Source organism: Triticum aestivum, chromosome 3D, assembly GCF_018294505.1.
Source record: "Triticum aestivum cultivar Chinese Spring chromosome 3D, IWGSC CS RefSeq v2.1, whole genome shotgun sequence".
NCBI lineage: Eukaryota > Viridiplantae > Streptophyta > Magnoliopsida > Poales > Poaceae > Triticum > Triticum aestivum.
The window spans coordinates 432,748,932-432,821,020 of record NC_057802.1 but is presented as its reverse complement, the minus strand read 5'-3'; the positions used below and the strand labels follow the sequence as shown (position 1 = coordinate 432,821,020).

At 47.6% G+C, this 72,089-nt stretch overlaps 3 protein-coding genes across 3 annotated transcripts; 2 read left to right on the top strand and 1 right to left on the bottom strand.

The window, feature by feature from the left end:
• The first annotated feature begins 33,247 nt into the window (after positions 1-33,247).
• LOC123079406 (uncharacterized) lies at positions 33,248-36,178 on the top strand. The gene is made up of 2 exons (XM_044502176.1): positions 33,248-34,396; positions 34,960-36,178. Exons 1-2 carry the CDS (start codon positions 33,610-33,612, stop codon positions 35,616-35,618), a joined length of 1,446 nt encoding a protein of 481 aa, XP_044358111.1. The 5' UTR covers positions 33,248-33,609; the 3' UTR covers positions 35,619-36,178.
• A 5,396-nt stretch (positions 36,179-41,574) lies between these two features.
• LOC123079404 (pentatricopeptide repeat-containing protein At3g13160, mitochondrial) lies at positions 41,575-43,296 on the bottom strand. Its single transcript, XM_044502174.1, has one exon. The coding sequence runs from the start codon at positions 43,219-43,221 to the stop codon at positions 41,788-41,790; it is 1,434 nt and encodes a 477-aa protein (XP_044358109.1). The 5' UTR covers positions 43,222-43,296; the 3' UTR covers positions 41,575-41,787.
• A 112-nt stretch (positions 43,297-43,408) lies between these two features.
• Positions 43,409-44,397, top strand: LOC123079405 (uncharacterized). The gene has a single exon (XM_044502175.1). It carries the CDS (start codon positions 43,458-43,460, stop codon positions 44,169-44,171), a length of 714 nt encoding a protein of 237 aa, XP_044358110.1. The 5' UTR covers positions 43,409-43,457; the 3' UTR covers positions 44,172-44,397.
• The last annotated feature ends 27,692 nt before the right edge of the window (positions 44,398-72,089 follow it).

Below are 72,089 nucleotides of genomic sequence, written 5' to 3'. Positions count from 1 at the left end.
GTGAAGCCGGAAGATTGGCTCATCGACTACTCTACTGCTGTCAGCATAGCGAACGGCAATAGGCACGTAGCCGTGAAGTACGTCCCCCTCATGCTGCAAGGCACAGCACGCACCTGGCTCAACAGCCTCAAGCCCTGCAGCGTCAACAGCTGGCTGGACTTCACGGAGGTCTTCGTCCGCAACTTCACCAGGACATACAAGCGGCCTCCCAAGCCCCGCCAGCTCTCCCTATGCGTCCAAGGGCCCAACAAGTCGACCCGCGACTACCTCACGTGGTGGGCCGAGCTCCGCAACTCCTGCGAGGGGGTGCACGAGGTTCAGGCCATCGAATACTTCACCGTCGGGTGCCGAGAGGGCACCCTCCTCAAGCACCGACTCCTCTGCGACGAGCCGGCTACCCTCGACGAGCTGCTGATCATTGCAGACAAGTACGCTACGGCCGACTCCTCAATGAAGACCGAGCTCCGAGTGGACGCCTCTGGGAAGGTGCTCGCGCCGGCTCCCAAGACGCCGGCTGGCGACCCCAATCGGCGCCCCTACCAGAACGACCACAAGCGCAAGGCCCCTATGCCGCCTTCCACCAGTCGGCAGGTGGCCACAGTCGAAGATGAGCTGCTCGAAGAATGGCCCGCTCCCAAGAAGAAGGGCGGCAGGCCGGCTTGGCAGCCGGCCTTCTCCTACGAGCAGACTCTCGATGCCCCCTGCAAGTTCCACAGCGGCGCAAAGCCGTCCAACCACACGACCTGAAAGTGCCACTGGCTCACACGGATCTCCAAGGGCGAGGGGCTGGTGCCGCCTCCGCCTCCCGGCCCGCCGCCTCCAGCCCCCCAGCAGTCGGCTGCTTGACCAGCAGTCGGAGCCATTCAAGATGAGTTCCCTGAAGAGCACGCCGCCTACGTCGTCTTCACGAGCCAGGTTGAAGACAAGCGCAGCCGGCGCCGACAGCACCAAGAGGTCAACGCAGTCGCCTCCAGCAACCCCGAGTTCATGCATTGGTCCGAGAAGCCTATCAACTGGAGCCGGGCCGACCACCCAGAGGTGATGCCGTCCCCTGGCTCCTACGCATTAGTATTGGATGTCACCCTCGCAACAGAGAGGCGAGCTGCCCGCTTCTCCCGCGTTCTGATTGATGGCGGAAGCAGTATCAACATACTGTACCGCGATACCATGGAGAAGCTGAACCTCAAAGCAAAGCAGCTCATGCCAAGCCGGACCGTGTTCCATGGCATCGTACCCGGCCTGTCCTGTTCCCCGATCGGCAAGATCAAGATGGATGTTCTCTTCGGAGACAAGGATCACTTTCGCCGAGAAGCAATCTGGTTCGAGGTAGTAGATCTGGAGAGCCCTTACCACGCCTTGCTTGGCCGACCTGCTCTGGCCAAGTTCATGGCTGTGCCCCACTACGCCTACCTGAAGATGAAGATGCCGAACTCGAAGGGGATCATCACTGTAGCCGGTGACTACAAGAAGTCCATCGAGTGCGCCCCAGCCAGCAGTCGGCTGGCTGAGCCCCTCGTAGTGGCAGAAGAGAAGAAGATGCTGGAGCGAGTTGTGGCCATGGCCGGCAAGCAGCCGGCCTTGTAACCCAACCTCAAGGATTATGATGCGCAGGGCTCCTTCCAGCCGGCCAAGGAGACGAAGAAGATACCTCTGGACCCGGAGAACCCGGAAAGGTTTGCAGTCATTGGTGCAAACCTGGACAGTAAATAGGAAGGCGAGCTCGTCGACTTCCTCCGTGAGAATCGAGACATCTTTGCATGGTCCCCAAAGGACATGCCGGGTGTTCCGAAGGATTTTGCCGAGCACAAATTGCACGTCCGAGCCGACGCGAAGCCGGTCAAGCAGCCCCTCCGCAGACTGTCAGAAGAGAAGCGAAGAATCGTAGGAGAAGAGATAGCCCGGCTCCTCGCTGCCGGCTTTATTATGGAAGTATTTTTCCCAGAGTCGCTTGCCAACCCAGTCTTGGTGTTGAAGAAGAACAACAAATGGCGTATGTGTATAGACTACACCAGCCTCAACAAGGCCTGCCCCAAAGATCCGTTTGCTTTGCCACAGATTGATCAAGTGATAGACTCCACGGCCGGATGCGAGCTATTGAGTTTTTTGGATGCCTACTCAGGATACCACCAGATCAAGTTGGACCCAGCAGACCGCCTGAAGACTGCCTTCATCACACCATTCGGAGCTTTCTGTTACCTGACTATGACATTTAGCTTGAGGAATGCCGGTGCCACTTTTCAGTGTTGCATGCAGAAATGCCTCCTCAATCAACTCGGCAGAAATGCCCACGTCTACGTAGACGATATTGTGGTGAAGACAGAGAAGCGCGGCACCCTGCTGGAGGACCTCAAAGAAACATTTGCCAACTTGCGCCGATTCCAGATCAAGCTCAACCCCGAGAAATGCGTGTTCGGAGTACCAGCCGGCCAACTTCTAGGTTTTCTGGTCTCCGAACGCGGCATTGACTGCAACCCTGTGAAGATCAAGGCCATTGAGAGAATGGAGATTCCCACCAAGTTGCGGGACGTGCAGAAGTTCACTTGGTGCCTGGCCTCCTTAAACCGCTTTATCAGCCGGCTAGGAGAGAAGGCTCTCCCCCTGTACCTACTCATGAAGAAATCCACTCATTTCGAGTGGAATGACCAAGCAGACCAAGCCTTCCGTGAGTTGAAGAAGATGCTGACTACTCCACCTGTCCTGGCGGCGCCGACTGAGAAGGAGCCCATGCTCCTTTACATTGCCGCGACTAGCCGAGTGGTCAGTACAGTTGTCGTGGTCCAGCGCCCGGAAGAAGGCCGAGCCCAGCTAGTCCAGAGGCCGGTATATTATCTAAGCGAAGTACTATCCAGCTCAAAGCAAAACTACCCGCACTACCAGAAGATGTGCTATGGAGTGTACTCCGCCGCCAAGAAGCTGAAACCCTACTTTCAAGAGCATCCCATCGCGGTCGTGTGCACCGCCCCGCTTGCCGAGATCATAGGCAGCCGGGATGCATCCGGCCGGGTGGCTAAATGGGCCATTGCGCTGGCACCTTACACAATCTTCTACCAGCCCCGCACCGCCATCAAGTCCCAAGCATTGGCCGACTTCCTCGTCGACTGGGCCGAGACCCAGTACCTACCGCCGGCTCCCGACTCTACCCATTGGCGGATGCACTTCGACGGGTCCAAGATGCGCACCGGCTTGGGAGCCGGCATCGTCCTCACCTCTCCCAAAGGCGACAAACTCAGATACACGCTGCAAATCCACTTCGCCGCCTCCAACAACGTGGCCGAGTACGAGGCACTCATACACGGGCTCTGGCTAGCCAAAGAGCTCGGCATACGCCGGATCCTGTGTTATGGCGACTCAGACTTGGTGGTCCAGCAGTCATCTGGCGACTGGGACGCCAAGGATTCAAACATGGCGAGCTATCGATTCCTCGTCCAGCAGATCAGTGGGTACTTCGAAGGGTGTGAGTTCCTTCACGTGCCACGGGCCGACAACGACCAAGCAGATGCCCTGGCGCGGACGGCTCCACCCGGCAGGCTATACCGACCGGTGTCTCTCTCCAGCGCCTCCTCAAACCGTCCATCAAGCCGTCTCCAGAGTCGGACTCTATCTTCGTACCGCCTGCCACCGATGCAGCCGGATCCGACTAGAGGAACCCAGCAGGCGGCGCGGGGACTTCGACAACCGGCCCGGGGACTGTTGTAGTCGCACCCGGCTCGGGGACTTCAGAACCCGGCCCGGGGACTGCAGCAGTCGACCCGGGGACTGCAGCGACACAAGAAGCGGTGGCCGACTCCAAATCCCCGCCACCCAACCCGCCCACCCGAGTCACAATGGCCATACTGACAGTAGAAGAAGTCACAGCTCCATCATGCGCCCAGCCCATCCTCAACTTCCTAGTCAATAGAGAGCTGTCGGCTGATGAGATCTCGGCAAGACTAGTGCAACGTCGAGCCGGAGCATATGCAATAATAAACAGAGAACTTGTCAAGCGCAGCGTCACTGGAGTCTTCCAGCGCTGCGTCGAGCCAGAGAAAGGTGTGGCAATCCTCAAGGATATCCATCAAGGCGAATGCGGCCACCACGCAGCCTCAAGATCACTTGTGGCCAAAGCTTTCCGCCACGGTTTCTTTTGGCCGACTGCTTTGGAAGATGCCAAAGAGATAGTCAAAAGCTGCAAAGGATGCCAAGTCTTCAGTTCCAAGCAACACCTGCCGGCTTCTGCATTCAAGACCATCCCCCTCACCTGGCCCTTTGCCGTCTGGGGGCTGGACATGGTGGGCCCATTCAAGACAGCCCGTGGCGGCCTGACACATCTGCTTGTCGCCGTGGACAAATTTACCAAGTGGATCGAAGCGAAGCCGATCAAGAAGCTGAACGGGCCGACGGCCGTGACGTTCATTGCCGACATCACTACTCGGTACGGCGTGCCGCACAGCATCATCACCGACAACGGCACAAACTTTGCCAAAGGAGCACTGGCACGTTTCTGCGTGACGCAGGGTATCCGACTGGACTTAGCGTCCGTTGCCCACCCGCAGTCAAACGGCCAGGTCGAGCGAGCAAATGGACTCATCCTCTCCGGCATCAAGCCCCGACTGGTCGTACCACTGGAGCGATCAGCCGGCTGCTGGCTCGATGAGCTGCCGGCTGTCCTCTGGAGTCCGCGTACTACCCCTAACAAGTCAACCGGCTTCACTCTGTTCTTCCTTGTATATGGTGCCGAGGCTGTCATCCCAACCGACATCGAGTTCGACCCGCCTCAAGTCACCATATACACGGAGGCGGAGGCCAAGGAAGCGCGAGAAGACGGCGTCGACCTGCTGGAAGAAGGCCGGCTGTTAGCACTCAGCCGGTCCGCCATCTACCAGCAGGGTTTGCGCCGTTACCACAACCGCAAGGTCAAGCCAAGATCTTTCCAAGAGGGCGACCTTGTGCTTCGGCTGATCCAGCGAACAGCCGGCCAGCACAAGCTCTCGGCCCCTTGGGAAGGCCCTTTCGTCATCAGCAAGGCACTAGGCAACGACTCCTACTACCTGATCGACGCACAAAAACCAAGAGCACGCAAGAGGGATGATTCCGGCAAGGAGTCGGAGCGACCATGGAACGCGAACCTCCTGAGAAGATTTTACAGTTGACAGCAGTATGTATCATGCTACCTTTTTGTATTAAGTACGAAACAGCGGGCCCCCCGAGGAGCACTCGGGGACTGCCCTTCTTTATCTATGAATGACGAGTGTCGTATTCATGAATGTATTATTACATTTGATTTTCTGTCTGGCACTGGGTTCGACTAGTCGGCCCGGGGACTGGCCGCCTTAAGTTATATTAAAGTTCTACCTGAATTCAGACAAGTAGTGTGCCGGCTCCCGAGCCCTCTTGTTGAAAGTCGCAGTTCGAAGAACCGACTGTCCGACTGACAAGAGCCAAAGGCAGAAAGGATGCCCACATGAAAAACGGCTAAGGACTAACGAACTTATATAACGCAAAGACGGCCTCCAACCACGCTTGCCGGCTGTCAAAACAGCTGGCTGGCTGGCCTCCCAATCACTTCGCTATAATCCAACAAAGCTAGAGTACTTGCCCTCCCAACTGGCCAAGCACTTCTCCAGCCACAGATTGCAGACCAACTGTCCGACTGGGGAGGCGGCAACCAAGGGAGGGCGGCAAAGGAAACAGCAGAAGGATGAAAAGCAAAGAACAAGGGAAAGCCAAACGCATGCATAATTATATTTACACATAAGGCCCCAACAGGCCGGTAATCAACATAGTTCGAATACACCCCCAGTGGGTGGAATTGCAAACCTAACAAAATACTGTTCCAGAGTGGTAAAACAGGAAAATAGAGGCAGCAGACTAGACTAAGGGCGCAGTGTGGGAGCCGGGTTGGTCGGTGGAGACGGCGCCACTGGCTGGAGGAGTGGCCGGCTGGCGGGTCTCCGCTTGATCATCGCCGGCTGCAGGCGGTGCACCCGCGCGTGCCTCGTTGCTGGAGGCAGGGTCAAGCTGAGGCTGACCGGCCGCTCCACCATCTGGCCCGGCGTCCTCACCCTCCTCCTCCTCCTCGCCCTCGTCGCTGGAGTCGATCTCCTCCGCCGAGTCCTCGCCGTCTGCCGGGTTCAGCCCGAACCACTCCTCCGGCTGGGCAACACCATTGTCGTCCACCTCAGGAGCGAAGGCGCTGGTGTCGGTGTAGTCGGTGATCGCCGAAGCTCGCTGGATGATAGCTGGCCGCGCCGGCTCCAGCTCCGTGTCGGCCTCCTGCCGCCAGGTGGCTAGCTGGTCCAGACTCAGCTCGGGATACCAGGCCTTGGCGAACTCCAGCGCCCGCCTGGCGCCGGACCGAGCCGTCGAAGCCTTCCAGGCTTCGAAGCGGCCGACCGCCACCTCCAGCCAGTCGGCAGTCCGACTGGGGGTGCGGGGAATCACTTCACCAGGCCAGAGAGCGGCCAACACCTGCGCCCCAACACGCTGAAGCCGGCGGAGCAGGCGATGAGCCGGCTGGAGGCGGGCCTGGATCGCCAAGAGCTGCTCCTCCAGCGACCGACGAGCGTTTGATGCGATCTCGGCGCCAGCCTGCCTTTGTGCCTCGCGGTGGGCCTCGACGACCTGGTTGGCGGCGGTAGAGTAGCCAGGGAAGTACTCTGCGCAAGGAAGAAAGAGAAAGAAGAGAAAAACACCAAGTCAGAAAACGAGCTAAAACGGCAAGCGGCAAGCAAGGACGAAGAGGAAGGCGAGACCTCTGACAAGTTTCTTAAGCCTGCAAACTAAGGGAGAAAAGCTCAATCATTGAGCATGTGCTCAGATTGTCTGAGTACTACAATCACTTGAATCGAGTGGGAGTTAATCTTCCAGATGAGATAGTGATGGTTCTCCATAGTCACTGCCACCAAGCTATTAGAGCTTCATGATGAACTATAACATATCAGGGATAGACATGATGATCCTTGAGCAACTCGCGATGTTTGACACCGCGAAAGTAGAAATCAAGAAGGAGCATCAATTGTTGATGGTTAGTAAAACCACTAGTTTCTAGAAGGGCAAGGGCAAGGGCAAAAGGGATACTTCATGAAACAGCAAATCATTTGCTGCTCTAGTGAAGAATCCCAAGGTTGAACCCAAACCCGAGACTAAGTGCTTCTGTAATGAGGGGAACGATCATTGAAGCAGAGCTACCCTAGATACTTGGTAGATGAGAAGGCAGGCAAGGTCGACAGAAGTATATTGGATATACATTATATGAATGTGTACTTTACTAGTACTCCTAGCAGCACCATGGTATTAGATACCGGTTCGGTTGCTAAGTGTTAGTAACTCGAAATAAAAGCTGCGGAATAAACGGAGACTAGCTAAAGGTGAGATGACGACATGTGTTGGAAGTGTTTCCAAGGTTGATGTGATCAAGCATCGCATGCTCCCTCTACCATCGAGATTTGGTGTTTGCGTTGAGCATGATTGGATTATGTTTATCGCAATACGGTTATTCATTTAAGGAGAATAATGGTTACTCTGTTTATTTGAATAATACCTTCAATGGTCTTGCACCTAAAATGAATCTCGATCGTAGTGATACACATGTTCATGACAAAAGTAATGATAGTACCACATACTTGTGGCACTGCTATTTGAGTCATATTGGGATAAAACGCATGAAGAAGCTCCATGTAGATGGATCTTTGGACTCACTCATTTTTGAAAGGATTGAGACATGCGAACCACGTCTATTGGTATATATGCATGAAGAAACTCCATGCAGATGGATCGTTTGGACTCACTTGATTTTGAATCACTTGAGACATGCAAATCATACCACATGGGCAAGATGACTGAAAGGCCTCGTTTTCAGTAAGATGGAACAAGAGAGCAACTTGTTGGAAGTAATACATTTGATGTGTGCAGACCAATGAGTGCTGAGGCACGCAGTGGATATCGTCATGTTCTTACTTCACAGATGATTTGAGTAGATGCTGAGAATATTTACTTGATGAAACACAAGTCTGAATTATTGAAAGGTTCAAGTAATTTCAGAGTGAAGTTGAAAGATCGTCGTGACAAGAGGATAAAATGTCTATGATGTGATCATAGAGATATCTGAGTTACGAGTTTGGCACACAATTAAGACATTGTGGAAATTGTTTCACAACTAATACCGCCTGGAACACCATAGTGTGATGGTGTGTCCGAACATCATAACTGCACCCTATTGGATATGGTGCATACCATGATGTCTCTTATCGAATTACAACTATCATTTATGGGTTAGGCATTAGAGACAACCGCATTCACTTTAAATAGGGCACCACGCAATTCCGTTGAGACGACACCGTTTAGAGAAACCTAAGTTTTCGTTTCTTAAAAGTTTGGGGCTGCGATGCTTATGTGAAAAAGTTTCAGGCTAATAAGCTCGAACCCAAAGCGGATAAATGCATCTTCATAGAATACCCAAAACAGTTGGGCATACCTCCTCTTTCAGATCTGGAAGCAAAAGTAATTGCTTCTAGAAATGAGTCCTTTCTCGAGGAAAAGTTTCTCTCGAAAGAATTGTGTGGGAGGATGGTGGAGACTTGATAAGGTTATTGAACCGTCACTTCAACTAGTGTGTAGCAGGGCACAGGAAGTTGTTCCTGTGGCACCTACACCAATTGAGGTGGAAGCTTATGATAGTGATCATGAAACTTCGGGTCAAGTCACTACCAAACCTCGTAGGATGACGAGGATGCGTACTACTTCAGAGTAATGCGTGATCTTGTCTTGGTAGTCATGTTGCTAGACAACAATGAACCTACGAGCTATGGAGAAGCGATGGTGGGCCCATATTAAATCCGAGAGAGGATCCATGTACTTGATGGTCGTAAGGCTGTTGGGTGCAGATGGATTTTAAAAGGAAGACAGACAATAATGGTAAGTGTCACCATTAAGAAAGCTCGGCTTGTCGTTAAGATGTTTTCCGACAAGTTCAAGGAGTTGACTACGATGAGACTTTCTCACTCGTAACGATGCTAAGAGTCTGTTGGAATTGTATTAGCAGTCTTGCAGATAGGATGTCAAAACATTGTTTCCTCGAAGATTTTCTTGAGGAAAGGTTGTATGTGATACAACCAGAAGGTTTTTTGTCAATCCTGAAAGATGCTAACAAGTGTGCAAAGCTCCAGCAATCCTTCTAAGGACTGGAGTTAGCATCTCGGAGCTGGAATGTACGCTTTGATGAGATGATCAAAGATTTTGGGTTTATACAAAGTTTATGAGAAACTTGTATTTCCAAAGAAGTGAGTGGGAGCACTACAACATTTCTGATAAGTATATGTGAATGACATATTGTTGATCCGAAATGATGTAAATATTTCTGGAAAGCATAAAGGGTTGTTTGAAAGGAGTTTTTCGAAGGAAGACCTGGATAAAGCTGCTTACATATTGGGCATCAAGATCTATAGAGATAGATCAAGACGCCTGATGATACTTTCAAAGAACGCACACCTTGACATGATTTTGAAAGAGTTCAAAATAGATCAGCAAAGAAGGAGTTCTTGGCTGTGTTACAAGGTGTGAGTATTGAGTGAGACTCAAGACCTGACCACAGCAGAAGAGAGAAAAAGGACGAAGGTCGTCCCCTATGCTTTAGACGTAGGCTCTACAGTATGCTATGCTGTGTACCGCACATGAAGTGTGCCTTGCCATGAGTTGGTCAAGGGGTACAATAGTGATCCGGGAATGGATCACATGACAGCGGTCGAACTTATCCTCAGTATCTAGTGGACTAAGGAATTTTCTCGATTATGGAGGTGAAAAGGAGTTCGTCGTAAAGGGTTACGTCGATGCGAACTTTGACACTAATCCGGATGACTCTGAGTAGTAAACCGGATTCGTATAGTAGAGCAGTTATTTGAAATGGCTCCAAATAGCGCGTGGTAGCATCCACAAGATGACATAGATATTCGTAAAGCACACGGTTCTGAAAGGTTCAGACCCGTTGACTAATAACCTCTCTCACAAGCATAACATGATCAAACCAGAACTCATTGAGTGTTAATCACATAGTGATGTGAACTAGATTGTTGACTCTAGTAAACTCTTTAGATGTTGGTCACATGGTGATGTGACCTGTGAGTGTTAATCACATGGTGATGTGAACTAGATTATTGACTCTAGTGCAAGTGGGAGACTGTTGGAAATATGCCCTAGAGGCAATAATAAATTGGTTATTATTATATTTCCTTGTTCATGATAATCGTTTATTATCCATGCTACAATTGTATTGATAGGAAACTCAGATACATGTGTGGATACATAGACAACACCGTGTCCCTAGTAAGCCTCTAGTTGACTAGCTCGTTGATCAATAGATGGTTACGGTTTCCTGACCATGGACATTGGATGTCGTTGATAACGGGATCACATCATTAGGAGAATGATGTGATGGACAAGACCCAATCCTAAGCCTAGCACAAGATCGTGTAGTTCGTTTGCTCAGAGCTTTTCTAATGTCAAGTATCATTTCCTTAGACCATGAGATTGTGCAACTCCCGGATACCGTAGGAATGCTTTGGGTGTACCAAACATCACAACGTAACTGGGTGGCTATAAAGGTGCACTACAGGTATCTCCGAAAGTGTCTGTTGGGTTGGCACGAATCGATACTGGGATTTGTCACTCCGTGTAAACGGAGAGGTATCTCTGGGCCCACTCGGTAGGACATCATCATAATGTGCACAATGTGACCAAGGAGTTGATCACGGGATGATGTGAGTTACGGAACGAGTAAAGAGACTTGCCGGTAACGAGATTGAACAAGGTATCGGGATACCGATGATCGAATCTCGGGCAAGTAACATACCGATAGACAAAGGGAATTGCATACGGGATTGATTGAATCCCCGACATCGTGGTTCATCCGATGAGATCATCGTGGAACATGTGGAAGCCAACATGGGTATCCAGATCCCGCTGTTGGTTATTGACCGGAGAACGTCTCGGTCATGTCTGCATGGTTCCCGAACCCGTAGGGTCTACACACTTAAGGTTCGATGACGCTAGGGTTATAGGGAATAGAGATATGTGGTTACCGAATGTTGTTCGGAGTCCCGGATGAGATCCCGGACGTCACGAGGAGTTCCGGAATGGTCCGGAGGTAAAGATTTATATATGGGAAGTCCTGTTTTGGTCACCGGAAAAGTTTTGGGTTATATCGGTAATGTACCGGGACCACCGGGAGGGTCACGGGGGTCCACCAAGTGGGGCCACCAGCCCCAGAAGGCTGCGTGGGCCAAGTGTGGGAGGGGACCAGCCCCAGGTGGGCTGGTGCGCCCCCCACCAAGGCCCAAGGCGCATGGGAGAGTGGGAGGGGGCAAACCCTAGGTCCAGATGGGCCTTAAGGCCCACCCTAGTGGCGCCCCCCACCCTCTCCTCCCCTTGGCCGCCCCCCTAGATGGGATCTAGGGCTGGCCGCCACCCCTTGGGGTGGGAACCCTAGAGGGGGCGCAGCCCCCTCCCCCCTATATATAGTTGAGGTTTGGGGCTGCCCAAGACACGAGAACGTCTCTCTTTCGGCGCAGCCCTACCCCTCTCCCTCCTCCTCCTCCTCTCCCGCGGTGCTTGGCGAAGCCCTGCGGGATTTCCACCCTCCTCCATCACCACCACGCCGTCGTGCCGCTGCTGGATGGAGTCTTCCCCAACCTCTAGCTCTCTCCTTGTTGGATCAAGGCGTGGGAGACGTCATGGGCTGCACGTGTGTTGAACGCGGAGGCACCGTTCTTCGGTGCTTAGATCAGAATCAACCGCGATCTGAATCGCTACGAGTACGACTCCCTCATCCGTGTTCTTGCAACGATTCCGCATCACGATCTACAATGGTATGTAGATGCACTCCCCTTCCCCTCGTTGCTAGATTACTCCATAGATTGATCTTGGTGATGCGTAGAAAATTTTGAATTTCTGCTACGTTCCCCAACACTACCTCCCTCCCTTGAAGCATGCGCCCTATTAAGGAGACAAGACAAGGTAAGGCTACAGTGAGAGCTCGCCAAGGCGGTGACACTGTAGCCATGCTTACCTCGACAAAGCCCTCGTCATCAGAGGCGAGGCAACAATAACCAGCCGCCGACAAAGCCCCCATGCGGTGGGGCCGGCGTGCCGGCCAAGAAGCCGGCAGCAGGCGGGACCCACCAGTCGGCGGGCCCCAATGACTGGCGGAGAAGCCGGCAAGCATAGACACTGATGGCTGGGACCCACGCCTAGCCGGATTACCATTGTACCCCTGGGGGGTAGGCCTATATAAACCCCCCGGGTCACCCATGCAAAGGGTTGGTCTCATAGAATTACACACACCACCTAGAGAGAAAAGGAGAGCTAGCCTTGCCCTTCTTCTCCCTCTAACCCGACAGCTCAAGGAGCACTTGTAGCTACTTGTTTTGATCTAGTGATCATGCGGAGACCCCGCAGAGCAGGACTAGGGGTGTTATCTCCACGGAGAGCCCCGAACCTGGGTAAGATTCGCCGGCGTGCATGTCTTCGCCTCATCCCGTTTCCAGGCACCGGCGATGTCTTACTGGCTCCCACAATGATAAGCCACCCGTTGGCATATGTCACACCTACCACCCGACACATTCCCTATGCCTCAGCCATAGGTTCTATCATGTATGCAATGGTATGTACCAGACCTGATGTGTGCCTTGCTATTAGTTTAGCAGGGAGGTACCAAAGTAATCCAGGAGTGGATCACTGGACAGCGGTCAAGAACATCCTGAAATACCTGAAAAGGACTAAGGATATGTTTCTCGTTTATGGAGGTGACAAAGAGCTCGTCGTAAACGTTTACGTCGATGCAAGCTTTGACACTGATCCAGATGACTCTAAGTCACAAACCGGATACGTCTTTGTATTCAATGGTGGAGCTGTCAGTTGGTGCAGTTCTAAGCAAAGCGTCGTGGCGGGATCTACATGTGAAGCGGAGTACATATCTGCTTCGGAAGTAGCAAATGAAGGAGTCTGGATGAAGGAGTTCATATCTGATCTAGGTGTCATACCTAGTGCACCGGGTCCAATGAAAATCTTTTGTGACCATACTGGTGCAATTGCCTTGGCAAAGGAATCCAGATTTCACAAGAGAACCAAGCACATCAAGAGACACTTCAATTCCATCCGCGATCAAGTCAAGGAGGGAGACATAGAGATTTGCAAAATACATACGGATCAGAATGTTGCAGACCCGTTGACTAAGCCTCTCTCACGAGCAAAACATGATCAGCACCAAGACTGCATGCGTGTTAGAATCATTACTATGCACTGGTACAGCGACGTCCTATACAAACGGTTTAAAACCCCTTTCCGCGACGGCATTTGGAACCGTCGCCAAGTGAGTGTGGGCGATAGGGGGGGTCCTTCCCACACGACCCAGAAATCGTCGGGGATAGGCCCTCGTGGGACCCGGGCTGGGGCCGTGTGCGATCGGACGAGGCATGGAAACCCAATCATTTCCGTAGGTATGTACATCCCACACGGTGAATCCCAGAAATCATTTCTGTAGGTATGTACATCCCACACGGTGAATCCTAGAAATCATTTCTGTAGGTATTTACGTCCCACACGGTGAATCCCAGAAATCATTTCCGTAGGTATGTTCATCCCACACGGTGAATCCCAAAAATCATTTCTGTAGGTATGTACATCCCACACGGTGAATCCCAGAAAATCATTTCTGTAGGTATGTACATCCCACACAGTTCTTTGTGTGGAAAGGTGTGTGCAAGGTGGCCTAACGCAAACAGTTCGCTGCCGGAAGCCGTGTGTGATTGTTAGTTGATCGAACACGCCTACTTTCTAGAAACCGTGCGGTTGTTTGAGTTCATCGCCCACGGTGCTGTCTGAGTAACCGTTTGCAATAGAAAACCCCAATAAGCAGGGTAATTAGCCTATTATTGATAATCCATGTACTAATCAAACTGATATTCTTATAAAACACGCCAGATATTTCATATCCGTATAAGCAACCAGGATTTCATAATCGAATTACATCAGATAGCTTCGGCACTCAGTTACGCCATTACACAACGACACCAAGTTTCACATGCAGCATCAAAAACCTTTGGAAAGTAGCGTCATGCACGGTAAATAGACAGATGAATCTCATCCGGGAAACTGCAAAAGCGGAAGGCAAATATTGAGCCTTCAGTGATGTTGAATGTCCTGCAACTTTAGGCCAGTGGCTATGGATAATTGCCCGCCCAACCTTCGTCCTCTTCAGCAAGACTTCAATATTGTACCGTGGGTGTTGAATGAATACCTTCCTCGCCTCTTGACCATGCAAGTGGTTTGAGAGGTAATCATCGGTGAACTGCTTTGAAAAGTACTAAAAACAAAGCTATGCATAAATCGCTGTTGTAAATTTTGAAATGGTGCAAGGGGTAAAAACAATGTAAAAGAGTTGGTACCATCCTATAGTTGACTGATGTCTTCTTCGTTGTGCAAACAAAGATCTTGTTGTTATTCGTCACAAGTTTCTTCATCCTAACAATCTTCTGAGTTTCTTGACTTGACTGATATTCATGGACATCTTATTTCCCCATATGCAAAATGGGTCGAACAGTGGGTCTAAGCCTCTGACAGCAGGACCTACATGCGCAAGACCAAATTGTAAGAAACCTAAATATTAGAATGATTCCTGCAACTGCACAATAATGTGCTATTAGCCAAAGGACCCTGCTTGAACAAACCTCGATGGTAAACCGCAATGTCTCCCATTGTTTCCCTGCAACACACATAAGGAAGATCTTGATCAAGTTAACTGAGAGTTGCCATACTATCAGTAGAATATGTATTGAGTACAACCAAATTCGATTGGTGTCACATGCATAACAATACAAAATTGTACCCACAGCAAATGAAAATCAAATTGCAGAACTGGACCAAATAGTTAAATGGACAGTAGACCAAATGAACCAAAATAGTTAACTGAGCACGACATTGCAGAATAGAAACATGTACTAGAAGATAAGACAGTTAACAAAACAAAGTATGCTTGAGAACAGTACTATGAAATGTAGCAATTGTTGGACCAAAGTGTTAACTGAACATTACATTTCAGAGGACCAAACTGTTATCTGAACATCAGATTGCATATTAACATTACAGAGGACAAATCACTAGAAGGCACTGGCGGTGGCCTCAAGAAAACATCACGAACTGTATTCTAAAGTAGACAACCGCGCGGCGGCGTCGACAGTGGCCTCGAAGACGAGGTGCTCCTCCAAGATCCGGCGGTCGACACGCATGTCAGCCATAGCGACCTTGTTCGCGCGTGCAGCCGCATGCTACTCAGCTCCACATTATCCTGCATGTAAAATGGATGTGGGCGGCGCTTAATTGGAGGAGGGGGTAGTGATTTCGGTGGAAGGTGTCGCTCCGTCAGCCGCGGCATGTGGGACGGGAAAGGAGGAGGATGGTGTGGGTGGGGTGTGGATTACCTGACCATATCAACAAGGCCGCGCAGCAAGAAGAAGGGTCGGCGGCGAGGAGGCCGCGCAGCAAGAAGAAGGGTCGCCGGTGAGGAGGCAGCGCTGCAAGAAGAAGGGTCGCCGGCGAGGAGGCGGCGCTGCAAGAAGAAGGGTAGCTGGCGAGAAGGCGGCGCTGCAAGAAGAAGGGTCACCGACGAGGAGGCTGAGCTGCCATTTAGTAGCAGTGAAGGTTTGAACTTGGAAAGTAAGGAGGAACAGGGGAAATGTGGCTTTTGGTAGGAGGGAGGGGCGGGGAGATAGATATTTCCGCGGTGGCAAAAAAATTTCGCTCGGTGCCGCGAGAAACTGGCGCGCAAGTGTGGTTCAAGCGGGGGCGGTGGACTGTAGACGAAGAAGCTTCCTGCGTAAGCCAGACAAGACGGTGCGAAAGATATTTTATATCGCATCCCACACGATTCTTTCTAGTAAACTCTTTGTGGTATACCTGATTTTTTCATTATGTTTGGAAAGATAAAATGGTGTTACGGAGGGAAAGGATGGTGTTTGAATTGCTAGAACATTTACGTACAGTGAACATGCAACTAGTACATGAGTGTCGTGTTTAAATTTGGATATATTCCGGGTTCGTTTGGCATTTTTATGCATTAATTGAGCTTCTGGGCATTTAATGTGCATAATTCAAATTTGAACTACAAGCACATGCTCCAATGCACCAAAGTTTGCTGAAAAATCACATTTGTGTCTTTGGGTGAATTTATAGGTCCCATGCAAGAAATGGGAATAAAAATTAAACATCTGGGTGTCGTGGCTCAGCTGGAATAATTGAGAAACTTGGTTTTTTAATTCTTGTAAATCCAAAACACGGCTGAAAATCATGAAACTTGACATGGTGTCATGACATGGCACCAACATGCTGTAGTAAATTTTTTGGCCGAATTGGGACAAGCTTTGGTGTAAGCTTCTTGCAAACCGGAGCTTCCCTCAAGAAGGCTCCTGGTTCCGAGAGGGAACGTGTCACCTTCGTGTGTGAAACGACATACGTACACTGACTTCTCCCGCCTTAATTTTTTTACATAGGCAGATTAGACCAAATAGAAGTATTGTGCTAAAATTTGGAATTATTCCGTGTTCATTTGGCTTTTTTATACATTAATTGAGTTTCTGGGCATTTAATGTGCATAATTCAAATTTAAACTACAAGCACATGCTCCGGTGCACCAAAGTTGTTTGAAAAATCACAGTGTGTCCTTGGGTGAATTTCTAGGTCCAATGCAAGAGATAAGAGTGAAATTCAAACATCTGGGCGTCGTGGCTCGGCCGGAAAGATTGAGAAACTTGGTTTTTTAATTCCTGTAATTCCAAAACATGCCTGAAAATTATGAAACTTGGCATGGTCTCATGACATGGCACGAACATGCTGCGGTAATTTTTTTTTGCCGAATTGGGACAAGCTTTGGTGTAAGCTTCTTGCAAACCGGAGCTTCCCTCAAGAAGGCTCATGGTTCCGAGAGGGAACGTGTCACCTCCGTGTGCAAAACGACATACGTACACTGCCTTCTCCCGCCTTAATTTTTTTACACAGCCAGATTAGACCAAATATAAGTACCGTGCTAAATTTTGGAATTATTCCGGACTCGTTTAGCCTTTTTTATACATTAATTGAGTTTCTGGGCATTTAATGTGCATAATTCAAATTTGAATTACAAGCACAGGCTCCAGTGCACCAAAGTTGTTTGAAAAATCACATGTGTGTCCTTGGGTGAATTTCTAGGTCCCATGCAAGAGATTGGAGTGAAATTCAAACATCTGGGCGTCGTGGCTCGGCCGGAAAGATTGAGAAACTTGGTTTTTTAATTCCTGTAATTCCAAAACACACCTGAAAATCATGAAACTTGGCATGGTCTCATGACATGGCATGAACATGATGCGGTAATTTTTTGGCCGAATTGGGACAAGCTTTGGTGTAAGCTTCTTGCAAACCAGAGCTTCCCTCAAGAAGGCTCGTGGTTCCGAGAGGGAACGTGTCACCTCCGTGTGCGGAACGACATACGTACACTGCCTTCTCCCGCCTTAATTTTTTTACACAACCAGACTAGATCAAATATAAGTAACGTGCTAAATTTTGGAATTATTCCGGACTCGTTTCGCCTTTTTTATACATTAATTGAGTTTCTGGGCATTTAATGTGCATAATTCAAATTTGACCTACAAGCACATGCTCCAGTGCACCAAAGTTGTTTGAAAAATCACATGTGTGTCCTTGGGTGAATTTCTAGGTCCCATGCAAGAGATGGGAGAGAAATTCAAACATCTGGGCGTCGTGGCTCGGCCGGAAAGATTGAGAAACTTGGTTTTTTAATTCCTTTAATTCCAAAACACGCCTGAAAATCATGAAACTTGGCATGGTGTCATGACATGGCACCAACATGCTGCGGTAATATTTTTGGCCGAATTGGGACAAGCTTTGGTGTAAGCTTCTTGCAAACCGGAGCTTCCCTCAAGAAGGCTCGTGGTTCCGAGAGGGAACGTGTCACCTCCGTGTGCGAAACGACATACGTACACTGCCTTCTCCCGCCTTGATTTTTTTACACAGCCAGATTAGACCAAATATAAGTACCATGCTAAATTTTGGAATTATTCCGGGCTCGTTTCGCCTTTTTTATACATTAATTGAGTTTCTGGGCATTTAATGTGCATAATTCAAATTTGAACTACAAGCACAGGCTCCGGTGCGCCAAAGTTGTTTGAAAAATCACATGTGTGTCCTTGGGTGAATTTCTAGGTCCCATGCAAGAGATTGGAGTGAAATTCAAACATCTGGGCATCGTGGCTCGGCCGGAAAGATTGAGAAACTTGGTTTTTTAATTCCTGTAATTCCAAAACACACCTGAAAATCATGAAACTTGGCATGGTCTCATGACATGGCACGAACATGCTGCGGTAATTTTTCTGTCTGATTTGCGAAGGCCCACACATTAACAATCAACAAAGTCATTTTGGAACAAGTGATGTCACGTTACAAATCGGAAACACAAGTATTATTGAAACCGCGGGCGTTCGACTAACCAATTACGTGCGGCCACGCGTCCCCTTTTTTATTGGCTAGGAGGTGCCATGCGGGGTAGCTATTTGAGTACGGGAGGCGTGCGATCAGACCCCTGCGCATGCTCATCGGGAGGAGAGCCCTTTGACCGCTACCCGCCGTGCACCTCCCTCCCAACGTCTCCATTAATGGCACCCGAGCACCTGTTCTATGGCGTGGCTATATGTCTCACTGGACTGAGATTTAAGAGAGAAAAATGAAAATCTGAAAAGAAAGTTTTGCACGGATCTTGATGTAAGATCCGACGGACCTATATAGCAACGACTGCGACTTATAGCAAGCATGATGAATATAAGGACGATGACGGTGGATAATAATTGTCTTACATATTTAGAAACATAATTAAAAAAGCCACATGCGGCAACGCCCGAAATACACAAGGGCAAAAGAAGAAGGAAGACAATGATCTGGCTCGCTGATCTCTACTTTCTTGATGCGTTGCTGCAGGCCGCAGGAACTAGTCTCCGCGGCAAGCGGCGACGAGCTCTTTCTTGTCCTCAAGATGCTGCTTGAGAGCATCCATGGATGCCTCCACCAGCCTTCTGCGCTCGATGCACAGCTTGTTATTCTCGTCCATAAGTTTCTCGACGATGACGCCGGTCCTCTTCAACAAGGCAGTGGTCTGCTCCTGCTGCTCCGCACTTCCGACGATCTTCGCCCTCAGCAGGTCACGCCTGGCCCGAAGCTTCGCATTGCTCTCATTTAGTTGTCGGATGACGTCGGTAGACTGTTCAAACGAGGCTTGCAGGTCATCCTGCAACCTCGCCCACCTGGAGATCTAATCCATCTGCCTATGGACGAGGGCACGCATGCGCCTGTAAGAGTCCTCGCCTTCCCGCAAGGCATTTTCCCAGGCCGCGCGGCAAGGGAGGACATCTCTGCTGCATTCGCGGCATGGCGGGACATCTCTTCTGCTTCCGCGGCGCGGCCGGACCAGTGTGCTGCATCGACGGCGCGGCGGGTCCTCCGTGCTGCTTCGGCAGCGCGGCGGGACCTCTCTGCTGCTACAGTCATGTGGCGGGACATGTTGGCTGCTATCGCGGCAAGGCGGGACATCTCTCGTGCTCCCGCTTCCAGGCTTGCCTCTCCCTGGTGGCAATCTCTCGACCCAGAACTCACGCTGGCCATGGCGGACGCAAGGGAACGATGATGAATGACTTGTTTGTTTTTGACTTTTTGTGGATGAGGAGTTGAGGAGAAATGTGCAGTCATCTTGGAGTAGTAGTATTTATAACCGCGTAGTAATATGCTCCTAAGTGGGAAACCGTTTAGGTTTTGATCGGTGTGAACAGGTTTGCAATTTGGAATGTGACGGGACGCATGCTCAAAATTTACTGACGGTTATAAGTGCGGCACTATTCTCGGAAGGCGTAAAGTGGGCACGTACGCCTTCTCGGCCACGTACGTGGCGTTTGCACCATAGGGTGCACCGCAATAGACAATGTCAGCACACGTCTTTTAATTAGAATGGGTGTGCCCGTCTAGAGCACACACGTTGATCTATCTAAGTGTTTCAGTTTGTTGTGGCTAATCGCAAACAATTCATCCATGTGAAATGTATGCCATCAATCGCAGACACTTTGATCTGGCTTACCCATTTCTGTTCTGTTGCCTAATCGCAAACAGTTAATCCTTTTGAAGCGTATGCCCTCAATCACACACACCTTGATCTGGCTGGCCGTTTCTTTTGTGTTGCCTAATCACAAACAGTTCATCCGAGTGAACCGTATGTTGTATATCGTACACACCTTCATCTGGTTGCCCGTTTCTTTTGTGTTGCCTAATCGCAAACAGTTCATCCGAGTGAACCATATACTCTGTATCACACACGCCTTCATCAGGCTGCCCGTTTCTTTTGATCCGCCTCATCGCAAATAGTTCATTGGACTGAACCATATGCCCTGGATCGCACACGCAACTAAAATCTGAACCGTGTTTGATGCATCCTCCATCGCAAATGTTTCACCTTTTTTGACGTTTTCATACAGCACCGTTTACGATTATGGCATCGCACATAGTTTCTCGAAGGGTCTCTGATCGTAGTGTCGCATTAGCAACATCCTGCAGTAGTGATGTAATCTAGATTATTGACTCTGGTGCAAGTGGGAGACTGAAGGAAATATTCCCTAGAGGCAATAATAAAGTTGTTATTTATATTTCCTTATATCATGATAAATGTTTATTATTCATGCTAGAATTGTATTAACCGGAAAGTACATGTGTGAATACATAGACAAACAGAGTGTCCCTAGTATGCCTCTACTAGACTAGCTCGTTAATCAAAGATGGTTAAGTTTCCTGACCATAGACATGTGTTGTCATTTGATGAATGGGGTCACATCATTAGAGAATGATGTGATGGACAAGACCCATCCATTAGCTTAGCACATATGATCGTTTAGTTTTATTGCTAATGCTTTCATCATGACTTATACATGTTCCTCTGACTATGAGATTATGCAACTCCCGAATACCGGAGGAACACCTTGTGTGCTATCAAACGTCACAATGTAACTGGGTGATTATAAAGATGCTCTACAGGTCTCTCTGATGGTGTTTGTTGAGTTGGCATAGATCGGGATTAGGATTTGGCACTCCGTGTATCGGAGAGGTATCTCTAGGCCCTCTCGGTAATGATCATCACTATAAGCCTTGCAAGCAATGTGACCAATGAGTTAGTTGCGGGATGATGCGTTACAGAATGACTAAAGAGACTTGCCGGTAACAAGATTGAACTAGGTATGGTGATACCGACGATCGAATCTCAGACAACTAACATACCGATCACAAAGGGAACAACGTATGTTGTTATGCGGTTTGACCGATAAAGATCTTCATAGAATATGTAGGAGCCAATATGAGCATCCAGGTTCCGCTATTGGTTATTGACCGGAGATGTGTCTCGGTCATGTCTACATAGTTCTCGAACCCATAGGGTCCGCACGCTTAACGTTCGATGACGATTTGTATTATGAGTTATGTGTTTTTGATGACCAAAGTTTGTTCGGAGTCCCAGATGAGATCATGGACATGACGAGGAGTCTCGAAATGATCGAGACATAAAGATTGATATATTGGACCATGTTATTCGGACACCGGAAGTGTGCCAGATAGTTTCGGGTAAAACCGGAGTGTCGGAGGGGTTACCAGAACTCCCGGGGGAACTAATGGGCCACCATGGGCCTTGTTGGAGAGAGAGGAGGGCAGCCAGGGCAGGCCCCCCCCCTTAGCAGTCTGAATTAGAAAAGGGAAGGGGGGCGGCGCCCCCCTTTCCTACTCCCTCTCCCTCTCCTTCCTTCCCCCTCTCTCCCTTTTGGTGGAATCCTACTAGGACAAGGAGTCCTAGTAGGACTCCCCTCTTGGGAGCGCCCTAGGGGTCGGCCGGCTCTCCCCTCCTCCCTCCTTTATATACGTGGGGAGGGGGCACCCTAGAACACACAAGTTGATCTTTTAGCCGTGTGTGGTGCCCCCTTCCACAGTTACACACCTCGGTCATATCGTCATAGTGCTTAGGCGAGGCCCTGCGCCGGTAACTTCATCATCACCGTCACCATGCCGTCGTGCTGACGGAACTCTCCCTCGGCCTCAACTGGATCATGAGTTCGAGGGACGTCACCGAGCTGAACGTGTGCTGATCGCGGAGGTTTCGTACGTTCGGTACTTGGATCGGTTGGATCGTGAAGACGTTCGACTACATCAACCGTGTTACTAAACGCTTCCGCTTTCGGTCTACAAGGGTACGTAGACACACTCTCCCCGCTCGTTGCTATGCTTCTCCTAGATAGATCTTGTATGATCGTAGGTAAATTTTTTTGAAATACTACGTTCCCCAAACACCACCGCCCTGGTGCTCTCGGCGCGCCGTGGTCAACGTGGTCAACAAACGACATCCATCGGACATGGACTGTACGTGGAGAGGCTAATAGCTGGGTCCACGGCCGCACACAAGGAAATGCCTCCTTATTGCGCGCAAAATAATGATTCCTCCACCTGACATCTGGGACCCACCGAAAGGGCCTCTGTATTTCTCGAAAAAACATTCCCCCCGCTGACAGGTCGGACCCACCGGCTTTATCTTCGCACGCAAGGAAGTGCCTCCTTATTACGCACAAAAAAATGAATACTCCCCCTGCTAGCTGGGACCCAGCATAGTGGGAGGCTGACATGTATTGCGTGAAGATTGAAAAAGTTTGAGAACACCAAAAGTATGAAACAATTTCTTGGCTTGTCATCGGGGTTGTGCATGATTTAAATACTTTGTGTGGTGAAGATAGAGCATAGCCAGACTATATGATTTTGTAGGGATAACTTTCTTTGGCCATGTTATTTTGTAGGGATAACTTTCTTTGGACTCGTGCGTGGCCTCCTACTGGATTGATACCTTGGTTCTTAAAAACCGAGGGAAATACTTACGCTACTTTACTGCATCACCCTTTCCTCTTCAAGGGAAAACCAACGCAGTGCTCAAGAGGTAGCAAGAAGGATTTCTAGCGCCGTTGCCGGGGAGGCTTATGCGAAGTCAAGTCAAGATTTGACTCCCGACAACGAGCCATTTCTGGCGCCGTTGCCGGGGAGTCTACGCAAAAGTCAACATACCAAGTACCCATCACAAACCCTTATCTCCCGCATTACATTATTTGCCATTTGCCTCTCGTTTTCCTCTCCCCCACTTCACCCTTGCCGTTTTATTCACCCTCTCTTTTTCGTCCGCCTTCCTCTCTCTTTTTGCCCATTGCTCTTTCTGCCGTTATGTCTGAAATTGGGGAAATTATTGTCGATATGGACAATAATAATATCATGGAAAATTCGGATGCTCCTGCTGAAGAACCCCCTATCTTAGATACAAAAAAATTCCGAATTGGTAGTGGTAATATTATTGGAAAAGGAGTTATCCAAGATTTCTTTACTTGTGCCGGTGCTTTGCCTTCTATGGGTAGTTCTATTCTTCATAGAACTAGTAGTCTTGCGGACGCAATCACCATGCTTGTAGTTGAACTTGAAAGACAATTTATGCACTTGCATCCTTGCATACAAAGGATTTTCCTAGAATTTTCTAATATTGAGCATTCTTCTGTTAAGCGTGCCGCTACTATCTTTTTGGCTCATGAGTTTAGATTTATGATAAAAGAGGCCAAAGAAATCTTTGCGCATTATAGGGTGGACGCTGGCCGTCCTCCCATAGAGGCTATCCTCTTTGATCAAGAAGAAATAATGCGTTTTCAATCTCTAGACTATGTTGCTTTCAATGAAAATCTTAGAAAAAGGGTTCCTACCAATGTTCTAGTTGATAGAATTTCTGAACTTAATAATGATTTGGCTATTCGAAATAATGAGCTAGGATATTCTCTCGAGTATAGACTCACAAAGTTCTGTCAAAAGAATGCTTATAATGATGAATTGGTTGTGCAATACGAAGGGCCGAAGGAGGAACCTATACCTCCTAAAGTTGATCTTGGGGACTTTTGTCCCATTAAATTTAGCCCTTTTGATTACTTTTGCTTTCCCCAAAGGAAACTTGCTGCTGAACGTAGAGAATATGAAATGAGTTTTAATGATCTATCCTATTATTATGGCAATACCTAGATCTATCCTTGCTCTTATGCCTAGCTAGGGGCGTTAAACGATAGCGCTTGTTGGGAGGCAACCCAATTTTATTTTTAGTTTTTTTATTCTTGCTTCTGTTTAGGAACAAATATTTGATCTAGCCTCTGGTTAGATGTGTTTTAATTAGTGTTTGTGCCAAGTTTAACCTATAGGATCTTCTTGGATGCTAGTTATTTGATCTTGCTGAAAATTCCAGAAACTTTCTGTTCACGAAAATAATTGTTAAAAATCACCAGAACGAGATAAAATATTGATTCCAATTGCTGCTGATCAATAAACAAATTGTCTAGGTCTTCCTATTTTGTCTGAATTTTTGGAGTTCCAGAAGTTTGCGTTAGTTACAGATTACTACAGACTGTTCTGTTTTTGACAGATTCTGTTTTTCGTGTGTTGTTTGCTTATTTTGATGAATCTATGGCTAGTAAAATAGTTTATAAACCATAGAGAAGTTGGAATAAATTAGGTTTAACACCAATATAAATAAAGAATGAGTTCATTACAGTACCTTGAAGTGGTGTTTTTTTTTCGCTAACGGAGCTCACGAGATTTTCTGCTGATTGTGTTGTGAAGTTTTAAAGTTTTGGGTAAAAGATTTGATGGATTATGGAACAAGGAGTGGCACGAGCCTAAGCTTGGGGATGCCCATGGCACCCCAAGATCATCTAAGGACACCTAAAAGCCAAAGCTTGGGGATGCCCCGGAAGGCATCCCCTCTTTCGTCTACTTCCATCGGTAACTTTACTTGGAGCTATATTTTTATTCACCCCATGATATGTGTTTTGCTTGGAGCGTCTTGTATTATTTGAGTATTTGTTTGTTAGTTTGCCACAATCATCCTTGCTGTACACACCTTTTGCGAGAGACACACATGATTCGGAAATTGTTAGAATACTCTATGTGCTTCACTTATATCTTTTGAGTTATATAGTTTTTGCTCTAGTGCTTCACTTATATCTTTTAGAGCACGGTGGTGGATTTGTTTTATAGAAACTATTGTTCTCTCATGCTTCACTTATATTATTTTGAGAGTTCTACAAAACAGCGTGGTAATTTGCTTTAATTATGATAGGCATTCAAGATTAGTAAAACAAATTTTCTTATGAGTGTGTTGAATACTATGAGAAGTTAGATGCTTGGTAATTGTTTTCAGATATGGAGATGATGATATTAGAGTCATGATAGTTGAGTAGTTGTGAATTTGAGAAATACTTGTGTTAAAGTTTGTGATTCCCGTAGCATGCACGTATGGTAAACCGTTATGTGATGAAGTCGGAGCATGATTTATTTATTGATTGTCTTCCTTATGAGTGGCGGTCGGGGACGAGCGATGGTCTTTTCCTACCAATCTATCCCCCTAGGAGCATGCGTGTAATACTTTGCTTTGATAACTTGCAGATTTTTGCAATAAATATATGAGTTCTTTATGACTAATGTTGAGTCCATGGATTATACGCACTTTTCTTTCTTCCACCATTGCTAGCCTCTCTAATACTGCGCACTTTTCGCCGGTATAATACACCCACCATATACCTTCCTCAAAACAGCCACCATACCTACCTATCATGGCATTTCCATAGCCATTCCGAGATATATTGCCATGCAACTTACCACCGTTTCGTTTACTATGACACGCTCCATTATTGTCATATTGCTTCGCATGATCATGTAGTTGACATCGTATTTGTGGCAAAGCCACCGTTCATAATTCTTTCATACATGTCACTCTTGATTCATTGCATATCCCGGTACACCGCCGGAGGCATTCACATAGAGTCATATTTTGTTCTAAGTATTGAGTTGTAATTGTTGAGTTGTAAGTAAATAAAAGTGTGATGATCATCATTTTTTTAGAGCATTGTCCCAAGTGAGGAAAGGATGATGGAGACTATGATTCCCCCACAAGTCGGGATGAGACTCCGGACTAAAAAAAAAGAGGCCATAAAAAAGAGAAAAGGCCCAAATAAAAAACAATGATGAGAGAAAAAGAGAGAAGGGACAATGTTACTATCCTTTTACCACACTTGTGCTTCGAAGCAGCACCATGATCTTCATGATAGAGAGTCTCCTATGATATCACTTTCATATACTAGTGGGAAATTTTCATTATAGAACTTGGCTTGTATATTCCAATGATGGGCTTCCTCAAAATGCCCTAGGTCTTCGTGAGCAAGCGAGTTGGATGCACACCCACTTAGTTCCTTTTGTTGAGCTTTCATATACTTATAGCTCTAGTGCATCCGTTGCATGGCAATCCCTACTCACTCACATTGATATCTATTAATGGGCATCTCCATAGCCCGTTGATACGCCTAGTTGATGTGAGACTATCTTCTCCCTTTTTTGTCTTCTCCACAACCACCATTCTATTCCACATATAGTGCTATGTCCATGGCTCACGCTCATGTATTGCGTGAAGATTGAAAAAGTTTGAGAACACCAAAAGTATGAAACAATTGCTTGGCTTGTCATCGGGGTTGTGCATGATTTAAATACTTTGTGTGGTGAAGATAGAGCATAGCCAGACTATATGATTTTGTAGGGATAACTTTCTTTGGCCATGTTATTTTGAGAAGGCATAATTGCTTAGTTAGTATGCTTGAAGTATTATTATTTTTATGTCAATATTAAACTTTTGTCTTGAATCTTTCAGATCTGAATATTTACACCACAATTAAGAGAATTACATTGAAATTATGCCAAGTAGCATTCCACATCAAAAATTCTGTTTTTATCATTTACCTACTCGAGGACGAGCAGGAATTAAGCTTGGGGATGCTTGATACGTCTCCAACGTATCTATAATTTTTTATTGTTCCATGCTATATTATATTTTGTTTTGGACATTAATGGGCTTTAGTATACACTTTTATATTATTTTTGGGACTAACCTATTAACCGGAGGCCCAGCCCAGAATTGCTGTTTTTTGCCTATTTCAGAGTTTCGCAGAAAAAGAATATCAAACGGAGTCCAAACGGAATGAAACCTTCGGGAACGTGATTTTCGGAACGAACGTGATCCAGAGGACTTGGACCCTACATCAAGAAAGCTACCAAGAAGGCACGAGGTAGGGGGCGCGCCTACCCCCCTGGGCGCGCCCTCCACCCTCGTGGGCCCCACATTGCTCCACCGACGTACTTCTTCCTCCTATATATACCTACGTACCCCCAAACTACCAGATACGGAGCCAAAAACCTAATTCCACCGCCGCAACCTTCTGTACCCATGAGATCCCATCTTTGGGTCTTTTCCGGAGCTCCGCCGGAGGGGGCATCGATCACGGAGGGCTTCTACATCAACACCATAGCCTCTCCGATGATGTGTGAGTAGTTTACCTCAGACCTTCGGGTCCATAGTTATTAGCTAGATGGCTTCTTCTCTCTTTTTGGATCTCAATACAATGTTCTCCCCCTCTCTTGTGGAGATCTATTCGATGTAATCTTCTTTTGTGGTGTGTTTGTTGAGACCGATGAATTGTGGGTTTATGATCAAGTTTATCTATGAACAATATTTGAATCTTCTCTGAATTCTTTTATGTATGATTGGTTATCTTTGCAAGTCTCTTCGAATTATCAGTTTGGTTTGGCCTACTAGATTGATCTTTCTTGCAATGGGAGAAGTGCTTAGCTTTGGGTTCAATCTTGCGGTGTCCTTTCCCAGTGACAGTAGGGGCAGCAAGGCACGTATTGTATTGTTGCCATCGAGGATAACAAGATGGGGTTTATATCATATTGCATGAGTTTATCCCTCTACATCATGTCATCTTACTTAAAGCGTTACTCTGTTCTTTTGAACTTAATACTCTAGATGCATGCTGGATAGCGGTCGATGTGTGGAGTAATAGTAGTAGATGCAGGCAGGAGTCGGTCTACTTGTCACGGACGTGATGCCGATATACATGATCATACCTAGATATTCTCATAACTATGCTCAATTCTGTCAATTGCTCAACAGTAGTTTGTTTACCCACCGTAATACTTATGCTCTCGAGAGAAGCCACTAGTGAAACCTATGGCCCCCGGGTCTATTTCCCATCATATTTAATCTCCCGACAACAAGCTATTTCTGGCGCCGTTTATTTTGCTTTTATTTTACTTTGCATCTTTATCATAAAAATACCAAAAATATTATCTTATCATATGTATCAGATCTCACTCTCGTAAGTGACCGTGAAGGGATTGACAACCCCTTTATTGCGTTGGTTGCGAGGATTTATTTGTTTGTGTAGGTGAGAGGGACTCGTGCGTGGCCTCCTACTGGATTGATACCTTGGTTCTCAAAAACTGAGGGAAATACTTACGCTACTTTACTGCATCACCCTTTCCTCTTGAAGGGAAAATCAACGCAGTGCTCAAGAGGTAGCAGTCGTGTTCATTGGGAGGCAATGGAATGTGTGCTGTTCATCGGAGGCCAATCGGCTTGGACGGAACAACCAATGGAAACGAGGCGTGGCGTACCGCAGAACAGAGGAAACGGCCTTGTGTTTGACCGGCCACGGTCGAAACGGGATCTTGTTCATCGGGAGGGGTCTGGCGTACCGCAAAATGGAGGAAACGGACTTCTCTTGGACCTCCTACGGTCAAAACAGGGTCCTGTTGATCGGGAGAGGTGTGGCGTACCGCAAAACGGAGGAAACGGACTTGTGTTGGAGCGCTACGGTTGAAACAGGGGTCCTGTTCATCGGGAGGGGTGTGGCGTACCGCAAAACGTGACTCCACGGGATACTATTCATCTCCACCGTCGACTGCCTCCACGGGCTACTGTTCATCCACCGTCGACCTCCTCCAGCCTCCACCTGCGACTGTTCATCCACGGGCTCCTGTTCATCCAGCCTCCACCGGCTACTGTTCAACCAGCCCTCTCCACGGGATCATGTTCAACCACCCCTCCACGGGCTACTGTTCATCCAGCCTCCACCGGCTATTGTTCAACCAGCCCTCCACGGGGTCATGTTCATCCAGCCCTCCACGGGGTCCTATTCATCCACCCCCAACCGGCTCGATCGGGGTCTTGTTCATCCAGCGGCAACGGCCTCTACTACCACCGGGTCCTATCCATCCAAGCCCCCACCAGGAACTGTTCATCCAACCCCCCCCCCCCAACAACGCTCACTGTTCATCCAGAGGCAGCATCGATCGGCTTCAGTTAGCAGCAGTAGCAAAGCAATCACTCGGGTTCAGTTAACAGCAAGGGATCTATCGATCGCTCGGGTTCGGTAACGCGTAGCCTGCAGTGGAATCGCTCGGGTTTAGTTAGAGCCCAACGCCTCGCACACACGCGCGTACGTACGAGAGAAACGCGCATCGCTCGGCCCCCGATCCACCCACCGTAACCGGGAACTCCCCCGATATTTTCCTTACCCTCGCTTCTACCACGGTTTTTTCCGTCATGGACGGCCCAAAGAATGTCATGCAGCTGCGTCTCCGGCCCGCCCAGGACGAAAAACCCATTTTCTGTCATGATTTTTTGTCATAGAAGTAGGAGCCTACCACATCTATGATGATACCGGGTTTTGTCACAATTATCGTCATAGAAGTGTCATAAGCATGACAGAAAAAAATTCGTTCGGCCCAAAATGTCACGGCTGTGTCTTTTTTTGTAGTGGCCGCACACGGCTCGGAACAATTGTTGTGTCTCCAAGGGGTGCCCTGCCCACGTAGGGAGAGGGAGGAGGCCGGCCCTAGGGGGCGCGCCATAAGGGGGGAGTCCTACTAGGACTCCCAGTCCTAGTAGGATTCACCCCCCTTCATTTCCTTCTCGTGGAGGGGGAAAGGGGGAAAGGAGAGGGAGTAGGAGAAGGAAAGGGGGGTGGCGCCCCCTTCCATAATCCAATTCGGCCTCATCCCTTGTGGGGGGCGCACCAGCCCATTGGCACCCCCTTCCCTAATCCAATTCGGCCTCATCCCTTGTGGGGGGCGCACCAGCCCCTTGTGGGCTGGTTAGCCTCCCTCCTATGGCCCATATGGCCCATATCTTTCCCCGGGGGGTTCCGGTAACCCCTCCGGTACTCCGGTATGTACCCGATACACTCTGAAACCCTTCCGGTGTCCGAATACTACCTTCCAATATATCAATATTTACCTCTCGACCATTTCGAGACTCCTTGTCATGTCCGTGATCTCATCCGGGACTCCAAACAAACTTCGGTCACCAAAAACACATAACTCATAATACAAATAGTCATCGAACGTTAAGCGTGCGGACCCTACGAGTTCGAGAACTATGTAGACATGACCGAGACATATCTCCGGTCAATAACCAATAGCGGAACCTGGATGCTCATATTGGTTCCCACATATTCTACGAAGATCTTTATCGGTCAAACCGCATAACAACATACGTCATTCCCTTTGTCATCGGTATGTTACTTGCCCGAGATTCGACCGTCGGTATCATCATACCTAGTTCAATCTCGTCACCGGAAAGTCTCTTTACTCGTTCCGTAATGCATCATCCCGTAACTAACTCATTAGTCACATTGCTTGCAAGGCTTATAGTGATGTGCATTACCGAGAGGGCCCAAAGATACCTCTCCGATACTCGGAGTGACAAATCCTAATCTCGATCTATGCCAACCCAACAAACACCTTCGAAGACACCTGTAGAGCATCTTTATAATCACCCAGTTACGTTGTGACGTTTGATAGCACACAAGGTGTTCCTCCAGTATTCGGGAGTTGCATAATCTCATAGTCAGAGGAATATGTACAAGTCATGAAGAAAGCAATAGCAATAAACTAAACGATCATAATGCTAAGTTAACGGATGGGTCTTGTTGATCCCGTTCATCAAATGACAACACATGTCTATGGTGAGGAAACTTAACCATCTTTGATTAACGAGCTTGTCAAGTAGAGGCATACTAGGGACACTCTGTTTTGTCTATGTATTCACACATGTACTAAGTTTCCGATTAATACAATTCTAGCATGAATAATAAACATTTATCATGATATAAGGAAATAAAAATAACAACTTTATTATTGCCTCTAGGGCATATTTCCTTCAATGACAACATCATGAAGCATGCCAATGACGGAATCTACTCGGCGGCCACCGCCTACAAAGCCCAATTCCTGGGCTTGACGCTTACAGCACTGGACATCATTATTTGGAAAAGCTTGGGCGCCACCCAAGGTCAAACACAATGGAACACCCATCGGGAACACCTCGAAGTGAAGACAACGCACACCACCATGGGAATGGTCCAATATTTTGGGGATCATCCATTTAAGCAGCGGCGGATGCCTTTCCTACGACGCCACACTTCTTGCCATTTGCTCCTGAGAGCCTTTTCCACCTTCTCATTTTTGCCCGTTGTAGCCTTGTCCGTCAGGATGCAAGCAATCGCCTTGCGAGATCCAGGGCTAGCCACTTCCAAACTAGCAAGCAAGTCATAGAGCTGTTTCACGAAGAGAGCCTCAGAATTAGTTGTCGACGCACTTGCTTTATCAACCTCGTCATCCAAAGTGTTCTTCTCTGGTTTCTCCTTCATGAGGTCACCAACAGTCTTACCGGATACATGGTGATCAGTCACCCATTTGTCAAAGAAATTGCTGAGCTCGTTGTAGTGTTTGGTGTAGTTCTCATCAACCAAGCAACTCCCACTAGCAAACGTCAAGATAGCGGCCGCATCAACCTCCTCAACCATAGGCATCACCGACTTGATGGGTCCAGCATAGGCAAGATGGGAAGATTATCATCATAGAAACTAGCACGAGCCTCCGCAAGACCCAAGTCCAAGATGGCCACACCATGCAGCACCTCTGTTGACACTTGGCTAATAAGCTCTGGGGAGGTTGGAGCGGGAGCCATGGGCGACAACAGCTCCCCAAGCAACGGCGATAAATCTTTCACATGAACATGATGTCTTCCATCAGCATTTGACTTCCTCTCGGGTGTTCTTTGTCAAATCCATATACTAGAATACTATAATGCATCCTGGTGACTACACATTTGCAAACGTTCCACTAAAAATTAAGATATTCATGCTATTCCTTTATCGTGGGTTTATTTTTACGAAGAATAATCTGACAAAACATACATGACATGATCTAAGAAATACGTATTGTATTGTCTTCTGTGACTAAGAGGAGACAAATCAACATCTTTTTCTCTCGTGTTCTTTTGCCACCAGGTGGGAGTGTGTGTGGCCAACAGTGGACAATATGAAATTGCCGCAACGATTATGTTCTTATAGAAACGAAACTTGAAAATAATTTTGCAGGCTTCTTCGTAGCTACGCGATGTATGTGATGCTCTTCGAAACGTGTGAAGGATCAAACACCTATGGCTAATGGATATAGCAGTTGGGAGACGGTAGATTTAACCGGTCTGAATGACAATCTAGCGATATGTCGTGTGAGTCAACAAAGATTGGTCTAGGTGACAATCTAGCGATATGGTCTGGATGACAGTGGATATAGCAGTTGGCTATGGCTAAAAGATGCTACATATGCATACGCGCATAAGGCTGGTCGTAATGGGAGTATCATAGTTGATATCATGCATGCCAACTAGGCAATTTTGATGAGGTGATATAGTATTAAATGAAAAAAGATGGTTGAGTATCATAATAAATGTTATACTACTATGTGTCATGCATGTCAATAAATAAATTCATTTATACACTGGGGAGGTAGTATCATATACTAGATACTAGTGTACGATACTCCCTCCGTTTTTATTTACTCCCCTATTAAATTTGGTCAAAGTCAAGCTTTATAAACTTTGTCAAAGTTTATAGACAAAAATATTAACATGTAAAATTACAAATAAATACCATTAGATTCATTATTGAACTACTTTCGAATCATATAGATTTGTTATCGTAAATATTTATATTTTTTCATAAACTTGGTCAAATTTTACGAAATTTAACTTCAGTCAAACTCTAATATGCATAGTAAATAAAAATGAAGGGAGTAATACGCATTACAAGCAACTCTAATATGCATAGTAAAGAGACACACGCGCCCGTGCCGTGTGCCCCGGCATCACGGCCTCGGGTGGTTCCTTTTTGTTGCTGGTATAATTATGGGCGCCCCTTGTCTTGAGCGCCCACCTGTACCCGCCGCCCCCGTCCCCATTTACAAATCAACATTTGTTCCTACTCGCAAAGACCTCACCCTCACCCCGCCCGCTCGGTCCCCGTCTCCATCCCCCCCGAAACCAATCTCCCGAGCGTCTCGTATCGTATCCATAGACTGCACCACACCACACCTCTCACCTCGGTGCACAGCGGACCGGCGCAGCTCTGCAGTTCGTTTGGTGGCGCGCCTTTACTGCCGCCCAACCCCATGACGGTTTAATTGCCTCTGCCCGCCTGCCCTCCCTCGCTCGCTATCTCAATCTCTCGCTGGGATGCTCCTGCCGCGGCGCCCCAGCCTGCGCCTACCATAAGTAACGCGCGCTCCGCGGTGACTCACCGACGACGTTCGCATTCACGCCCCAGCTACCACCAGGAGATGGGCGAGAGGAGGAGGCGCGCGAGCGCCGTCGCCGGCGGGGACGGCCGGGGCGAGGAGAAGGCCGCGGCACCGGCGCCTGCGCCGGCGCCGACGGTGTGGTTCGCGCTCAAGAAGTCGCTGCAGTGCCGGTCCCAGTCGTCGGAGGTGCACGTGCCCAAGCCCAAGGCAAGCTCCAGCTCCAGCGCCGGCGGGCACCTCTCGTCCATCATGACCAAGCGCGCGGCGCGGTCGGGGTGCTCGCGCTCCATAGCCAACCTGCGGGACGTCATCCACGGGAGCAAGCGCCACCCGGGCCAGCCGCCCAGCTGCAGCCCGCGGTCCATCGGCAGCAGCGAGTTCCTCAACCCCATCGCCCACGAGGTGGTGCTCAGCACCAACTCCCGCTGCGAGCTCAAGATCACCGGCTTCGGCGGGTGCGGCGGCCTCGGGGCGGCGGGGGGAGGAGCGCCCGCGCACGAGGCGGAGGGCGGCGGCGACGGCGGCGTCGTGTCGTCCTTCGTGGGCACGCTCCGCCCCGGCACGCCGGGGCCCGGCTGGAGCCACGGCCTGCAGTACAGCGGCTCGTGCCGGGCGGGCAGCATGCGGTGCACGCCGCCGAGGTCGCCGAACCCGCTCCTGGACAGGGACGGCGCCCCCGCGGCCACGGCCCACCGGGCGTCCTGCGAGGTCGACGCCGCCAAGACCGGCGGCGCCAAGGGGTCCGGCGGCCTCAGCTGCCACAGGTGCGCCGAGCAGTTCGGCAAATGGGAGGCGCTGGAGGCGCACCACCTATCCAAACATGCAGGTGAGGATGACATCTGCGCCGCATTGCTTTTGTTGGTGGTAGTAGTGGTACTGGTTCAGATCGACCCGGACACCCGGTTGGTAGATCTTCAGGGTACCGGAATGTTACTCCTATCCTTTTCGCATTTCAGCAGCCGGTTAAAAACATACACCGCCTTTTGCAATCAATATACACTTGTGGACTCGGGATAGTGCCACTTCAATTACTAGTGCCATTTCTCTAGCTCAAAAAAGTTACTACGTGGCTTCAGCTGGCATAGGTTGCAGTTTTCACGTTCACAGTTTCACCGCTAGGTTTCTCCAGATACAATCTGTGTTCCGCTCTTTACGCCAATCCATGCTTTGGATTTCGACTTTCACAAATCACAATAACTGCGGCCATGTGGGCTGAGATTCTGCGAGATCTTTCACCCCCTCTTGTAGCCTACAATCACTCCCATGTTTTCTGCATCCATTATGATGAAACATTTACAGTGGAGCAGTAGGTCTGATGGTGTTCACCTAGTAGGCTATAATGTCTAATGGTGTTTGTTTTACTTTAATATAATGGTGGGTGTGTGTCAGTGACGGAGCTGGTGGAGGGGGACTCGTCGCGGAAGATCGTGGAGATCATCTGCCGGACGAGCCTGCTCAAGTCGGAGAGCAGCTGCGTGCGGATCGAGCGCGTGTTCAAGGTGCACAACACGCAGCGGACGCTGGCCCGCTTCGAGGAGTACCGGGAGGCGGTGAAGCTCAAGGCGAGCAAGCTGGCCAAGAAGCACCCGCGCTGCCTCGCCGACGGCAACGAGCTGCTGCGCTTCCACGGCGCCACGCTCGCCTGCGCGCTCGGCTCCGCCGGCGCCAGCAGCCTCTGCGCCTCCGACAAGTGCGCCGTCTGCCGCATCATCCGCCACGGCTTCTCCTCCTCCAGCTCCAAGAAGGACGGCAAGGCCGGCGCCGGCGTCGGCGTCTTCACCACGTCCACCAGCGGCCGGGCCTTCGAGTCCGCCGACGAGGAAGACGACCCGGCAGCCGCGGCCGGCGGCGCGCGGAGGGCGCTGCTGGTGTGCAGGGTGATCGCCGGGAGGGTGCACAAGCCGCTGGAGAACGTGAGGGAGTTCGTGGGGCAGACCGGGTTCGACTCGCTGGCCGGCAAGGTGGGGCCCTACGCCAACATCGAAGAGCTCTACCTGCTGAACCCGAGGGCGCTGCTGCCGTGCTTCGTGGTCATCTGCAAGCCTTGATCCCGCGCTAACCGAGCACTCAAATTAACCATTCTTTTCTCTCTCGGTTGCCTCTTGCCTGCCACTCTGTTAACGTTTGCACGGGCTGTGACGCGGTGCGGCTGCCTGCTAGTAGCATCGGCCAGATGCGTTTTGTCCATATTCCTGTGAATGTACGTGAATGCCTTCACGTGTAGGAGCTGATCGCTTCGCCGTTTTCCTTTCCCGGTGGTCACTACGCGGTGCTATTTGCTAGACGACATCGACGGAAACCAGCGATGGCTTTTTGTACGTGCCCCATTTTGTTGATAGTAGGAGCACTTTGCATGCGTGCGCATCTGGCTACTTGCGTTCATGCGTTGTGTACCCTCGTCGCATGGACACCTGAACAAATTTTACCGGCTGCAGAGCATCAAGATTCAAGAGAGGTACAAAGTGCCTATGTCTGTAGGGTTAATGCACCTTCCTGGTTTGTGCAAAGAGAGACATAGTAGGGTTGTATTTTGAAATGTTTGTCTGACTTTTGGGTGGTCGTCTTCGAATAGATTCGATTCCATGCATGCATGCATATTTATTTTCAAATCCTGCTCTAGGGCTCTGCATTGAATGTGCTCTGACTTTTGCATTGTCGTAGGGACCTCCATTGCCTGTTTCAAAAACTCGTTCGGCGGCTCTCACTCTCATGGATAGCCAGCCGCTGACTCGTCCGCTTTCAAAATTGTGCTGCGAATACCGCTGAGCAAATCTTATCGATAGCCAAGGCGCAGCGACGATGGCACGTCCTTGGCTGCGCCTAGATCGCTACCAGCCATCTGAGCCGACCATCAATGCTCTTTTCTACGTATCAATGCTCTTTTCTGTTGATGTGTCTGTGGATACAGTGCAGATCAGGGGGTGATGCGATGGACCAGCCAGGTTGCAGCAGCGCCCTGTACAACGGAGCGCGTAACTGTTCGCTTCCTATTTGCCGTCGGTTTGCTAAAACACGAGAAAGTTCGTCTGAACTTGGGACATGGCGGTGCTCATTTTAAAAGTTACCAGTGAAAAGTCATGTGTGAAGAAGAGGCGCCCTCGCTCACCTGCCTAGCCATATCGGTTACTACTCCTTTCCCAAAGATCCGACTAAGAGCATAATTGGTTTGTTGCCAATATTTGGCTTATTAAATGTTGGCATTGCCAACTATTGGCAATACCAAGACTTACCAACTATTGGTAATTTTATGTGAGATAGGCAAAACAACTCGTAGCCAACCAAGTAGTTGCCAATATTTGGCACAATGCCAAATATTGGCAATGCCAATTTTTGGCAGCAAACCAATTATGCTCTAAAAGCAGCACCCTCAGACAGATCTCGCGTTCTGTGTCACGATAGGCAGTTTAATCGAGATAGGATCTTCAGGCCATACCATCACACCATCCCACGGAGTGCCGTGTCTTGGAGAGGCGCTAACTTTTTGGCATGCCACTAATCTCTGTTCCTTCCTTTGACCATGAACTGGCATTCATGCGCATTGACTGCGCGCACGCACGGACGCCTGCCTACGATTCCGTGTGTTCCTCTGACCTGCGCCTTTCCTCTCCGTGTCGCTCTCGCGCGCTAATCGCGTCGACGTCGGTGTCCCCGTCTGGTTTGGCGCAGCTTGACAAATTTCTGGGGTTATATGGCCATCTTTGTTTACTCGATTCTTCGCCCTGCCTAACCGCATGAGCATTGACTGATTCGGCACGCACCGTCAGCGAAACCTTGCTGGTTGTTATGCTAAGGTTGTGTTGTGTGATCAGGACGTTTCGCGGTGCTGTGTCGTGGCGGCAAGACCCAAGCTCAGAGCATGCCATCAATTGGCTACGCAAACTGCATCCCTCAGATGTTCATTTAGGCAGGCCAGAACAACAGTGAAGGTGTTCAGCACCGCACTAAGCAAGAGAAAGCCCGAGGATTCCTGCATGCACATATGCAATCAACCTACCAGACGACAATTTATCTAAAGAAAACTACTACCAGATGGCGGTTTATATCTAGAAAAAACAATACCCATATGACAAATGAATAGTCTTATCAGTTTTCAGAAATGGAAACTGGGGAGAGACCCCTTTATTTGAAAACATAATATGACAAATAAATCAACACGCCAGAACGCCATCATCACCGCACCACCAACATGGGAAAAGAAGGCTCTTGTGAGTTGGAGAATGTAACAGCGGTGTCGGGTGACACCTTCCTGGTTGTTTTCAACCGTAGGGATACGCCAAAAAACAACGGGCTATCAGTTTCAACACAAGCTTTGCGCATTGTACATCAGGAAACTTACCTATGAATGGCCTTAGTGTTCGATATGCTCTCATACCTTCAGTAAGAAGCAAGCTTTGTACATCAACATCAGGAAACTGACCTGCGTAAGGCCTGAATAACAAGGTGGCTGATATGTTCTCATAGTATCTTCCATGGTTGATAAAGCCAGATGACAAAAATAGAAAATGAAAATAGCCTGGACTCCAGGAGTGTCAGGGGACAAAGATATGCCTCATTAGGGATCAGAAGAATTGTGGAAATACTTCCATTGCTCGTATAGAAAGAGAGGTCCCACTGCCAAATAGTTTCAGTTTGTATAATAATGATGATCATCCACCTGAACAGCACACAGAAAGTAACAATCTGCTGCCAGATATTCCAAGCTTGACAGGAGCAAATGGACAGCCCAGCAACGAGCAGTGGTCGGTCAATAAGGCGCAGCATCCACCAGTCAACCCACCAAGGCTTAAACCTGGGGTGGCTCACTACCTCTAAAAGAAATGCACAGAGAGTAACATTGGCGGAGTTGTACATGTAATACTTACTTCATACTACATGATTCTAGTCCTAACATTTAACAGCACTGGTGTATTTTGATATAACCACAAAACAATTGTTTAGTTGACTTACATACTTAATTTCATAGTTTGAACTCTCGGAAGAATTTTGAGCATAGTCTCAAAGCCTAGCGGTGTCAAACTGAAGTCAATTTCATTACAATTAAAGGAGGCCGGCTCCTACCATCTGCTTATGAAGCAAGAATCTCAACTGTGATTTGCTGCTTAAGTACCGCCCGCTCTAGCGACGAAAATGGCGCCTGCCCTCGTGCGCGTGCCCGCGCAGCCGCCGCCGCCTTGATCTCCTCGCTCCGGTCTGCTCCGTGTCCGGCGAGCCCAGATCCGGCACCCCCGTGGCGTGCTCTCTCCTCTCCTCCAGTATGCCTCTCCGTTCATTCGCTCGCCATGGCTCCCCAAGCTCCGGCGTCGGCGGCCGCTGCCACGACCTCTCGGGCACCTCCTACCGGTATCCTCCTGCTTCGACGACGGCGGCCGTTCCGGCCTCTCTGGCGCCTCCTGCCGGCGTCACCGCAGCTACGACGGAGGCCGCCCCGGCCTCTCTGACTCCTTCTAACAGCACCACCACTGCTACGACGACGGAGGCCGCCTCAGCCCGTCTGCCGCTACCCTCTGTGGATGGCGCCGCTGCGACTTTCCTTGCCTTCCGCAAGGCCGGCCCGGCCATGCGGGGGCGCCTGCAACCGCTGCGGCCCTCCACAACCAAGACGCGGGCCAGCTCCGATCTGTGCCTGGCGACTCCGACGCCTGCCACGCCGCCCGTCGCTGCTGCCGAAGACGATGGTCTTCGTGGAGCTCCCTTTGTTGGCCCCAATGCCGTTCTGCTGACCTTGCAGCCGCCGTTGGCCGTGTCATGGGCTTCCCGACGACGAGCTCGCCCCGCTGACGCCGTTGGCTGCCAGATGCTCCAGTGGGTGAGCGATCCGGCTGCCGTTGCTGTTGTCGCTGCTGCTCCTAACGCGTCTTCAGATCAAGGATGGGTGAAGGTGGGGGCCCGCCGTTGTTCGGCATCGGCGGCCTTGGTTTTGGCTCCCCGGCCTATCCCCGCCTGGCTCCGCGGTCGATGCTGCAGGTGCCTCATCCCTGGACACCGTGCGGCTGTTTGCAGAGATCCCTTCAGATGCTCTCGTTACTTGGAGAATGGCCATCGTGCTCGTGACTGCCGCAACCCATGGCGTCCTCTCAGCTCGCTGGCATGTCTTGCCGTCCCGCCTGTCTCTCGTCTCAGCACCCAACATTGTCAACCTCCTACTCCAAGAGAGGCCCAATTAAAATCCACACCCCCTTCCATTGCGCTTCGCCGTGGATCTTGGGTGTCTGTGGTTTCTGATTCCGCTAGTCCGGCATCCCCATCCATTGCGGTGCTTCGGACCGCTCTGGCTGATCAGACCGAGTTGCTTCAAGGCTGGCAGACACGAATCGAGAGCTTCCTGGAGCGGGCGGAGGCTGCGTTGAGCAGGCTCTCCTTTGTGTCGGCTACGTTTCTGGCCACGCAGACTCCACAGCTTCATGTTGGCTCCACGGAGGACGGAGGGGCAGAGCCCTATGGTTTTTTCTCCCCTCGTGTTCGGGACAATTCATCGTTGATGTCTGCTTCGTCCGTTGTGCCTGCTGCTGTGGGCGAGTCCATCGCCGTGCTTGCGGCTCAGGTGTTACAGCTTATGCCTGAGCTTCGGGATATATGTTTGAGCCCTGCTTCGCCTCTGTCCTTGGAGCGGTTGGAAGTGGACTCGTCGATGACCTTGTGTGAGGGGCATGTTTTGCCTCTGTCATGTGGGCAACTGGAGGCGCCGAAGTCCAGTGTGTCGATGGTTCCTGTGGTGGAGGATGTTGTGTTGGGGGTTCCTCGGGTTGGTGATGTTGATGCGACCAGTTTGTTGGTGCCTGCCCCTAGTGGGAGCCCCTTTGTTGATGACAACTACATCAAGAAGTACAATGAGTTCTATGACTTTCTTGACAAATGGGTGGCTGATCAGCCTGGATATGGCAACACAAGTGGTTGCCCCGTCAAGAAGAAACCCACTAGGGAGAAAGCAAAGAGAAACAAAAGCAGGAAGGGTGGTGTCATTGCGAAGGCACCCGCGATTTCATGATGGAGGAGACTTCGTTTTTATCGTGGTCGGTGTTCTTGTGTGAAGCTCCGTTGTGTTGTACTACAAGTGTCGAGGGTTCTGGTTGTGGTGCATTGGGAGGGCCATATGTGTGGTCACGGTGTTTCCTGTTGTGTGAGTAGTACGCCTTTGGGTTGTTTGTATCGGTTTTCGCCCGGTTTTCCAAAAATTAACTGGGCAATTCTCTTCTTAATTAATCGATGAGGCAAATCTTTTGCCTCCGTTTCGAAAAAGAATCTAAACTGTGAGAAACCACTAGTTCACCTACTATCCTAATTCATACAGTTCTTCCTTGTTTGGTTTACAACTCTACTACCTCGTAATTAAAGGAGGTCCGCTCCTACCATCTTCTTAGGAAGCAAGAATCTGAATTGTGAGAAATCACTAGTTCACCTACTATTCTAATTCATACAGTTCTTCCTTGTTTGGTTTACAACTCTACTAACCCGTTATATATGATCAAATATGAAGATCATTTCAAAAAAGGAGAAAGACAAAGCTCACTACAGCAAATGAAAATAGTACTCCTTCTGATTAATCATAGTTGTCGCTCGAACAGATGTATCTAGCACTGAAATACGTCTAGATACATCCATTTCAGCGACAACTAATATGGATCGGAGGGGAGTACTTGACGATGCAACGAATCCATTTTGGAATGGAGCTACAAGCCTACAACTATTCACCTCTAGTTTGGCTAACTAGTAACCTGACAACCTACTATCGAAGCTGATCATTGATCAAAGGCCTTTTAACTTCATGTATGTCATAACATTTGCATTGTCCATGCTTCAAACAGGAATACTAAAATAAACAATAAGAATCAAAAAAAGTGGGAGGCATGTGTTTACCTTCATTGCAGACGTAACAGTTGAATCATCAATGTCTAGAAAATAAATGTATCCATAAAGTACACAACTTCTGGAGGATGTTTCCAGACACTAATATTAGATCCATAAAAAGAAATTGATGCAATGAGGAAAATCAGCACAAGCAAGTCATTGCAGATAAGAAATAAGACTTCTGTGGATCTCTTCTAAAACGAATAGAAAGATGTTCAATAAGCAGCACAGCACAGGGCAAGCTTAACCAATACCTTATTAAACTAGTTTAACCACTACTTTAACTTGCACTTTTTGTTCTATCATGCCAACAGAGTAAAACAGGCCATGGTGAAATTTGGCATGCATCAGTAAAAGCCTGACCTATGAATTTTATTTTTCAGTCTCGTGTTCCACTTCACACTCTTCTTCTGATATTGCTTCTTCGTCATTAGTTTCAGCTCTTAATTGACTGTCTTTTGCACTATCAGGCATCCTCAAACCCTTTCGGGGGTAGTACTTCTTCCGCCTGAGCACAACAATCTTGGCAGCCTCCTCCACCCTCCATACATCTACCAATGCATTCACTACATCCTGCAGCACACCACACTCCACTCTGAGGTTCCTTTTATGACTAAAGATTTTATAACAGTACGTCAGTGCACAATCCAGCTCTCCAGCCTGCAGAAGGTGTGGCAGGAGAGTCTCATATGTTCCCTTATTTGGGGCACACTCATTTTTTACCAAATCATCATACAGCTTCTTGGCCTCCTGTAACTTCCCCGCTTTGCAATATCCTCGAATCAACTCATTGTAGGATACTGTATCAGGTTTTGGCCCATCCTTCTCCAATCCCTCAAGCACGGCAGCTGCATCATCAATCCTCCCTTCTGCAACCAAACCCCGCAGCTTGGCATTGTAGCATTTGGCGTCGGGCTCCAAATTCCTCTCCTTGATCATCTCCCATACTGTCTCTGCTTCATCCACGCCGACATTGTTGCAAAACCCATTCAACAGCGTGTTGAAAGTAATAATGTCAGGTGAAACACCGCGCTTCTCCATGAGAAGGACAGTCTCAAGAGCAGCTGAGATGTCTGGCTTCTGGCACAATGCGTGGATGAGTACATTGTAAGAGTACACTGTGGGAACAATCGAGGGGTAAGTGGCTGGGATCTCCTGGAATGCAGTAGTGAGCCCGTCAAAATCTCCGGCATCGGCGTAACAGGAAAGAAGGGAGTTGAATGTCATGTTGGATTTATGCTGCGCGGGAAGCTTATGGAAGGTTGCGGCCGCGTGGGATGGCATGGAGGCACGGCCGTAGAGGCGGATGAGGCGCGTGGCGAATCCCTCGGCTGAGGCCTCGAGGAAGGGCAACTGCGCTTCGATGATGGCCTCGATGCCGTCTTGGCGGCCGAGGGAAGCGAGGCGGCTCACCGCTACCTCGAACACGCGGTACCGGTCGCGGAAGCGCGACGACACGGTTGACGCTTGGATGAACCCGGAGATCAGCTTGTCAGGGTCGCGCTGCCGGATGAGGGCCTTGACGAGAAGGCCAAGGGGCTTCGGGATCTTGTGCTTCCCGTCGGAATCACCTTTGGCGGCGGGCCGTGCGCCGAGGGGCTTCGGGGGCTTCTCGTCCGCGATGGAGCCAGCGTCGGCGGCGGGCGGTTTCGGCGTCGGCTTCGGCTTCGGCGTGCTCTTGGTGTTGGGATTGTGCTTGGGTGGTTTTACCGTTGGCGAGGAGGAGGAGAAGATGCGGGAGAGGCTGTTCGCCCGGGTGGAGGCGGTGGCAGTGGCGGCGGCGGCCGCCGCGGCGGTGGTGGCCATGGGAAGGCGGCGGACGGTGGGGGTTTGGGGCGAGAGGAGTGGGGAATGAATGGGCGAAGGAGGGTTTTGCCGGCTCATTTCGATGCTGTGCTTCTTAATTAGGCCATCAAAATGTTGGCCCGTCTGACCGTTTCCCAGCCCAGCCCAGCCCAGCCGAATCACAAAGAAAAAACCTCGAATACACAGGCCGGTCCATTACCCGGAGGTGGCGCTGGGTCCACCGACCCGCGCCGGCAATGGACAGGCACGTCCGGCGGCTGCTGAACCGCGTGGCGATCGCCCTGGCGGCCGTGGCCACCGCCGCCCTGCTGCACCTGTTCCGCCACCCGTCCACCTCCTGCTCCGGCGGCTCGCTCGCCCATTCCTCCCTCTCGCTGTCGATGGCGCCCTTGCCCCGCACCTCCTGCGACGCCGCATCCCGCCGCGTGGTCGACCCCGACATCCGCCTGGCCAAGCTCCGGTCCTCCCCGCGCTGGCGGCGGCACAACGCGGCCCTCTCCGCTTCGGTCATCGATCCGCTCCGTCGGCTGCGCCTCCTCCGCGGCTCCTCCCGCGTTCTCTGCCTCGCCGCCGGCGTGGGGCAAGCGGTCGACGCGCTCCGCGGGGCCGGCGTGGGGGACGTCACCGGCGTTGATCTCGTTGACTTCCCTCCCCTCGTGCGCCGTGCGGACCCGCACAACCTCCCGTTCTTCGATGACGCCTTCGACCTCGTGATCTCCAACGACCCGGCGGCGTTCACCGGCGCGCTCTTCCCGTCCAGGTTCGCGTCTGAGATCGAGCGCACCGTCCGCCGTGGTGGCGCGATCGCGATTGCCGTCGACCGGCACGTCAACCTCTCCGTCGTCGCCTCCCTTTTCAGAAATTCACGCCTCGTCGATGTGAGGAATGCTACCTTGGATGGGTCTGTGGCCAGCATAGTAATCCTCAGCACCAACGCGAAGCGCCATTGATTCCATTTGTTTCTTTTGGACAATTTATAGGTTCAATATCAAAGAGCATGCATATAGGGTTGCTTGATGAACTTTTAGTTGCGATGCTTGAGTATTCAGTAGTGGACGTGTAAGTACGGCGAATGAACAAAAAATGAAACTACATATGGACACGTGCTTGGTATGTACTGCAATGCTATGTTGATATGGGCGAATGAACAAAAAATGAAACTACATACTCAGCCCTTTTGTATTGGATGATGTAGTTGGGGCTTCAGAGCAGTACAATAGTACGCTTATAGACCGCTTATGGCAATTTCGCCTATGTGGAATAGAGAGACATGAAAAGGCGAGGGACGTGCCTCATAAAATTAAGGAGGTGTTTGTTTTGAATATTTCTGTCTGTTACCAATTTACGGTGTAAACGAAAGATGTTACATGCATTTTGTAAATACACGTAGTAACCACCTAACTCCATAAACGAGGCAGGTGAGGGGGCATGTTCTTTTTGCGCATGATTCTGCAGAATCAACAAGATTCTAGGAAATTCTGCAAGAATCTGTCGTCCAGTTCTTTTCTAAGATTGCAGTTTGAGATTGTGGCCCTAAGTTGTGTGCTAAAATGTTTGTGCTACCCTTAGACAGATTTTTTTTATGAATTGTTTACACTTTGTTCTTTCGTACAACAACTGGTCAAATACGAGCACCAAAGTGATTTACAAATATCATAAAGTGCTAAATATTACAATTAGAATGTTTTTAAAGTTCTGTTCGTTACAAAAGAGGGCGAACTGCAAATAGAATAAATAATCTCAAGGTACGAGACTGCAGCAATAGCCTCACGAGTTGCAGTCATCGTACCATCACCTTTCGCTGCTAGAGCGTTGGCACCTACAAACTGAAGGAAATATGCCCTGGAGGCAATAATAAAGTTGTTATTTTATATTTCTTTATTCATGATAAAGGTTTATTATTCATGCTAGAATTGTATTGATCAGAAACTTAAATACATGTGTGAATACATAAACAAACACCGTGTCCCTAGTAAGCCTCTACTAGACTAGCTCGTTGATCAAAGATGGTTAAGGTTTCCTAACCATGGACATGTGTTGTCATTTGATTATGGGATCACATCATTAGGAGAATGATGTGATGGACAAGACCCATCCGTTAGGTTAGCATAATGATCGTTCAGTTTTAATGCTATTGCTTTCTTCGTGTCAAATACATGTTCCTTCAACTATGAGATTATGCAACTCCCGGATACCGGAGGAATACCTTGTGTGCTATCAAACGTCACAACGTAACTGGGTGATCATAAAGATGCTCTACAGGTATTTCCGAAGGTGTTTGTTGAGTTGGCATAGATCGAGATTAGGATTTGTCACTCCGAGTATCGAAGAGGTATCTCTGGGCCCTCTCGGTAATACACATCATAAGCTTGCAAGCAAACGACTAAGGAGTTAGTCACGAGGTGATGTATTATGGAATGAGTAAAGAGACTTGCCGGTAACGAGATTGAACTAGGTATGAAGATACCGACGATCGAATCTCGGGCAAGTAACATACCGATGGACAAAGGGAGTTACGTATGTTGTCATAACGGTTCAACCGATAAAGATCTTTGTAGAATATGTAGGAGCCAATATGGGCATCCAGGTTCCACTATTGGTTATTGACCGGAGAGGTGTCTCGGTCATGTCTACATAGTTCTCGAACCCGTAGGGTCTGCACACTTAATTAACGTTCGTTGACGATATAGTATTATATGAGTTATGTGATTTAGTGACCGAATGTTGTTCGGAGTCCCGGATGAGATCACGGACATGAAGAGGAGTCTCAAAATGGTCGAGAGGTGAAGATTGATATATAGGACGATAGTGTTCGGACACCGGAAGTGTTTCAGAGGGCACCGGGTACTTATCGGGTCACCGGAAAGGAGTTTCGGGCACCCCCGACAAAGATATGGGCCTTATGGGCCAAGAGAGGAAACGCACCAGCCACAAGGGGCTGGTGCGCCCCCCATAGCAGGCCAGCCTAAGGAGGAGAAGGAAAGGGGGGAGGGAAAGGAAAGTGTGGATTAGGATTCCCACTTCCTTCCCTCCCCCCTTCTTTCCTTCCCCCTTGGGAATACATGGCAGGGGGCGACCAGGGCAGGAGCCCTAGGGCCGGCCGGCCACCTATGTGGTGCGCCAAGCTGCCTCCCCTCCCCCTCCCACTTATATATGTGGGAGGGGGCGCCTAGCACACCCCGGATCAATTGTTAGCCGTGTGCGGTGATGTCGCTTGAACTACGTCGGTATTTCCCCAAAGAGGAAGAGATGATGGAGCACAACAACTGTAGGTATTTCCCTCGGTGATGAGACCAAGGTTATCGAACCAGTAGGAGAACTACGCAACACCACGTAAATAGCTCCTGCACACAAAGAACAAATACTTGCAACCCGACGTAAGAGAGGGGTTGTCAATCCCTCACGGGTAAAAGGATAGGTAAAATTGTAGTAGATCGGATAAATAGATCTCGCGGGAACACGAGATGGAATAAATAAATAAAAATTGCAGCAAGGTATTTTTGTGATTTTGGATTAATAAATCGGAAAATAAAAGCAAATAAAAATAGATCTCGAAGGCAAATATAATAAATAAGAGGGCCGTAGATTTCACTAGTGGCTTCTCTCGAGAAAAATAGCATACGATGGGTAAACAAATTACTGTTGGGCAATTGATAGAACTTCGAATAATCATGGCGATATCCAGGCAATGATCATTATATAGGCATCACGTCCAAGATTAGTAGACCGACTCCTGCCTGCATCTACTACTATTACTCCATACATCGACCGCTATCCAGCATGCATCTAGTGTATTAAGTTCATGGAGAAACGGAGTAATGCAATAAGAACGATGACATGATGTAGACAAGATATATTTATGTAGAAATAGACCCCATGTTGTTAACCTTAATGGCAGCGATACATACGTGTCGGTTCCCCTTCTGTCACTGGGATCAAGCACCGTAAGATCGAACCCATCACAAAGCACCTCTTCCCATGGCAAAAAAATCGATCTAGTCGACCTAACTAAACCAAAGATTAAAAGAAGAAATACGAGGCTATAAGTAATCATGCATATAAGAGATCAAAAGACTCAAATAACTTTCATGGATAAAAACATATATCTAATCATAAACTCAAAGTTCATCGGATCCCAACAAACACACCACAAAAAGAGTTACATCAAATAGATCTCCAAGAGACCATTGCATTGAGAATCAAATGAGAGAGAGGAAGCCATCTAGCTACTAACTACGGACCCATAGGTCTACAATGAACTACTCACACATCATCGGAGAGGCACCAATGAGGATGATGAACCCCTCCATGATGGTGTCTAGATTGGATCTGTGGTTTCTGGAACTTGCGTCAGCTGGAATTGATTTTCGTCGACTCCCCTAGGCTTTCTGGAATATTGGGGTATTTATAGAGCAAAGAGGCGGTCCGGGAGGCCACTGAGGGGGGCACAACCCACCAGGGCGTGCCTCCCCCTCGGGGCACCCCTCTGGTACTTCTTTGGCCCATCTGGTGTCTTCTGGTCAAAAACAAATCACAAAAAAAAAATTCGCTGCGTTTGGACTCCGTTTGGTATTGATTTCTTGCGAAGTAAAAAACAAGCAAAAACAGCAACTGGCCCTAGGCACTATGTCAATAGGTTAGCCCCAAAAAATGATATAAAGTTGCTATAAAATGATTGTAAAACATCCAGGAAATGATAATATAACAGCATGGAACAGTAAAAAATTATAGATACGTTGGAGACGTATCAGCATCCCCAAGCTTAATTCATGCTCGTCCTCGAGTAGGTAAATGATAAAAACGGAATTTTTGATGTGGAATGCTGCCTAACATGTTCATCACATATTCTTTTCTTTGTAGCATGGACATTTGGACATTTATATGATTCAAAGCAATAGTCTAGTTTTGACATGAAGATTTCAATACTCAAGCATATCAACAAGCAACCATGTCTTTCAAAATATCAACACTAAATCAAGTTATCCCTAGCCCATTATGCTCAATCATTGATCCATTCATGAAACACACTCGCATGTTAGCTACATCCAATGCTCAAGTACGATCATAGTGCCTCTTAGTTGGTGCTTTATAAGAGAAGATGGAGACTCAATTTTTTTTTGCATAAAGTAAAAGAAAGGCCCTTCGCAGGGGGGAGTAGGGATTTGTAGAGGTGCCAGAGCTCAAAGCGAAAAAAGTAGAGATAAAACATTTTGGGTGGCATGCTTTTCCTGTCAACGAAAACGATCGAGTAGTTCCCAATACTTTCCATGCTAGATATATCATAGGCAGTTCCCAAACAGAAAATAAAGTTTATTCCTTTTTCCATCATACTTTCACATTCCACGGCTAACCGCATCCACGGGTGCCGTCCATACCAACACTTTCCAAGGAATTTATTATTTGACAACATAAAGTAAATTCATTTTTTATTTCAGGACTGGGCATCCCTAATACCTTTGCCGTACTCTCGTGCAATGACAAGTGAATAAACACTCATCTTGAGAATAACACATCTAGCATGGAAAAATATCAGCCACCCCCTACCGTTTCATGAGCGGTACGAGCACACAAAAAGGAAATTAATTTTGAAAATTAGAGATGGCACATACAAATTTGCTTAGAACAACATGGAAATACCGCATATAGGTAGGTATAGTGGACTCATATGGCAAAACTGGGTTTAAGGATTTTGGATGCATAAGTAGTGATCATACTTAGTGCAAATGAAGGCTAGCAAAAGATTGGGAAGCATCCAACCAAGAAACAAAAAATCTCATAAGCGAGCATTAAGCATAACTAACACCGAATAATGCACCACAAGTAGGATATAATTTCATTGCATAACTATTGACTTTCGTGCTTGCATAGGGAATCACAAACCATAACATCAATATTCTTACTAAAGCACAATTACTCATCAACATGACTCACATATCACATCGTCATATCTCAAAACTATTACAAGGAATCAAGTTTATTTTGTCCAATGATTTTCATGAAAGTTTTTATTATATCCTTCTTGAATATCTATCACTTTGGGACTAATTTCATATGTTGCTTTTGATAGCTCAATCAAATCTAAGTGAAGAACATGAGCATAAAAATTTTCTTCTCTCAAAATAATCTAAGTGAAGCAAGAGAGAATTTCTTAAAAAATTTACTAACTCTCAAATAAATCTAAGTGAAGCATGAGAGCATTTCTTCAAACATAATAAAGCACACCGTGCTAAAAAAGATGTAAGTGAAGCACTAGGGCAATTCCATAGCTCATAAAGATTTAAGTGAAGCATAGAGAACAATTCTAACAAGTCATAGCATAATTTTGGCTCCCTCAAATAGGTGTGTCCAGCAAGGATTCATGACTTAAAATGAAAATCAAAACAAGCAAAGACTCATATCATACAAGACGCTCCAAGCAAAACTCATGATATGTGAGGAATAAAAATATAGCTCCAAGTAAAATACCGATGGTCGTTAGAAGAAAGAGGGGATGCCACTCGGGGCATGATGTTGAGCTTGAACTACGTCGGTATTTCCCCAAAGAGGAAGGGATGATGCAGCACAACAATGGTAGGTATTTCCCTCAGTGACGAGACCAAGGTTATCGAACCACTAGGAGAATCACGCAACACTACATGAACGGCACCTGCACACAAATAACAAATACTCGCAACCTGACGTGTTAAAGGGGTTGTCAATCCCTTTCGGGCAACGACGCCAGAAATAGGCAAACGGACGTGAGAGAGTTATAAATATTGATAGATCGAACGCCAAATAAAATAAAGTGCAGCAAGGTATTTTTGTATTTTTGGTTTAATAGATCTGAAAATAAAAGCAAAGGAAAATAGCTCGCAAAGGCAAATATAATAAAGAAGAGACCCGGGGCCCGTAGGTTTCACTAGTGGCTTCTCTCGAGAAAAATAGCAAACGGTGGGTGAACAAATTACTGTTGGGCAATTGATAGAACTTCAAATAATCATGATGATATCCAGGCAATGATCATTATATAGGCATCACGTCCAAGATTAGTAGACCGACTCCTGCCTGCATCTACTACTATTACTCCACACATCGACCGCTATCCAGCATGCATTTAGTGTATTAAGTTCATGGAGAAACAGAGTAATGCAATAAGAACGATGACATGATGTAGACAAGATCTATTTATGTAGAAATAGACCCCATCGTTTTATCCTTAATGGCAACGATACATACGTGTCGGTTCCCCTTCTGTCACTGGGATCAAGCACCGTAAGATCGAACCCATCACAAAGAACCTCTTCCCATTGCAAGATAAATAGATCAAGTTGGCCAAACAAAACCCAAATATCGGAGAAGAAATATGAGGCTATAAGCAATCATGCATATAAGAGATTCAAAGAAGACTCAAATAACTTTCATGGATAAAAAGATAGATCTTATCATGAACTCAAAGTTCATCGGATCCCAACAAACACACCGCAAAAAGAGTTACATCATATGGATCTCCAAGAACCATTGTATTGAGAATCAAAAGAGAGAGAGGAAGCCATCTAGCTACTAACTACGAACCTGTAGGTCTACAAACAACTACTCACACATCATCGAAGAGGCACCAATAGGCATGATGAACCCCCTCCGTGATGGTGTCTAGATTGGATCTGGTGGTTCTGGACTCTGCGGCGGCTGGAATTGATTTTCGTCGACTCCCCTAGGGTTTCTGGAATATTGGGGTATTTATAGAGCAAAGAGGCGGTTCAGGGGGCACCCGAGGTGGGCACAACCAACCGGGGCGCGCCTGGGCCTCCAGGAGCGCCCTGGTGGGTTGTGCTCCCCTCGGAGCACCCCCCAGGCGCTTCTCCGGCCCACCGGATGTCTTCTGGTCCAAAAAATCCATAAAAAGTTTCGCTGCGTTTGGACTCCGTTTGGTATTGATTTCATGCGATGTAAAAAACATGCAGAAAACAGCAACTGGCACTTGGCACTATGTCAATAGGTTACACTACTAGGAAAAGGCCTACTAGTGGCGCACCAGTTTTGCCTACTAATGGCGCACTACTGGTGCGCCACTACACCACTGGTGCGCCATTAGTATCTGGTATACTAATGGCGCATCACGCCGTGCGCCATTAGTATAGACCAACATGCGCCATTAGTGTGCCTCCCAGGGGGCGATATTTACACATGTGCTTTGCCATACTAATGGCGCACTGTGGGGTGATGCGCCATTGCTATTTTTGAATTTTGAATTTGGATCTGGATCGCGATTTTTTTTGCCCATTTTTTGCTCTTTTTTTGCACGATATTTTTTCAAATTTTGTTCTCGTTTTTGGATCTTGTACGTTCTTTTGATGTGTTCTTTTGCCGGAGAGGAGTTCGCCGGAGAGGAGGGCCGAGGTCACCGGAGAGGAGGAGGAGGAGGTCACCGGAGAGGCGCTCGCCTACATCGCCGGAGAGGAGGAGGAGGTCGCCGGAGAGGAGTTCACCGGAGCATCGGAGAGGAGGAAGGAGAAACCATGAGGGAAGGGGAGGAGAGGAGAGGAGGAGCTCACCGGAGAGGAGGGAGGAGGAGATCACCGGAGAGGAGGGAGGAGGAGATGGCCGGAGAGGAGGGAGGAGAAACCGTGAGGGGAGGGGAGGAGAGGAGGGAGGAGGAGGTCGCCGGAGAGGAGGAGGAGGGGTCGCCGGAGAGGAGGAGGAGGAGGTCGCCGGAGAGGAGGAGGGGAGTATGGTGGAGGAGACAAGGGGAGATGGAGTGAGGAGAGGAGGAGATGGAGTGGAGGAGAGGTGGAGTGGAGAACAATGAAGAGGTAAGGAGGAGAGGATCCCGCCCAGCCATATATACGGCATAGTAATGGCGCATCGTGGGCAGGTGCGCCATTACTAACTTTTTTTTATTTTTTTGATTTATTTTTAATTTTGAAGGCGGGAAGATAGTAATGGCGCACCGTGGGCAGGTGCGCCATTACTAACTTTTATTTTTATTTTTTTGATATAGTTTGAATTTTGAAGGCGGGAAGATAGTAATGGCGCACCATGGGCAGGTGCGCCATTACTGAGTTTGTTTTTTTTTGAATTTTTTTGCCTCTCCGGATCTTAAAAGCCCCGTAACTTTTTTCTGTTAGATTTTTGAGGATTCTGAAAATGATTAACGGGGTTCCCCAGTTAAATTCGGATGTATCTTTTCGAGTAGATGATTTTTCATATAAAAAACTTTTTAATCCGAGTTCGTATACAAAAGTTATGCCCATTTTACAAATTCCAGAGAGATTTTGCAAATAAAGTCGAAATTCATATTTGTAAATTTTCCCAACAAGTAGACCACATATCACATGGGAAACTTATTTTCTTTTATTTTTGACATTTTCATCATTTTCTTTTATTTTTTCTAAAACTGAAAAGGCGGTCCACGCGGGGGGGGGGGTGCATTCGGTGGAATTTTTGGGGCAAGTTACTAATGGCGCACCGTGAACTAGTAATGGCGCACCACACACACGGTGCACCATTAGTAGTTTTGAAAAAAAATAAAAAAAAATTTGAAAATTTTTACTAGTGGCGCACCGTGGATGTGGTGCGCCATTACTAGTTTAACTAGTAATGGCGCACTATCCCCTGGTGCGCCATTACTAGTTTTGAAAAAAATTTGTTACTAGTGGCGCACCCTGGATGTGGTGCGCCATTAGTAGTTGAACACTAATGGCGCACCAACACATGGTGTGCCACTGCTATATAGTAGTGGCGCACCACATGTCTGGTGCGCCATTAGTGTCCATATCATCTATAGCCATTTTCCTAGTAGTGTTAGTACCAAAAATGATATAAATGACTATAAAATGATTGTAAAACTTCCAAGAATGATAATATAACAGCATTGAACAATCAAAAATTATAGATACGTTGGAGACGTATCAGCATCCCCAAGCTTAATTCCTGCTCGTCCTCGAGTAGGTAAATGATAAAAACAGAATTTTTGATGTGGAATGTTGCGTAACATGTCATCTCATATTCTTTTCTTTATAGCATGAATTTTATATGGTTTAAAGCAATAGTCTAGTTTTGACATGAGACTTAATACTCAAGCATATCAACAAGCAACCATGTCTCTCAAAATATCAACGCTAAAATAAGTTATCCCTAGCCCATCATGCTCAATCATTGATCCATTCATGAAACACACTCGCATATTAGCTACACCCGATGCTTAAGTACGACCATAGTGCCTCCTAGTTGGTGCTTTATAAGAGAAGATGGAGACTCAAATTAAAAATAAAAATTGCATAAAGAAAAAAAGGCCCTTCGTAGAGGGAAGTAGGGATTTGTAGAGGTGCGAGAGCTCAAAGCAAAAATTGAGAGATAAAACATTTTGAGAGGCATACTTTTCCCACCAACAAAAATGACTTAGAGCTCCCAACACTTTCCATGCTAGATATATCAGAGGCGGTTCCCAAACAGAAAATAAAGTTTATTCCTTTTTCCACCATACTTTCACTTTCCATGGCTAGCCGAATCCACGGTTGCCCTCCATACCAACACTTTCCAAGGAATTTATTATTTGACAACATAAAGTAAATTCATTTTTCATTTCGGGACTGGGCATCCCTAATACCTTTGCCTTACTCTCGTGCAATGACAAGTGAATAAACACTCATCATCAGAATAACAGATCTAGCATGAAAAATATTGGCCACCCCTCACCGCCTCGCGAGTGGTACGATCACACAAAAGAGAAATTTATTTTGAAAATTAGAGATACATACAAATTTGCTTAGAACGGTAAAATAATACCGCATATAGGTAGATATAGTGGACTCATGTGGCAAAACTGGTTTAAAGGATTTTGGATGCACAAGTAGTGATCATACTTAGTGCAAAATGAAGGCTAGCAAAAGACTGAGAAGCGACCAACCAAGAAACGAATAATCTCATAAGCGAGCATTAAGCATAATTAACACCGAATAATGCACCACAAGTAGGATATAATTTCATTGCATGACTATTGACTTTCGTGCTTGCATAGGGAATCACAAACCTTAACACCAATATTCTTACTAAAGCACAATTACTCATCAACATGACTCACATATCACATCGTCATATCTCAAAACTATTACAAGGAATCAAGTTTATTTTGTCCAATGATCTTCATGAAAGTTTTTATTATATCCTTCTTGGATATCTATCACTTTGGGACTAATTTTCATGTGTTGCTTTTGATAAGCTCAAACAAATATAAGTGAAGATCATCAGCATAATATTTCTTTCTCTCATATTAATTTAAGTGAAGCAAGAGAGAATTTCTTAAAAAATACTAAAGCACACCGTGCTAAAAAAGATATAAGTGAAGCACTAGAGCAATTCCATAGCTCATAAAGATTTAAGTGAAGCATAGAGAGCAATTCTAACAAGTCATGGCATAATTTTGGCTATCTCAAATAGGTGTGTCCAGCAAGGATTCAAGACTTAGAACACAAAGCAAAACAAGCAAAGACTCATATCATACAAGACGCTCCAAGCAAAACTCATAGTATGTGACGAATAAAAATATAGCTTCGAGTAAAATATCGATGGTCATTAGAAGAAAGAGGGGATGCCACTCGGGGCACCCCCAAGCTTAGTTGCTTGCTTCTCTTTGGATAATAGCTTGGGATTCCATGGGCATCCCCAAGCTTAGGCTCTTCTTACTCCTTATTCCTTCATCCATCATAACATCACCCAAAACTTGAAAACTTCAATCACACAAAACTCAACAAAACCTTCGTGAGATCCGTTAGTATAAGAAAGCAAATCACTACTATAAGTACTGTAGCAAACCAATTCATATTTTATTCTTGCATTATATCTACTGTATTCCAACTTTTCTATGTCAAAAACTCTTCAAAGAAAAACATAGAATCATCAAAACAAGCACACAACGCAAAGAAAACAGAATCCGTCAAAAACAGAACAGTCTGTAGCAATCTGAAAACTTTGAATACTTCTATAACTCCAAAAATTCTGAAAATTAGGACAACCTGGGTAATTTGTATATCAATCTTTTGTAAAAAATTCAGAGCAAAAGCACGATTTTGTGATTTATGAAAATTATTTTCGTGAGCGCACAAGTTTCTGTTTTTTAGCAAGATCAAACAACCATCACCCAAGAAGATCCTAAAGGCTTTACTTGGCACAAACACTAATTAAAACACAAAAAACACAATCATAACAGTAGCATAATTGTGCAAACACTCAAGAACAAAAAGCAAAAGGCAAAAATAAATTTTGTTCATTGGGTTGCCTCCCAACAAGCGCTATAGTTTTACGCCCTTAGCTAGGCATAAATCAAGGATCTAAGTTTTGTCATCTTTGGTTCTAGATCCATAAGATGCCCTCATGATTGATTCATAAGGTGGCATAATTCTTGTTCTAGGGAAGTGTTCCATTCCCTTCCTTAGTGGAAATTGAAATTTAATATTGCCTTCTGTCATATCAATCACAGCACCGATAGTGCGTAAAAACGGTCTACCAAGAATAATTGGACAAGACGGATTGCAATCAATATCAAGAAAAATAAAATCTGTGGGCACATAATTCCTATTTGCAAGAATAAGAACATTATTAATTCTTCCCATAGGCTTTTTAATAGTAGAATCCGCCAAGTGCAAATTTAAAGAACACTCTTCAATATCGGTACGACCAAGCACATCACATAAAGATTTCGGAATTGTAGAAACACTAGCACCCAAGTCACATAAAGCAAAACACTCATAATTTTTAATCTTGACTTTGATAGTAGGTCCCACTCATCATGTAATTTTCTAGGAATTGAAACTTCTAATTCCAACTTTTCTTCCAAAGCTTTCATCATAGCATCAACAATATGTTTAGTAAAAGGTTTATTTTGCTCATAGGCATGGGGTGAATTTATATTGGATTGCAACAAAGAAATAAAATCAATCAAAGAGCAACTATTATAATTAAAGTCTTTGTAATCCAAAAGAGTGGGCACATCACTAGTTAAAGTCTTGACCTCTTCAAACCCACTTTTATCAATTTTGTCAACAAGATTTTCACCCTCCAAATTATCGGGACACCTTCTAACTAAAGTTGACTCTTCTCCAGTCCCTTTATCATCAATTTTAATTTTACTAAATAAGGAATCAATAGAAGAAACACCAATTATTTTAAGATCTTTATCACTTTTATCTTCTAATGAAATTGGTTTAGCGGCCATTTGATTTACTAGGGTAGCTTGTGTATCGGATATTTTTCCTAGCAAACTTTTAGCAAAAGCATACTTAGATTGGAGATTGCAAACCTCTTTACTAATATCATCAAGTTGCTTTGTTATAGCATCCAACACAACGGAGTGTTCCTTAAGTTCTTTAGTAAAATACTTATTATGCTCAAATTGTGTAGTCATATATTCCTTAGTACTTTTCTCAATTTCAAGCAAAATATTGGGGTAAGGAACATCATAATATTTTCTTTGGGGCATCATGACTACGCAAACAAGAACGCACACAAAAACAGATCCAGCAAGAAAACGGCGAACGAAAAAGAGGGCGAATAAAACGAGAAATTTTTGTGAAGTGGGGGAGACGAAAACGAAAGGCAAATGGCAAATAATGTAAATTGTGAGGAGATGAGATTTGTGATTAAGAACCTGGTAGATGTCGATAATGTCTCCCCGGCAACGGCGCCATAAATTCCTTTTGATGTTGGCTTGAACTATGTCGGTATTTCCCTAAAGAGGAAGGGATGATGCAGCACAACAACAGTAGGTATTTCCCTCAGTGATGAGACCAAGGCTATCGAACCAATAGGAGAATCACGCAACACTACGTGAATGGCACCTGCACACAAATAACAAATACTCGCAACCCAACGTGTTAAAGGGGTTGTCAACCCCTTTCGGGCAACGGCGCCAGGAATAGGCAAACGGACGTGAGAGAGTTGTAAATATTGATAGATCGAACGCCAAATAAAATAAAGTGTAGCAAGGTATTTTTGTATTTTTGGTTTAATAGATCTAAAAATAAAAGCAAAGGAAAATAGATCGCAAAGGCAAATATAATAAAGAAGAGACCCAGGGGCCGTAGGTTTCACTAGTGGCTTCTCTCGAGAAAAATAGCAAACGGTGGGTGAACAAATTACTGTTGGGCAATTGATAGAACTTCAAATAATCATGACGATATCCAGGCAATGATCATTATATAGGCATCACGTCCAAGATTAGTAGACCAACTCCTGCCTGCATCTACTACTATTACTCCACACATCGACCGCTATCCAGTATGCATCTAGTGTATTAAGTTCATGGAGAAACGAAGTAATGCAATAAGAACAATGACATGATGTAGACAAGATCTATTTATGTAGAAATAGACCCCATTGTTTTATCCTTAATGGCAACGATACATACGTGTCGGTTCCCCTTCTATCACTGGGATCAAGCACCGTAAGATCGAACCCATCACAAAGCACCTCTTCCCATTGCAAGATCAATAGATCAAGTTGGCCAAACACTACTGCAGCATGGTCCAAACGCGACACTACGATCAGAGACCCTTCGACGAAACTGTGTGCAATGCCATAATCGCAAACGGTGGTGTAAAAAACCGTCAAAAAAGGTGCAAAACGTTTGCGATGACGGATGCATAAAAAACGGTTCAGATTTTAGTTGCGTATGCGATGCAAGGCATATGCTTCAGTTCAATTAACTGTTTGGGATGAAGAGGAACAAAAGAAACGGGCAGCCAGATGAAGGCATGTGCGATATACAACATACGGTTCACTAGGATGAACTGTGTGTGATTAGGCAACACATTGGAAACGGTTCAACTGAACAAGATGTGTGTGATACGCGGCAAACAGGTCCATAATCAGAAATGTGTGCGAAGACCAATAATAACACGGACGATTGATGCTAATAAGCCGTGAGATTTGCTCTGTCTACAGTAGAATAACATGTATATATATAACTGAAATAAACATCCAGTTACATAAGTGACTATACAGATCATTCGCACACACCTCAATCAACAATTGCATGCATTCTAAAGTAGGAGAAACGATCGTCTAGTCATCTACTTCTTGTGACGCTCCCGCCACTGCTATGTGGCTCGATCCCTCGTCTGGGGCAGGAAGAAGACAGTTCCTCATGTCAATGATCCGCCTATACATCTCGTAGCTTGTGTACGCGTCCTTGGCCACGTACTTGGCGTGTTCTTCATCCAGTCTCTCATGCCAAACACTGTGCCAGGTGTTCTTGTCCTTCTTGCTCTCTTCCTTCATCTTCGCGTAGTAGGGGTCAATGATGGTCGAGGCGAGGTCAACCAGGGAGTTTGGTTTGTTGTTGTCGCTCCCCCAGACCATGTAGTGGTGCTGGATGTTGACAAGATTCGGGCATTTCAAGCCCAAAACCCTTAGCGCTTTTAGATCATTGGTGGTGTCCACAGTAGCGAAACTGTAGTCGGAGCTGTTGATAAACCTGGAGAAACGCTCGCAAGGCCTTGTGGCAAGGTGGTAGTGGTAGACGAGGACGTCATGTCACACGCACAACTGGGCAACGGTAACCTTCTGATCATGCCCGGCACGACCCATGGTGTACTCGAGGTTGAAGCCGACCACTCGGTACTTGTCCTCGGCAAGGAACTGCTCCATAGTTTAGATGAAGCTCTCCACCGAGACCGGATCGTTCGTGTACACCACCGAGAGGGCCTTCCCCCTCACGTGGGTGTCCACTACGTGATGCGTGGTGAACTGCCCGCTGTTGTTGTCATCGGCCGCTGGGAGCGCCTTTGGAGCCACGGGGAGCGCCATTGGAACCGCTGGATGTCCTCTCTGTATGTGTCGTCGTGGGTGTGCTTATTGTGTCAGGTGACGCGAGAGATATAAGGTAAATGACCGCAGGAATAAATGGGGGCCGGGCGGCCTGGATTCTTGAAGGAAATATGCCCTAGAGGCAATAATAAAGTTATTATTTATTTCCTTATTTCATGATAAATATTTATTATTCATGCTAGAATTGTATTAACCAGAAACTTAGTACATGTGTGAATACATAGACAAAACATAAGTGTCCCTAGTATGCCTCTACTTGACTAGCTCGTTTATCAAAGATGGTTATGTTTCCTAACCATAGACATGTGTTCTCATTTGATGAACGGGATCACATCATTAGGAGAATGATGTGATGGACAAGACCCATTCATTAGCTTAGCATTATGATCGTTACAGTTTCATTGCTACTACTTTCTTCATAACTTATACATGCTCTACAGGTGTCTCCGAAGGTGTTTGTTGAGTTGGCATAGATCAAGATTAGGATTTGTCACTCCGTGTATCGGAGAGGTATCTTTGGGCCCTCTCGGTAATGCACATCACTATAAGCCTTGCAAGCAATGTGACTAATGAGTTAGTTGCAAGATGATGCATTACAGAACGAGTAAAGAGACTTGCCGGTAACGAGATTGAACTAGGTATGATGATACCGACGATCGAATCTCGGGCAAGTAACATACCGATGACAAAGGGAACAACGTATGTTGTTATGCGGTTTGACCGATAAAGATCTTCATAGAATATGTAGGAGCCAATATGAGCATCTAGGTTCTGCTATTGATTATTGACCGGAGATGTGTCTCGGTCATGTCTACATAGTTCTCGAACCCGTAGGGTTCGCACGCTTAACGTTCGATGACGATTTGTATTATGACTTATGTGGGTTGATGACCGAAGTTTGTTCGGAGTCCCGGATGAGATCACGGACATGACGAGGAGTCTCGAAATGGTCGAGAGGTAAAGATTCATATATTGGAAGGCTATATTCGGACACCGGATGTGTTCCGGGTGATACTGGGTCACCGGAAGGGGTTCCGGGCAACCCCCAGCAAAGATATGGGCTTAATGGGCCAAGTAAGGGAACACACCAGCCCACAAGGGGCTGGTGCGCCCCCTATAGGGCCAGCCACGTGGGGAGAAAGGGAAAGGAGAGGAGGAAAATGAAAGTATGAAGTAGGACTCCTACTTCCTTCCCCTCCCCCTCCTTCATTTCCCCCTTGTCCAAATATGGTAAGGGGGGGCGAATTGGACTAGGGGCCCAAGTAGGATTCCTCCTACTTGGGCGCGCCCTAGGCTGCCTCCCTCCCTCTCCCTCCTTTATATACGTGGGGAGGGCACCCCTAGAACACGCATCAATTGTTCCTAGCCATGTGCGACGCCCCCCTCCACAGTTAACACCTCGGTCATATCGTCGTAGTGCTTAGGCGAAGCCCTGCGCCGGTAACTTCATCATCACCGTCACCACGCTGTCATGCTGACAAAACTCTCCCTCGGCCTCAACTGGATCAAGAGTACGAGGGACGTCATCGAGCTAAACGTGTGCTGAACACGGAGGTGCCGTACGTTCGGTGCTAGGATCGGTCGGATCGTGAAGACGTACGACTACATCAACCGCGTTGATAAAACGCTTCCGCTTTCAGTCTACGAGGGTACGTGGACACACTCCCCCCTCTCGTTGCTATGCATCTCCTAGATAGATCTTGCGTGATCATAGGAATTTTTATGAAATTACTGCTGAAAGGATCGATATAGTTGACTAGAGGGGGGGGGTGAATAGGCAACTAACAATTTTTAGCTTTTCTTTACCAATTTAAACTTTGCATCAAAGTAGGTTGTCTAGATATGCAACTAGGTGAGCAACCTATATGATGCAACAACAATAAGCACACAAGCAAGCAAGGGATATCACACAAATAAGCTTGCACAAGTGAAGGCACGAGATAACCAAGAGTGGAGCCGGTGAAGACGAGGATGTGTTACCGAAGTTCCTTCCTTTTGAAGGGAAGTACGTCTCCGTTGGAGCGGTGTGGAGGCACAATGCTCCCCAAGAAGCCACTAGGGCCACCATATTCTCCTCACGCCCTCACACAATGCAAGATGCTGTGATTCCACTATTGGTGCCCTTGGAGGTGGCGACCGGACCTTTACAAACAAGGTTGGGGCAATCACCACAACTTAATTGGAGGCTCCCAACGACACCACGAAGCTTCACCACAATGGAATATGGCTCCACGGTGACCTCAACCATCTAGGGTGCTCAAACACCCAAGAGTAACAAGATCCGCAAGGGATTAGTGGGGGGGATCAAATTTCTCTTGGTGGAAGTGTAGATCGAGGCCTTCTCAACCAATCCCTAGAAAATCAACAAGTTTGATTGGCTAGGGAGAGAGATCGGGCGAAAATGGAGCTTTGAGCAACAATGGAGCTTCGGGATGGAAGAGGTGGTCAACTCGGAGAAGAAGACACCCATTATATAGTGGAGGGACAAATCCAACCGTTATCCACCAACCCAGCCTGTGTAGCACGGTACTGCCGCGCCAGGGCCGTGGTACTACCGCATGGCCCCGCAGTACTACCGCCCGAGCAGCACAAACCAGGACAGCCCAAATGCACTGAAGCAGAGGGTGGTAGAACCGCTGGCGCGGTACTACCGCTCCCCCTTGCGGTACTACCGCAAGGCAGGGATGTTCCAGATTTTGGGAAGGCACGGACATATAAAAATACATCCGTGGCAACTTCCGCTGAGTTGGAGTCAATGCAAAAATCTGACACGGTAGTACCGTAAGCCAGGAGTGGTACTACCGCGCGTGGTGCGGATGTAAAAAATTACATCCGCTCCTACTGCCGCGCAAGCTGCTGAGCCAGGCCAGAACGCACGGTACTACCGCGCACTGGGCGCGGTACTACCGCGTAGGTCACGGATGTAAAAAATTACATCCGCCCCTACTACTGCAGCCGTAGCAGCGCCTGGCCTGGGACCACGGTACTACAGCTCCAAATGAGCGGTACTACCGTGGGTGCTTGCGGTACTACCGTGCCTGGGGCCGGTACTACCGCAAGGGCCTGCGGTACTACCGCTCCTAGGAGCAGTACTACCGCATGCCCAAGTCCAGCAAACACGACAATTTGCATAGACGAGAAAAGACGGAGGATGCTCCAACGTGCCAAAGGAAAGGAGGTGCAAATGGAGTAGACGTGTACGTGATGATTCCACCCAAAATTTTCCAAAGCGGACCCCCTCTTAATAGTACGGCTTTCCTATGACTGAACTCCACCGAAAAGAAACATAGAAAAACGCCGTCTTCAATAGTCTTCGAGGGGCACCAAATCGTCTTGTGCCTAGTGATGAGATGTCTGAAATACTCAATGCACACGATTAGTCCGCAAAAGCATGGACAAACCCCACATCTAAGGGATAAATATGCCCTTACAATCTCCCCCTTTTTGGTGGATTGATGACAATACGGGATTTGCACAAAAGGAGATAAAATGAACATGGACAAACCCCACATCTCTAAAATATAGACGGCCCCCCCCTAGATGTGTGCTATCTAGATAAGTGCTTTGGACTGCACGACACACAAGCTAGGATCAACACTCCCCCTATATTTTATAGACAAGGCATATCTTGCAACAAGAAGGCTAACACTAAGCAAGATAGTAACTATGAGCATAAAATAAATAGCACAAGATAGCATAAGCTCAATAAGGTACGATAGAGTGCAGATGTCTTACACCATATGATAGATAAGTCTCACAAGCGCAAACCAAACCAAAGCGAACGAGGTCAAAGCGAACGAGGTTCAACGGAACAAAGGAAAACGACACAACGAAACAAACACGACTCGCAAATCCTACTCTCTCTCCCCCTTTGGCATCGAGACGCCAAAAAGGCAGAGAGGACGCCTACAACACAAGTGGTGGATCAAGCGGAGTAGTCACTCGCACGCTCTTCGTCAGACTCGGCAGCGGGGACGGGCTCCTCCTCAGAATCAGTCCACTTGTAGCCTTGTTTTGCCATCCAGTCAGCCTCTGGGGTGATGAGCTCCTCGGAGCCACCGGAAACTTCCTCTCCAAAACTCTTCATGATCTTCTTGTCGCGGTGGCGACTCTCTTTGGAGACAACGTGAGTCCGGTATTGCCCCTTTGCCTGCATGCAGAACAAGGCCTTCATCTTGGCCTTCAGCTTCTTAGCCCATGAGGGCTCAGTAGAGGGAGGAGCATACCCAGCAGAGCTGTCCTCATTTGCGTCCTCCTCCTCAATCTCCTCCTCATCAACATCCATCCTAGCAGCCTCAGCCTCAGCTCAAGTAGTAGTGTTGGCCCACTGGGTCTTGACACGGAGTTTGATGGGCTCATGACGAGTCCAGTTAGGAGCAAGAAACTCATCACCGGGAAACAGCTTATCCGAAGTCTTCAAGATCAATAGAAACAGGTAAGGTCCATAGATGGGTACCTTGCGGTTGAACACCGCGAACCGAAGCTCACACCACATGATATGTGAGACACCAAGTGGTTGCGTCTGAGATACGCGCGCCTCCTTACAAAGGAGCATCATATCCACAAGATAGGCATGCACCTTGTCCTTGTCACCAATGCGGGGAAAGAGGGAGTTGCGGAAGATGCGATACATGATGTCCAGAAAGGAGTTCAGCACCCACGCCTTCTTGCCACCGGGAAGCAACTTCTCAACATAATACTGCTGGAGCTTGTTCTTGTTAGCTGACTCAGAGTTGGCATGATGGCGAACACCAACGGGCGTGTTGAGCCCCTCATCAGGTACGTGGAGCAAACCCATGAAGTCCTTCCATGTAGCAGTCAGCTGACGACCATTGGTCATCCAGGTCATCCTCCGATCCTCACCAGAGTGAAAGTGAACCGAAGCAAAGAACTGGGCCACAAGCTCGGGATCAAAGTCCAGGTGGAAAGAGATCACATCCTCAATGGCAAACTGCTCCACGAGATCCAAGGCCTCACCAAAGTAGGCACAGTGCTTATCATCCCTCATGTGATTCATGTCAATCCACTGCACGTCCACATATATGTTCGGCTTGCCCTTGATCACATCCAGATAAATGAGATTCTGCTGCTTGGTCCAGAACAGGTCATTCCCTCTGAAGTTGGCACGAGGGTTCACATAGGGGTTGATCTTCCTTTGAGAGATGAACTCAGCAAGTGGTATCTCATCCATGCCCATGGAGGGCTCCTTGTGCTTGGTGGCGGTGGTCTTGGTCCTACGTTGGGGGGCATTGGAGCCCTCTGGAGCTTCATCTTGGTTGCGCAGACGCTTGGAGCCCGTGTCACGACTGGATTGGAATGGCGAGCAGGAGCACCGGAGCCACCACCTTGTTCCATGGCAAGAGGAAATGGTGGGGAGCGATCCCACCGGCCGGAATCCGAGGAGAGCGGTCGGATATGGAGATCCGGCGAGGGTCTCCGGCGCCGTTCTTGAGCGAGAGAGAGAGGGAGACAGCATGGAGAGAAATAGACGAATGGGTATGGGGGAGTTGGAACTCCCCCTGCCTGCTCTTAACTCCACGCGCCCTCGACAGCGCGGTACCGCGTGTCATCGCGGTAGTACCGCCCGGACGGAAGTACCGCACCGTGGGCGGTAGTACCGCTCGGGCGGAAGTACCGCACTGTGGGCGGTAGTACCGCTCCCCTAGGCGGCAGTAAAAAATTTCTGGCGCGCTGGGTGCGGAAGTACCGTGTGCTGCTCACGTGGTAGTACCGTGGCAGGCCGCGGTAGTACCGTGTGCTCAAGAAGATGCAAGTTTCAAAAACAAGGGAAAACAAAAGGCCTTTGCAAAGCAACCTTCAGACGAACGGACACACCAAGACGCTGACACACGAGACAACACACACAAGCTTGACACGACAAAAGGGAGACAAGAGACAACAAGGACTAAAACACGCAACACAACCTCTCCAAAGGGAGGGCGGTGGCCGGAGCCACCTATGTTTGAGTCAATTGGTATGGCACCGCGAAGAATTATCCTTGGGCCCATGACCAAAACTCGTCTTTGAAGCACAAGTACTGTCAAAAAATGGCTAATGTGAAAGAGTTGATCAATTTATGCATAATGGGGGAGGGAGAGTTCATTGAGAGAACAACACTCCCCCTATGTCCATGCCTACACCTAAACAAGATAACAAGTTGAGTATGGTGGGGTGTGCAAGGGTTCAAGCAACATTGCTCGAATCAATGATATTTAGCTCATGCCTTAACTCGCGAAATCTTGCTTCATCCAAGGGCTTCGTGAAAATATCTGCAAGGTTATCATGAGTGTTGACGTAGTTGAGCTTGATCTCCCCTCGCCTAATGTGATCCCGGATGAAGTGATACCGGATCTCAATATGCTTCGTCTTGAAGTGTTGAACCGGGTTGAGTGAAATCTTGATGGCACTTTCATTGTCACACCAAAGAGGCACTTTCTCACAAATGACACCGTAATCCTTTAAAGTTTGCCTCATCCATAGAAGTTGTGCACAACAACTACCGGCCACCACATACTCCACTTCGGTGGATGAGAGAGACACACAACTTTGCTTCTTAGAAGACCAACTTACCAAAGAGCAACCAAGGAATTGGCACCCTCCGGAAGTGGACTTCCTATCCACTTTGTCTCCCGCCCAATCCGAGTCCGAATAACCTACAAGCTTGAAGTTTGCTCCTCTTGGGTACCATAAGCCAAATTTTGGGGTATGAGCCAAATATCGAAAGATTCGCTTGACCGCCACAAAGTGGCTTTCCTTAGGTGCGGCTTGAAACCGTGCACAAATTCCCACACTCAACATGATATCCGGTCTAGATGCACAAAGGTAAAGCAAGGAGCCAATCATGGAGCGATATACCATTTGATCCACCGCTTTACCATTGGGATCAATGTCAAGTTGGCACTTGGTGGGCATTGGAGTGGAAGCCGGCTTGACATCACTTAGCTTGAATCTCTTTAGCATGTCTTGAGTGTATTTGGCTTGGTTGATGAAGGTTCCTTCTCTTCTTTGTTTGACTTCGAAACCAAGGAAGAACTTCAACTCTCCCATCGAAGACATCTTGAACTTAGAGGTCATGAGAGCGGCAAATTCCTCATCGAAAGCTTTGTTAGGGGAACCAAAGATAATATCATCAACATATAGTTGGCACACAAACAACTCCCCTTTGACCTTCTTAGTAAAAAGAGTGGGGTCGATTTTCCCAACTTCAAATCCACGATCTTGCAACAACTCGGTAAGGTGGTCATACCACGCACGTGGGGCTTGTTTAAGGCCATAGAGTGCCTTATCGAGTTGATACACATGATCGGGAAAGTAGGGATCCTCGAACCCGGGGGGTTGCTTGACATACACCAACTCATTAATAGGACCATTAAGAAAAGCACTCTTCAAATCCATTTGTTGTAACTTAAAGTTATGATGAGAAGCATAAGCAATCAACAAACAAATGGATTCAAGGCGAGCAATGGGAGCAAAGGTTTCACCATAGTCGATACCCTCGACTTGGGAGTAGACTTGTGCTACCAATCTTGCCTTGTTGCGAACTATTGTCCCATGAGCATCTTGCTTGTTCTTGAATATCCACCTGGTTCCAATGACATTGTGGTTCCCCATTGGCCTTGGCACCAATCTCCACACCTTGTTGTACTCGAAGTTGTTGAGTTCTTCATGCATGGCATTGAGCCAATCCGGATCTTCGAGCGCCTCATAGACCTTTTGGGGTTCAACACAAGAGACAAACGCGTGGTGTTCACAATAGTTTGCCAATTGTCTATGAGTGCTTACCCCCTTTTGAATGCTTCCAAGCACATTTTTCATGAGATGACCCTTGGTGGAGAGCTTGGAAGCAATCTTGGCGGCACGACGCTCCAATTCCTCCTCGGGGGTGAGTCGAGGAGCGGTCACTTGATCATCTTGAGCGCCGTCTTGAGCTTGTTCTTGATCTTGAGGTTGCTCTTGATCTTGAACTTGCTCGGAGGAGAGAACTTGACCTTGGGCATCACTTGGTGATTCAACACCGTCTTGAGATTGATCTTGCCCTTGGTCTTGTTCATGAGGTTGAGGGCCTTCACTTTGTTCTTCGGAAGCGTGTGGGCCTTGGGTTGGTGATGGCTCCACTTGAGTGGAGCATTGTCCTTCTCCTTCGGCCACAAGGGGTTCCTCAATGGGTAGGATGAAACCAACTCCCATTCTTCTTATGGCTTGAGGAGGAATTTCATCACCTACATCACAAGTGCCACTTTGCTCCACTTGGGAGCCGTTATTCTCATCAAACTCCACGTTACACGTCTCCTCAATAAGTCCCGTGGACTTATTGAGGACACGGTAAGCATGAGAGTTTGTAGCATAACCAACAAATATGCCCTCATAAGCTCTAGCCTCAAATTTAGACAACGAACACCTTTCTTGAGAATGAAACACTTACACCCGAACACCCGAAATTACTTGAGGTTGGGCTTGTTACCGGTGAGTATCTCATATGGAGTCTTGTTCAAGCCCTTGCGGAGGTAGAGCCGATTGGATGCATGACAAGCGGTGTTGATGGCTTCGGCCCAAAAGTTGTATGGAGACTTGAACTCCGCCATCATGGTCCTTGCCGCATCCATCAACGTCCGGTTCTTCCTCTCCGCTACACCATTTTGTTGAGGGGTGTATGGTGCGGAATATTGATGCTTGATCCCCTCATCACTAAGAAACTCATCCAAGGTGTAGTTCTTGAACTCGGTGCCGTTGTCACTTCTTATTGTCAAGATCTTTGCATTGTGTTGACGTTGGGCTTCATTTGCAAAGTCAATGACGGTTTGTTGGGTCTCGCTCTTCCTCTTGAAGAAATATACCCAAGTGTATCTTGAATAATCATCCACAATCACCAAGCAATACTTTCTACCCCCAAGGCTATCAAAGGATGGAGGCCCAAAGAGATCCAAGTGAAGGAGCTCCAAAGGCCTCTTCGAGTAAATGATAGTCGTGGGAGGGTGAGCCTTTTCATGTAGCTTTCCTTCGATACAAGCACTGCAAGCACGATCTTTAGCAAAACTAACATTTGTTAGTCCACGGACATGGTCCCCCTTGAGAAGACTTTGCAAAGATCTCATATTGACATGGGCTAAACGGCGATGCCAAAGCCATCCCACGTCAACTTTAGCCATTAGGCATGTCGCGGTCTTAGTGGGTCGCTCCGAAAAGTTAATCACATAGAGACCGTTCTCGACATGCCCAACAAAGGCTACTTTAAGAGTCTTGCTCCACAAGAGGGCCACGGTATCAATATCAAAGAAAGTGGCAAAGCCCATGAGTGCAAGTTGACGAACGGAAAGTAAATTGTATGCAAGGGACTCAACAAGCATGACCTTCTCGATCGTGAGATCATGAGAAATGACAACCTTGCCAAGTCCCAATACCTTAGAAGACGAGGCATCACCCCACTCGACATTGGTGGGCATAGATGGAATCTTGTGAACATCCACCACCAAGTCCTTGCTTCCAGTCATATGATTTGTAGCTCCACTATCGAGCAACCATGATCCCCTGCCGGAAGCAAACACCTACAGGAGATCAATGCTTGGTTTTAGGTACCCATTTTGTAATGGGTCCTTTGATGTTAGTGACAAGGGTCTTAGGAACCCAAATAGACCATTCAATGTACTCATAAGGAGAACCAACAAATTTGGCATAAACATGCCCATCACTAGCACGACACAACACATAAGAAGGGTTAAAGTCGCCGGCTTTGTTGGAAGGGGTGGCATTGCCCTTCTTGACACCACCACCCTTCACATTGTTCTTCTTCTCCTTGGAAGCACCCTCTCCCTCCTTCACAAAGGTTTGCTTGAGAGGAGGAGGTCGTTTGGTCTTGTCATTCTTCTTCTTGTTCTTGGACAGGGTGTGAACCCAATCCCTTCCTTGGCCACAACTTCCTTTTGATGGCTCAAAAGGTCGTTGAGGTTCTTCTCTCCTTGTATGCACGACACAAGGCCTTTCTCAAGTTGCTCCTTCAACTTGGCATTCTCCTCAACAAGATGCACATGCTCACAACAAGGGTTAGTAGCATTTGCATTATCAATTAAAACCATATGAGGAAAGGTGGCTTTCTCCTTGGTTAGATTCACTTGAAGTTGACCATGAGACTCCTTGAGACTAGCATGAATAACCTTCAAGGCCTTGTGAGCCTTGTCAAGTACATCAAACTCCTCCTTGAGTCTAGCAAGATCAACCCCAAGTTTGGCCTTCTCGGAATTTAGCACACGAGATACAACAAGAGCATGATCAAGATCTTTCTTTAGTTTAGCACGATCATCGTTGTATGACTCCTCAAGAGCCAAACGATGACTACGCTCTTCCTCAAGAGCGTTAGATTAGAGATATCCGATATCTCATCGGCATAGTCACGACTATGCCCCTCCATCTTAGAGATGGTTTCTTCGTGAGCCTCAATCATGTCATTGGCTTCACCAAGTTGTTCCAAGAGAGCAACAAAGTGCTTCTTGGATTTACCTAGCTTACTCATAAAAGACTCAAACTCATTTTACTCCCCATTAGAGCCCTCATTTTCATCAATGCAATCCGTCAAGGAAGGATTAGTAATGATGGTAGTTTTGATGTTGGGGGTTACCTTGTTGGTGGCTTTGGCCATAAGGCACTTGGCGGTGATGTTCTCATTGGGTGAGTCGAAGAGAGACACCCGTGGAGTTGTCGCAATGGCAACGGAGGCCATGGGAACCGACTCACCATCTTCATCATCATCATCATCATCCTCATGGTACTCTTCTTGGGCCACCAACCCCTTGGGAGGAGTCTTCTTGGTGAAGTTACTCTTGTTGGGGAAAGACTTGGCCTTGTCCTTTCGGATGAGCTTGCCACCATTGTCTTCCCTCTTCTCATAAGGACATTCCGCAACAAAGTGGCTCACATTGCCACAATTATAGCAAGTCCTCACTCGTTGCTTGACCTTCGCGCCACTTGAGTTGTTCTTGTTGAAGTTGGGCCTTGTGTTCTTCTTGCTCCAAAATTGCCTTGAAGCAAGAGCCATGTGTTCATGATAAGCATACTTTGTATCTTCGGGGTTGCTCTCCTCTTCTTCCTCTTCCTCTTCTTCCACACTAACCTTGGCCTTCAAGGCAAGGTTGGGCTTCTTTGCTCTTTGAGAGCGTAACACCGCATTGTCGGCGGTCTTGTCCAAGATGCTCATAGCCACAAACTCATCCAACACTTCACTTGAGGACAAGGTGTGGAAGTCCGGCCTTTGACGAATGACGGAGGACATGGCCTTGTGGTAAGGCATCATGGCCTTGAGGAATTTGCGCTTGATCCAATTGTCATCCGTATCCTTGCTCCCATGATCTCGGAGTGAGACCGCGAGAGTAGTCAATCTCCGATAAAGCTCACGAGGTTCTTCATCTTCTTTCATTGCAAACTCATCGGCTTCATCTTGCACCACTTCATAGTTGGAGCGTTCAATGCTTGCGCTTCCCCGATAGAGGGACACAACGTGGCGCCATGCATCCTTGGCCATGGTGAATGGCCGGAGGTGAGCAAGATCTTCGGGTGGAATTGCATCTTGGATGATGAAGAGAGCATTCTCATTGAATTGATTATCCGCGGCTTCTCTAGGGGTGAAGTTGCTTCGGTCATGCGGATAAAAACCTTCTTCAATGATTCTCCAAAGGTTAGTATTAACATGGTTCAAATGACGCTTAAAACGATAAACCCAAGAATCAAAGTCCTCATTTTTCACAATCTTAGGGGGAGGACCGGCATGATTCAAATGAGTGGAAGGAATCGGTCCACCATAAACAAGCGGAGGTTCCACATGGGCAAAGATGCCGGTGCCATTTTTACCACTAGAAGAAGGAGCCTTTTCACTAGTAGCTCCCCCCTTGTCGGAGTTAGCATCCGTCACCTTGTTAGTGGGATCACCCACTTTCATCGGTGTGGTGGATAGTTTAAGCCCTTCAATGAATTTGTTAAACATGCTTTCAACCTCGGTCGTCATGGAGGTTTTCAATGTGTCCAAAGCCACATTGAATTCCTCACGAGAGACCGCGGTTCGCCCATCGGCCGTAGACGAGATCGGATTCACATCGGAGTGCTCCTCCCCACCGTCTACGACGTCAACCATACTCTTTGGACGGCAAAGTCCTTAATAAAGAGACGAGGCTCTAATACCAATTGAAAGGATCGATATAGTTGACTAGAGGAGGGGGGTGAATAGGCAACTAACAATTTTTAGCTTTTCTTTACCAATTTAAACTTTGCATCAAAGTAGGTTGTCTAGATATGCAACTAGGTGAGCAACCTATATGATGCAACAACAATAAGCACACAAGCAAGCAAGGGATATCACACAAATAAGCTTGCACAAGTAAAGGCACGAGATAACCAAGAGTGGAGCCGGTGAAGACGAGGATGTGTTACCGAAGTTCCTTCCTTTTGAAGGGGAATACGTCTCCGTTGGAGCGGTGTGGAGGCACAATGCTCCCCAAGAAGCCACTAGGGCCACCGTATTCTCCTCACGCCCTCACACAATGCGAGATGCCGTGATTCCACTATTGGTGCCCTTGGAGGCGGCGACCGGACCTTTACAAACAAGGTTGGGGCAATCTCCACAACTTAATTGGAGGCTCCCAACGACACCACGAAGCTTCACCACAATGGAATATGGCTCCGCGGTGACCTCAACCGTCTAGGGTGCTCAAACACCCAAGAGTAACAAGATCCGCAAGGGATTAGTGGGGGGAATCAAATTTCTCTTGGTGGAAGTGTAGATCGAGGCCTTCTCAACCAATCCCTAGAAAATCAACAAGTTTGATTGGCTAGGGAGAGAGATCGGGCGAAAATGGAGCTTGGAGCAACAATGGAGCTTGGGGATGGAAGAGGTGGTCAACTCGGAGAAGAAGACACCCCTTATATAGTGGAGGGACAAATCCAACCGTTATCCACCAACCCAGCCTGCGTAGCACGGTACTACTGCACCAGGGCCGCGGTACTACTGCAAGGGCATGCGGTACTACCGCAGGGCCCCGCAGTACTACCGCCCGAGCAGCACAAACCAGGACAGCCCAAATGCACTG

Excerpts from the sequence above, each read along its gene's own strand:
- LOC123079405 (XM_044502175.1), top strand. The coding sequence starts at position 43,458 with ATGGACAGGCACGTCCGGCGGCTGCTGAACCGCGTGGCGATCGCCCTG.
- LOC123079406 (XM_044502176.1), top strand. The coding sequence starts at position 33,610 with ATGGGCGAGAGGAGGAGGCGCGCGAGCGCCGTCGCCGGCGGGGACGGC. Across the intron at positions 34,397-34,959 it reads CCACCTATCCAAACATGCAG|TGACGGAGCTGGTGGAGGGG; the intron begins GTGAGGATGACA and ends GGTGTGTGTCAG.
- LOC123079404 (XM_044502174.1), bottom strand. The coding sequence starts at position 43,221 with ATGGCCACCACCGCCGCGGCGGCCGCCGCCGCCACTGCCACCGCCTCC.